This window comes from Aphelocoma coerulescens, chromosome 3 (genome assembly GCF_041296385.1).
Source record: "Aphelocoma coerulescens isolate FSJ_1873_10779 chromosome 3, UR_Acoe_1.0, whole genome shotgun sequence".
Classification (NCBI taxonomy): domain Eukaryota; kingdom Metazoa; phylum Chordata; class Aves; order Passeriformes; family Corvidae; genus Aphelocoma; species Aphelocoma coerulescens.
Window position 1 is genome coordinate 17,670,722 of NC_091016.1, and position 72,089 is coordinate 17,742,810.

Below are 72,089 nucleotides of genomic sequence, written 5' to 3' on the forward strand. Positions count from 1 at the left end.
ATCTCAGTACTACTTGTACAAACATAGCACCATCATCTATCCTCTCGTGATGACTCGGTGTGAACCTGGGATCAGACTGTACTGCAATCATATTTTTCAACAAATATGCAAAGTAAAGAGAAATTCTGCTTACAAGGACCAAATGCAGAGAGGGGTAGCTAGCATTCCAAAATTTAGTCTGCTCAAGGAAAGCAAGAGCCCTCACAATCTTTTGTAAAACCCTTTTCTCCACAGGGTTTATAAATGCACCCTCACAATCTGTTTGTGGGTACTGTGGGACACAGCCTACAAAGCCAGCTCATGTAAAAACTTGTGCTAGGAACTGTTGTCAAGCTTGAAGAGCCTTGTGTACCCATCATCAAATATATTTAAAAGAAAGAGCCTCTGATAAGAGGAGAGAATACAAACCCTTTTTAAATCCATCTGAACAGAATTTACTTTCCATTTCTTACCAACTTTCTACTTGGTCTGCAATTCATCTCATGGTTTAGCTTTCTGACTACTTTTTCTGCTGCATTCCTGGGTTACAGGTGTGTGCCACAGAGAGACAGCAGCAATCCCTTCTGGAAATGGCTTGGGAATACCATGGAGGAAGCAGGAGCATTGGTGAGATTTTGAAGACGGAAGAGTGAAAGATGAGGTGCTAAATCTGAGACTGTGGCTGCTAAAATGAGCTGCTGAACATCAGAGAGCAGGAATTACTGCATTTCCTAAGAGTGCAGAACTTCTGAGCCTTTTATTTCTAGTAATAGAAAAGAAATCCATGTGTGTCTCAATATGTGGATGGAATTTTGTTTATTTGGGGAAAAGAAGTGTTAACATAACAGTTTTTGAAAGCAACAGCTTTTCGTAGAGGCAAAAATATATTTTATGTATATATAAAATATGCATCCTATGCTCTGTGTTTATCTGGTTTGCCCATCCCAGATCCCTTGAGTGGATAATGCTGCACCCTCAGCTCCCACAGCCTCCACCCTCAGCTCCCACACCCTCCATCCTGGCCTCTGTGCTGTACATTATTTCAAAGGAGCACAGCTGGGTGCTGGACTGTGATTTCTCATGCAGCCCAGATCAGATCCATTAGTTTATTTGAAGGTTAGGACCAAGACCATAGAAGTGGATGGGGAGCTAATAGACAGACTGGTGTTCCTGCTGTGTTCTCAGAGGCTTAAACCAGGGAGAAAATAGTCAGGCACATCCATATTGTTTTTGCACTTTGCTTCATGATTTGCAGTAGTCTCATTCATAAATGACAAAGAAACAGCTCCCCGCTGTGAGGTCCTCATACCACAGAGAGCTGTAATGAGTTTGCAATGAGATGGAGATAAGGAAGATTTTTAGTGATTACTCAGACAAATCTCTGAGTGCAAATCAGAGATGTGCTGAGTGAAGGGTATATCTTTCCATCACTCTCCATGGCCTAAACATCTGAGGATACTTAAGGTATTCTCATGGTACTATGTAATAAGAACTCTCTAAGACAAAAATGTCCTAAATGCATCTTTATGGATTTTTTTCCCTTCACTGTATGTCAGAAAATTTTGTAATTTGACAGCCAGTAGCAGTGATTAATGGCTAGCAATACAGCTAGGGGCAATGTATGTTTCAAAGTCAGTATCAGGAAAGACGGTGTGATCTGGGAAGTCTTTGGCTGAGGAACTCTCTCCTTGCAAAATCAAAACCAAGTATTTTGCCTATGTGCTCATTGAAGATCTCCAAATAAATAGTTGGAATATAAATGAAGATGAGAGTGAAAAACAGGAGAATATTTACCTTGGAGTGTGGTGCTAAACTGAGATTTTGTTTCTGTTTTGGTCTTTTATTATAGCTACAGTATATTTCTATTTTTCATAGGTATGTATATATATTTGTGGACGTGTATACGTATAAGCGCTCCAAAAAGAAATGTTTTCATTTTCTTAGAAGCATCAGGTGTTTTCTGTGTTGAATCTTAACAGAGGTAATATATATCCAGATATTAAAGTAACCATGGCAAAATAAAGAAATAAATATTTCCAAAGATGACTCCTGTACCTCATTTACTGCTCTTTTCAAAATGTGTGGTTATGAGTAAACCATTTACTTCCACAAGTATATGCTCTGCAGATTTCAGATACAAAAAAATTAAAAGGTCAGAGAATTACAATAAATAGTTTTACTGCATCTCTGTATGACATAAGGCTCATTTCTATTTGCCATGTTCTGTCCTTCTTAATTGAAGCATCAGACCACACGTACAGTCTGGAGCAGCTCAATTATGAAAGGTTAGAGTCATCAATTTATTCCTGATTGGTTTATTAATTACTGGCCTTGACTCTTGATTCAAATCAACACTCTTTCCTCAGGATAAAAGTGCATATTATGTTACAAGTTGTGTTACTGTACTTATAAACAAAAATTTATTGGAAACATTTACAAAGAAAGCTTCCACTGGACTTGGCTTTGATGGAATTATGATCTCCTGTGCTGTGAAGTCTGACTTTCACAGATGAGCACTGGTGAATTCTAAACAGTGTTGTTACTGAATCCCTTCAATCCGTAAAAGGAATGAAAAAAATGTTGTGAGCTGAAATTCTGTTTCAGTTTTGTAAGGATGTTTCAAATACATAACTTTCATCCATGTTTTCAAGATATTTTTAAATGGGACTTTTGATGGGTCTGTGGTATTTCCTCATGAAAACTTTTTGCTTGCAAACCTGCTGTATTGTGCCAGCTGATGCACTCCAAAGAAGTGGAAGAACTTTTGATGGTAAATATAAACCAGATCTGCAGAAATGGCTAAGTTGTGTCTGGAGTTACTATGGATGCCATTAAAGACAAGGTATGAAGGTATCCATCCGTTAAAGGTAAGAGAAAGCAGGAGCTTGCTCTTCCTTCGTTATTTTACATAATGTACTTCAGCAATTTGGATATAGCATATTCCTGAAAGCCAGCAAGAGCACTCTCCCCGTTGGTGGCAGTTAAGAAAGGCTTTATTTATTTACTCCAACAGTAAATACCTTTTTCACCTGGTGGGAAAGGGCAGACTGAGCCCGCTTTGCTGAGCTACTCTGCTTTGGTTCATGAGATTTTGGGCTGGGTTCCTGTTCCCTCTCCATCAGAGGATAGACACTCCTCCGCTGGTCCACCCACTGAGCCTGGAGCATGTCTCACCCGATTTAACTGACCCTGAAAGAAAAAAAACCCAAAAAACTAAAAAAAAACCCCATCAAAGCACTTCCAAGTTTAGGCACATAATTACCTTCTCAAGATTTGGCCTGAACTGATCCCAGCCTACGCTCCTTCCTCTCACGCTGTCGTGACAGGATTTCAGTCAGAAACACGCGGCTCTCTCTGACTGCAGACGCTCGAGTGCCGGCAAGAGCCCCGCACCAGCCCCGCACCGCCGAGCCCCGAGCTCCCCCAGCCCCCGGCGAGCGGACCCGCCCCTGGTGGCCGCCCACCGCGGCACCTCGGCGGGGAGGGGATCGCGGCGGAGGGGCCGGGCCGGGCCGGGGGCGTTGCGGGGGTCGGGGCGGGCCCGGGCAGGGCTGTGGGGGGCGGCGGCGCCCGGCCCCGGGTGCGTGTGGCGCTGCCCGCTGCCCTCGCCGCGCTGCCGGTCCGGGGGTCGCCGCTCGCCCGCTCGCCCGGCGGAGGGGGGCGCGGAGGGCTCTCCCCGCCATGGCCTTCACCTTCGCCGCCTTCTGCTACATGCTGTCGCTGGTCCTCTGCGCCGCCCTCATCTTCTTCGCCATCTGGCATGTGAGTACCCCAGCCCCGCAGCCCCCGCGTTAGAGGCGGCTCCAGCCCCGGTGTGGAGGGTCGTGCCGTGAGGGAGCGGGGCGGCGGGACGGGCTGGGGCGGGGGCGAGCAGCCCCTCTCCCGGGGAGCCGGCCAGCAGCGTCCCGCGGCGGGGTCGGGGCCGAGGGACCTCGCCGTGAGACCTCTGCGTGGGGGACGGGGTTGGTGAAACATCGCTGTAAAGCGCAAGGAGCGGTGGCCACGGGTCCCTGACGGCTCGGTCCCCGCTGCCGGGCAGCGCTCGCAGGCTGAGCGCTGCCCCAGCCCCGCGCTGCTCGTGGCTGAGCGCCGGCGGTGCCCAGGCGGGAGCTCCCCAGGTAACAACATCTGCTTCTCTTGCCTGCGGGCACAGCGCTGTGGCGGGGAAACCGCCCCGTATCCGATGTTGCAGATACGGTGTGTTTCCTTCAGTGATTACTACATTAATAACTTCTCCAAAAGTCGGGGTTGAATGTGAAACTCTCGCATCCTTCCGATGCGTGATCCGGCTATTGTGGTTCACCTTCATTAATTTCACTCCACAGTGTTGGCGCTCTTTCCTTACTGTTCACTGGGTGTCTGTGGTAGGCGTAAGCGTGTAACTTAGAAAACGTGAAATCATTCTAATGCATAACTTGGAATTCTTTTGAACTGTTACATATTTTAGAATTAATTACACTTTGTGTGCTACACGATAACTCCGTGCCGTAAGCATTCAGTATGGAACAGGATAAGTTGGAGAATAGAGCGAGTCTCGTGGATGCTTCTACAGCTACTTGATGGAGTAGGATTAAAAGAACAGCCCTCCTTTGACTAACAAGTAAGGGAGATGCAGAATTTATTTTTATTGAAATGGAAGTAAAGCTGCTAGCTTAGTTGTATTAGCACCATGAAAGAAATCCTTCTGTCGTGAGAATGCTTTGAAATTTAATTATTTTGTACTCTTCATGGGGCAGTTACAAGTTTTTTCTTACTAAGGAAACCACAAAGGTGTGATGGTAATGCCGAGTGCTGTCGTGATGTCGAGTACTGCAAGGCTGGCAAGGATCTCTAGCAGTCAGCTACTGCACTACTCTGAAAAAAGGAGTAGTAAAATTTAGATTATTACTCATGCTTTCTCTCCTCCTCTTCTGCAAACCTTTAGGTCTCCAAAAGTGAGAATTCCACAGCTTCCTCAAGGGACTTAGAGTTAGAAGTGTGTTCTCCTTTGAATCTCTAGCGCTACAAATTAAACTGCAGCAATTTTAATGATTGTTTTATATATTTGATGTCTGTCACTGTGTCCTCTTTTTTCTGGGTCTGGAGTTGTTGTCATGTGAATTCATAAAGTACTTGTAGCAAATTTGGCAAATTATTCTCCCATAAATGAGTGTAATTACTGCAAATTTACTCTTAGTGAAACATTTTTTTAACTTTCAGTCTATAAACTCATGAAGAGCAATGCCTCAGTATAAGAGCTCTGTAAGGCAACTAGGAAAGAAAATCTTTTCTCAATAAACATATGTTTATGCTGCATGTTTCTTACATCTGTTGAAAAACTGTTGGGGGATTGAAACTGAAAATGGCTGGAAATGCTCTTCTGTTGTAAGAGATGAAGAATTGGCACTGTCTTTCCTAGAAAATAGATAAAAATTCTATTGAAATACATGGTTTGTGAAGGAAGGTCATAGAATTTAAATTTGGATTTAACACCCTGCCAAAATAAACTTTTAGGCGTACATATTATCCACATATACAGAACGCAAGGGCTTTTATTGCCCTTTCTTCAAGAACTGGTACAGTCTGGTTTCTTTTGTAAGGTATGTATTGAGTCATAGGAGTTTCTTTTACCTTAAACATCTCAGTTGTGAAAATCTTCCCAAGAAACAAAACTCCTACTCCTTCCCTGTGACCTGATTTTTTCCCACTGTAATATAATGGTAAGGGACAGTAAGTATATTGTACATAGGCTCTAATAATGGCAGAGGAGTGTTTCAACCAGTATATTTTCCTGTTTGTTTATTTTTATAAAGACATTCTGTTGCTACCAATAAGTTGATGAATAATCTGAGTGTTCCATCACTTTGAAAGATTTGTGAGAATGAGAATTTATATTTTGTGAAGTATTTTAAAGGATAAGAAAAAAAACTGTAGCATTTGGACTTGATATTGTTCTAACCTGAAGCTGAATGAGGTTTGGGCAGATATCTGGAATGATTTAACAGCAGATCAAATAAAATTTAATATTCTTCCTGCTGGAAAGTCAGATGAATTATAATTTTCATTCATATTGATCTCATAGGTTCAATAAAAACTGTACAACCAAAACAAGAAAGTAGGATGAGGATTCTTATTTTTGGACACTGTGCTTTTCTGGTGCCTTTCCTCTAGGAAGTTAAAGACTGTCTATACGTTCCTGTGCTCCTTACTCTTTGGAAGCAGACAGAATGAAGCTGGTCAGAGCATTTTAAAGGAATTGCAAACAAAATGCACAAAGTCCTCCAGATATCTGGAATAGATTATAATTTTTTTCCTGCTTCTGAGTGATCTTCATGTATAGGTAGCCAGAGGCGTCTGTCATAAAAAAATCAGTGTAAAACCAAATTAGATACTATCAGGAACATTTGTTTAAACTCTGCACAATAATTATCTTAATGTATTATTGCTGTAATTTCACTTACATATATTAAATGGAAGAAAAGAACTTGAAAATCTCCATGTACTGCATGAAAACAATATAACACTCTCTGGTACAGGAATTTTTAAAGCATTCAGGTTGTTCAGTGACCACATTACCTCTAGCTGTCATGTCACAGTATTAGAAACACCGTGTAGAAGTGTGTGATACAACTAAGCAGAATCTGGTCTGCTAACTACATAATTTGATATCTCCATCTGATCTTGTTGTAAACTCAAGAACAGAATGTATGTTCTTCCTACTGACTATCACAGACACTTTGTCTTGCTGTCCTCAGCTCTTGTTCTTATTTATATACAGCTTTTTACTAATCAGTTTTATTCCAATCCTAAACAATCTTGAACTAAGATTTAGCTTCCTGTTAACATTGAACTGAGCTGTGTCAAGGCTGTTTGAACTCGTAACAAGGCTTGACACTCCAAATTCATTTCTAGTGTAGCTCCACTAAGTTGTGTCTCAAGTGAAGTTAACTGAAGCTGACCAAGTGGTGCCTTATTTGTCCTCAGTTAAAAAGGGATATGCTTGTGTTGAGTCCTGCAGCACTGTGTTCTCTTTAAGAGATATGCTTTAAGCATATCAGTTTTGAGTAATCTGAGTCCTTCCCTTTTGGTGATATTTTAAGATGAAAAGACTTGCTTTGAGATTTGTTATTTAAAGGAAAGCTTTAAGAAAAGAGCTTTTCAAAGTGGTCCTTTTTTTTAATACCACAGCAAAGTAGTTCATAAAAACCAAGAACCTTACTGTAAAAAGATACTAATTTCTGTGGTGGGCCATCTCTTTTTCAAGTCTTACAAGCATATCTTTGCATGTGACTGCTTCAAAACCTAAGGACTGCCAAAAAGTATTGGGGATATCATGCCAGTGAAAAAATTGGTGGTGCTGGCCTGAGAAGTTGTACCACACTGGATGCTTTTTGGAGTATTTTGATATAGTTGCGAATGCAGATGAATCCAGGAGCAGCTCTTTGGCACAAGAGCTGTGTGTGCTGTGATGGCAGCTACTTGAGCCAAGCATAAGGAGAATAAAGCAGCAGAACATGGAGCTTTTTTGGTTTATGCCCTCCACACCACCTTATTTTTTCTTCTGAAGCATGAGGATAGTGTTAATCTTGATAAACTACCTTAGTATAACTTTGGCTTCACTTAACAGTTGCAAGTTCACGGGTATAATTAAAAACAGCAGTAGGCAGTGACTGAACAGAGTAATATAGGCTATGATTGACTTGTATTTTAAATCAAAGCATCCTTTTTTTTTGCAAACACCAGGGAAAGAAGCCCTTGGAATCTGTATTTACTGTTGTTTCTGCTAATGGCTTTGTGCGTTATGTTCATCAGACAACTTGAGTTATCTATGCCTTGTTTTCTCATTTGCTAAGTGTGAGTAATGGAACTAAACTGCAAGTACTGCCTATCACTTTATTTAAGAGCTATTCCTAAAATGTCTTTGCTTTCTGACAGAAGGTGCTATGTACATATAAGGTGTTGCCACTTCTGTTATTTGTCACTGTACTGTCCGGATGATGTGGACTGTATTTTATTAGCACTCAAATTTCAATAGCTCAGGTAAAAAATTTCAAAGCTCTCAAAGAGTAAGGCATGTGGAATTTGGTGAGTATTCAGTTTCTGATTTACTTAGGTTTCCTCATAAAATTCCTAGCCTAATTTTTGATACATTTTACAGCCTTAATTTTGAAGATACATAAAAAGCGCACAAGCTTGGGTTGATAGCAAACTCAGTTGAACAAAACACTTTGGTCACAAACTATGTGCTGATCTATCAATGTTCTCTGTGTATCTGTATTTTACTGTTTCTGTAACTTAGGTTTAGAGGGCGGCTCTGCCTTACCTGAAACCTGTAAAGACATCTATGATCTAACTTGAACCTGTGCTTCTCTCCAGTGAAGGCTGCCAGTCATTTCAATTTAACCTCTTTGCAATGCTTTAGAGCCTGTCATGAAAAGAAAGTAATTTCCTTACAGACTTGTGGTCAAGCCTGAATTTCTTTCAGATACTGAAGTTCAGTACTGTTCATTAATGAATCATTAATGCATTTCTCTGAGAATGTTGGATAATCCTGTGCTTAAAAAGAAAATCAGATTAAGGCTTGATGAAGGGGGGTGCAAATGCTGTTGCTGTACGCTATACGTATTTCTTGATGATGTCTTTTCTTCCCTAAGCAGCTAAGCACATTGTCCCTGAAGGTTTTATAGTCAGGACAGTTTAAGGAATGAGTCTGATATTTCCACTCTTTTTAAAGACAGAGCACAGCCAGATTGCCCTGGCTTTAACATAACTTGACAGTTCCCTTACAACTTTTCTTTCAGAAGTTTGTCACATTAATGCTGACAGACAGATATTAGGCCAGGCAGCACAGGCTGTGGAGCAAACTGTGTCTTATATATTGGGAAAGAGGTATATCTCAGTTTAGTAACCGTGTCATGCTTAAATAATAATTAAAAAGATCATAGAAGTCTATGGGCTCCAACACAGACTTAAATACTGTGGAAAGATTAAGCAGGATCTCTGTGTATGCTTGAACTGTCATGATGAGATTTATTTGGAGAAAGATTTTAAACTGTGTGTGTTTGCCACTGGCTGTAATTCCAGATGCCTCACAAGTCACAGTGACTCTATTATCTGTGTAAAATAAATTATTCTGTGGAGTCTCGTGCCTCCCACAATATGTGCAGAGAGCTATTTAAATGTTACTTGGTTGTCACATATCCGAGGGGTTTTTGGTCTTAGGCTTAGTTGTAAAATCTACTTACTAAAGGGATTTATATCCAAATTGGTAAATAATGTATTTCTAGTGCTTTTCAGTAACTGCTATGATTGTTAATAAGCAAGGCAATATAGCTGCCATACTTTATTAGACCGTGAGTACAACTCTTAGATTGAGTCGGAGGCATGAGTTTATAGCTCATTATGTGTATTTGTTTACTCAGCCACCACACACTACATTAAATCACATTTAAAACATTGAATTCAGCCCTCAGACCTCTGGCTCAGCGGATTACCCTCACCCCAACATAAATATCCTTTTAGCAAAGTGTTTTTCAGAAGGAGAAAGAAGCTCAGCAGAGAATGTTTTCCATACAGATAAGAGGCATCTCTTTGACCCATTCCTCTTCGTCAGTGTCTGCGACATGCCCCTCGTTTATAACCAGTGTGGCTGCTGACAGCTGGAGATGACTCTTCCAGGCAATGGAACTAGGTCTCACTTAAGTTGTAAACTGGGGATACTGGGAGGCTTACTCTTCTGGTGATGGTAGTTGGGAAAACACTTCCAATTTCTGTGGAAATGAAGTATCTCTCCCACATGAAACAGGTAAGAATTATTATTATTTCTACTCTGAAAAGAGTCACTTAAAGTCACGGGCAGAGTCAGCTGATGGAGTAAAGACAGAAGAATGTCAAATACTGTTTGATTTACTAGGTCACCTTCCAGTGTTTCACAGTTGGAAGTTCCCAGTTAAAAATTCAGTTTGTGACCGTGATGATGTGCAGAGAGTAAGAAGCAATTTTATTAACAAAATGGTTCCTGTGTTCCTTGATGGTAATTACAACTTCAGAAATGTCCTGTTCCTGTTAAAAGAAATAATAAAAGGTTCATAGAATAATTTTGATTGGAAGGAATCTAAGAAATCATCTAGTCAAATCTCTCTTCAAGGCAGGCCTAGTTTCAAAGTTAGGCCAGGCTGCTCAAGGTCCTGTCCAGATCACTTGGGTGGAGAGATGAAACACTGCCTGGATGGATGAGGGGAGAGCAATGGGTATTGTCTACCTTGACTTAAGCGAGGCTTTCCACACTGTCTCTCACAACATCCTCATAAGCAAACTCAGGGAGTGTGGGCTGGATGAGTGGACCGTGAGGTGGATTTGGAGGTGGCTGAATGGCAGATCTCAGAGGGTTGTAATCCATGGCACAGGAGAGGCCTGTCACTAGTTGTGTCCCTGAAGGGCTGATACGGAGCCCAGTGTTGTTTAACTTACCCATCCATGACTTGGATGAAGGGGCAGAGGCGTCCTCAGCACATTCACTGATGACACCAAGCTGAGAGGAGTGGCCGATACCTCAGAGGGCTGTGCAGCCCTTCAGCAGGACCGCGACAGGTTGGAGAGATGGGCAGAGAAGAACTGCCTGAAGTTCAGCAAAGGAAAATGCAGGGTCCTGCACCTGTGGAGGAGTAACCCCAGGCACCAGTACAGACTGGGGGCCAACCTGCTGGAAAACAGCTCTGTGGAGAAGGACCTGGAGGTCCTGGTGGACAACAAGCTGTCCGTGAGCCAGCAGTGTGTCCTTGTGGCCAAGAAGACCAATGGTATCCAGGGATGCATTAGGAAAACTGTTGCCAGCAGGTCAAGGGAGGGGATCCTGCCCCTCTACCCAGCCCTGGTGAGGCCCATCTGGAGTGCTGTGTCCAGTTCTGGGCTTCTTAGTACAAGAGAGACATGGAGCTCCTGGAGCAGACCCAGTGGAGGGCTATGACAGTGATTAGGGGACTGGAGCATCTCCCTTCTGAGGAAAGGCTGAGGGAGCTGAGCCTGTTCATCCCGGAAGAGACAATTGAGAGGGAACCTCATCAATGTCAGTATCTGAAGGGAGGGTGTGAAGAGGATGGACCAGGCTCTTCTAGAGTGGTACCAAGCAGTAGGACAAGAGGCAATGGGCAGAAGCTGATGCACAGGAAGTTCCACCTAGAAGATGAAGGAGAACTTCTTTACTTGTGGGTAACTGAGCACTGGGACAGATTGCCCAGAGAGGCTGTGGAGTCTCCCTCACTGAAGATATCCCAGAACCATCTGGACACAATCCTGTGCCATGTGCTCTGGCATGACTCTCCTTGAGCAAGGGGTTGAACCAGACAACCCACTGTGGTCCCTTCCAACCCGACCCACTCTGTGATTCTGCAAATCTGAGAACTTGTTCCAGTACTTTACTCATTTCACTGTGAACATTGTATTCTTACACATGGCTGGAATTTCTATGGTGCAGCTTCTGACTTTTATGTCTTGTCCTCTTGGCTCATTTCCCTGAGAAGAGCTTTGTGCTGACTTCTGTGGAACCCACCTCAGGAAACTGAATGCAAGATCGTGGAGCAAATCCTCCTAGAAGCCATGCTAAAGTACATGGAAAAGAAAGAAGTGATTGGTGACAGCCAGCATGGCCTCACTAAGGCCAAATCATGCCCAAGAAATTTGGTGGCCTTCTGCAACAGAGTTACAGTGTTGGTGGATGAGGGAAGAGCAACAGGTGTCATCTACCTGGAATTGTGCAAAGCATTTGACACTGTCCTGAATGAAAGTGTCAATCCTTGCTTCCAAACTGGAGAGACATGGATTAGACAGATGGACAACTCAGTGGATAAGGAATTGGCTGGATGGTTGCGCTCTCAAGAGTTGTGGTCAACAGCTCGATTGCTGAGACCAGTGGCAAGTGGTGGTCCTCAGGGGTCAGATTTGGAACTGGTGGGGTTTTACCTCTCTGGTGACATGGAGAGCAGGATCGAAGGGACCCTCAGTGGGTTCAATGACACCAGGCTGTGGGGTGTGGTCAACACACAGGAGGGAAGGGATGCCATCCAGAGGGACCTTGACAGCTGGAGCGGTGGGCCTGTACAAACCCCATGACATTCAACAAGGTCAAGGACCAGATTCTGCACCTGGGTTGGGGTAATCCCAAGCACAGATACAGGCAGGGTGGAGAATGGATGGAGAGCAGCCCAGAGGAGAAGGACTCAGGGGTGTTGGTTGGTGAGAAGCTCAGCATGACCTGGCAGCATGTGCCTGCAGCCCAGAAAGCCAAACATATCCTGGGCTGCATCAAAGCAGGTGTGACCAGCAGGTCAAGGGAGGGGATTCTCCCTCTCTGCTCTCATGAGACCCCACCTGGAGTTCTGTGTCCGGCTCTGGAATCCATAACATAAGAATGTGGCTGTGTGAGTGGGTCCAGAGGAGTTCCATGAAGATGCTCAGAGGGTTGGAGCACCCTGAGAAGGCTGAGAGAATTGGGATTGTTCAGCCTGGAGAAGAGAAGGCTCCAGGGAGACCTTACAGCACCTTCCAGTACTGGAACAGGGCCTACAAGAGAGCTGGAGAGGGACTTTTTATAAGGACATGTAGTGAAAGAACAAGAGGGAATGGCTTTAAGCAGAGGGTAGATTTAAATTCAGAGAGACATCAATGTGCCTTGTGAAGGCAGGACAAAAGTCTTTGCGTTTTTCTCCCCATTGAAAAGGTATTGCTATAAAGCAAGGATTTATTTTAGGAATGTCATTGTGGAAAGTTACATTAAAATCACAAAACATTTACAATGGAACTAGGTTTTCTCAGCAAGATACTGCAGGAGTGCTGAACTTGTGGTTCCGGTTTTGATCATGTGAACACATGAAGCAGAACATAAGGGAGATGAAGAAGCAGTACCATCGCTGAGTTCCCCCATTGTGCACTGCTTGCAACTCCCTCACCAATGTAACAGGGCATGAGAAATCTCAGTTGGTTTTGGGTCCTTTTGTATGTCTATGCTTTTGCAGGTCATGTCATATTCTAGCTGTCAAAGATGGGTTGGGTTTTTTTAAATACATCTGGAAGTCTAAGCACATTGCCAGAGGAACCAGATTTAAAGAATTAAGGAGACTTACAGTAAAATGGTGAGAATTTGTAACTTATAGCCCTTGCAATTTTAACAGATAGTGTGCAAGTGCCAGGCATTGTTGATACAAGCATCATTTTTTAATAGAATGACATTTGATTTTTTAATGCATTTAAATGCCAACCATCTTCATGCTGTGTGTGAGTCACAGTTTCAAGTGTGTAATTGTTTAGTCAATCTTCTGTTGCATTATTATTTTATCACGCTATGAGTTTGGGCTAAATAGTTCACATTGTATCACCATCTAACTAGAAATTTCTTTATACATTCACAGAATGGGCATTTATAAGCAAACATAATGAAGACTCCACAGAAATCAATTTGATTGCATGTGCTTCAGAGTTGTTCTTCCCTCAGTATTATATAAACACTATTAGCAGATCCTTTAGAAAATTGATTTGCTGATCATCTAAGTGACAGGCCTGTTTGGCTATGCTGAAATCCTTATCCTTAGTCATGCTCCTGAAATTAAACTAAGGAGTTTCATGAGAACATGGCTGAATAGATGAGGATGCTTTTTGAGTTGCTGTTCTTTTAATCTCAATTTTTGGTCACTTTTACATGCTGCTGTGTCCCTTCCCCTTGCTTTTTTTCTGCAACCACAGATGTAATGCTGCTGTACTGCTTCCCCTTGCCTTAGCCCTGCAAACACTGCTGTGTGGCTGAAGGCCATTTCACGTGTGTGTGTGTGTGTGTGTCTTGGCCTTGCAGTTTTTTCCTCCAAGTTCTGCCTGGCCTCTTTTTGGGAAAGAAAGAAAACTTGGGAAGGTCTTTAATCTTGTCACCCCTGCCTGATGCTGCCTGCATTAGAAGAGCCCCTGTTCCATTGTTCTGCCTGGTGCTGGTCCATCTGGGCTCCTACTGTGCCACTGAGAGGCAGGAAGCACAGATCCAGCAGAATTTCTGCTTGCCACGGGCTTCTTTCTGAGACAGCATTAGTAGAACCCCACTGCTGAGTGGGTAATGGGGAATAAAAATGATGTGGGAAGGGGGAAAATGGGGCTGTGGGAGGGAGGACTTCAGGGAGAAAGATGTGAAGGAAAGAGGAAATGAGAGGCAGAAAATCCATGTATGAGCAAGGGACTAACAAGAGGGAAGATTGCTGTGTTCTCATTATCATTTGGGAGGCAATTATTTGAGCAGAAGAGGCTGCCTGAATCCAGAAGGTATGGCTAATTCAGGTGGTGGATGGTTTTGGACAGCCTGTGTAATGAGCCTTCTGTGTGGGTATGGTGTAATGTGTGACATGCTTGAACAGATTTTTTTAGTGACAGAACCCGGATTCCTTTATGTGTCTCCTGGATTTTGGTGAATGTGCATAAATCGCTGCTGGTAGGAATGGAGAACACAGGAGAGGGGGGAAAAAGTAGCAGCAGCAATGAGAAACCTGGGAGGAAAACCAAGGAGTGTGCAGGGGGAAAGGAAGGTAATGCTTCTCCCAAGCATGTATCAGCAAAACAGTAATTAAAAAGACCAAAATAATAACTTTGTAGCAATATGTAGGAGTCTTTGAAAGCTCAAGAAAAGAACAAATTGTGTTGTGATTATAAGATTGGATACTTGCATTGGGACAGTTCCAGCCAGCTGGCCAGTCTCTCACCCATGACTTTCATCTACTGATACTGAAAAAAAATTCTTCTCTTTTGATCTCATTCTCTTACCATCTTCTTTGGGGTGAATATTTTTTTCTAGCTGTGCCTATTTTGGTACGTTTTCCTGTTTGTTTACTGCCCTTTCCCTGAATTTATTCTGCAGAAACAGCCTGTTTATTCCTAGCTTTGGATTATCAGCTTTGTGCTGTTAAGTAATAGAAAAAGTCCTTCAGTTCATTTTGAGAATAATTTATGAAGATGGAGCTTTGTGGCTGTAATATGTCTGTGTGTTTCTCCTTGCATATCCCAAAACTGTAATTCTGATGAGAATAAAAAGACAAGTAGAAACATTGCATGGCAGCACACTGAATTTATAGTGAGATAAATAAGAAATTACTAGTAATTTTGAGGAAAAACAAGGGCAGAAGAATAAACTCTCTTGAAAATATAGGTGGGCAGTTATATTGCTTCCAGACAGAATAAACCAGCTATTGGTCCACTGTAAACAGACCACCACCTTTTCTCCTACCTTCTGCACCTGGCCAGCCTCTTGTACAGGTCTTTCACCAAATTCTGTCTAGTCTGTCCCCAATTTGGTGTGGAAAAACCTGGCTAGTGAAAAATTTGGCCTATGCAAGTAGCAGCTGTAGAAATCTGTAGTGATGCATCTGTGATAGAGAGGCAGTGAGAAAGATGTTGGAGTTGTTTAGTTTCTTACTGTGTTTTCTTAGTTGATGTGGAATTTAGTATAAAGAGGTGCAAGGGCAAAGCAGTGCTATCTCTTGTGCTGAAAGCAGAGTACCCCAGCCTCTCCTGGGCATGGATAGAAAATAATACTGCTTTCATCTCCCCCTGCTTGGTGAAGAGATCTGCAAACCAGTCTATCTGCACTAGATATTCCCTGGATCAGAGCCACAGATCTGAGTGTGACACCTCATCTGTAAAGCTTGGATCCAAACTCCTGTCATTTCCTCTTGGCCTATTGAAGAGGTCAAGACTAGGGGTGAAGTCTTGGCCTAACTTTATACATATGCTTGTTCAGCTTATCTGCAGATGTGGTCTTTGTTTGCATCCTTTCCAGGACAGAAGAAAATGCTGGTGCAAGAATCTGTATGACCTTTGTCATGATGACCTTTGCTTTGATCAAGGAACTGGAGCATCTCTCTTACGAGGAAAGGCTGAGGGAGCTGGGCCTGTTCAGCCTCAAGAAGAGACACTGAGAGGGGACCTCATCCATGTCTGTCAGTGTCTGCAGGGAGGGCATCAAGGGGAAGGATCCAGGCTCTTCTCAGTGGTGTCAAGCAGTAGGACAAGGGGGAAGGGGCAGAAGCTGAGGCACCTGAATATGAGGAAGAATTTCTTCACTGTGCAGTGACTGAGCACTGGAACAAGTTGCCCAGAGAGGTTGTGGAGTGTCCCTCACTGGGGACATTACAGAACCATGTGGACACAATCCTGTGCCATGTGCTCTGAGATGACCCTGCTTGAGCAGGGAGCTTGGACCAGACAACCCACTGTGGTCCCTTCCAACGTGACCCACTCTGTGGTGCCCTTTCTTAGTTTGCCAAATGCGTGGCTGTGAGTGGGAATCCTTGCTGTAGCAGATTGTTTGCTTTTCCAGTCCTGACCATCAAACCAACTTACTACCTACCTAACAAGTGACAGCATTCCCAGAAATGACATGTCAGTTTGATGTCACTGGTGCTCTGTGAATAACTGATCTTGGGGTTTTGGTGCTGAACTGAAGAGATCAGAAGCAGTTAGATACTGAAATGTTTAAAACATTTTGATGTTGTTATCTAAATCAAAAAGCCTGTTTGTTTTATAAAGAATCCACATGAAATACCCCATTGCATGTAGGAGGAGGAGACCATATGCAGGAAGAGAATACTGGTGGCGTGCTTGTGTCAGAAGTACAAGGAGTGTGGGAGATTTATACTCTGTTCCCTGTTGCTGCAGAGATCCCGCCTGTATTTCCCCCCGCCTACAATGATGCATAGATTTTGTGCCTTTGGGGCTGGTGGGAAACACTGTCAAATCCTCTGTAATATTTTCTTGGAAAAAGGAGAAGAGCACACATACAAGCACTTGGGAATGCCGACCGTACCTGCTGCCTTAGGTTCAGACTGTGACATTAACTTCACCACTGACCCATGGAGTCTTCAGTCAACTGAGGCAGAAGAATTGTTTCTACCACACTGAATGTAATTAAACTGAAGTATTGCATCTCTGTGTACAAAAACACTTTCATTCTGTTCAGAACAATGTGGTGTATTCACCAGTTTAGGTGCTAATTGAAAATGTGGGGGTTTTTTTTCTTTGCATTGGTAGCAAGTGTTTGTGTCCCACTGAGGGGTGAGTTGTGGGGCGTGTTTGATTCACAGAACACTGCTGGTTTCTGAACTGTTTCCCTGTACTGAATGCAATAAAGTAAGGTTTAAAAAAACAAAAGGAAAAAAAGAAGAATCATGACAACAAAATGATGAAATCCTTTCAGGGGGGAAAGAAGGATGGCAGTCTGGACTTACCTGAAAAATGCCTCCTCCGCTTGCAGTCTGTTTGGAAATGTGTCCTAGCTGCAGGGAGCAAAACTATTAACCTATTTAGAAACAGGCTCTGTACAGCTATATTAGCATCATCCCTCCTGCACAGCTTGCTGCTTGTCTTCCTTCTCTTAACAAAATGCACTTTATATGTGCACAGCTGATTTTTGTCTGGCTGGATTTCAGCTGGTGTAGACTGGAAGACAGTGAGTGGGTATAAAGTTGTGATAAAAGCACAGGTCATCTCTGTCTGTGGTGAATCAGTGGGACATTTGTCTCTCTGCTGCAGGAGGGGGTTGACATCTCAGTTTCAGGATGACTGGGGAAGATATTTCAGTATCTGTGGTGAGCAAGTGAAATCTGTGACCAGAACCCTGTTGTTGCTAGCCAGCCAGTAGAAACTGTTTCACCTTGCAGTTGGATGAAATTATCTTTAAAAGCCCATTTCATAGCAGTTGTAGAAATCTGTCAATAGATGCTTGTCAAATCATCCTTCTGGAAACATTGTGTGTACAACAGAATTTTGCAGCTGCTGAGGGTTTTTTAGTGGTTTTGTCAAAATTAATAACACGAATTCTTTACATTCAGAAATCAGTTTGCTTTTCCAAATTGTGGCCTGCAATAATAACCGGTACCATGGACGTAGTAACTTTTTAGTCAAGGCACTCAAAGCTCTGTACAGTGTGGTTGTATCCCTGAAGATACATTTCTGTATTTTTCACAGCATGGATGGAGTTTTTCATGCTTGTACTAATAGGTGTGGACTGTTTCAAGTGACTGCCAAATAGTTACTCTTAATTCTTAGTAGTTTCTCCTGCACCTCTCTGCAGGCTTGGAAATCTAATTTCATGTAGCTGATGCAGTAAATACTGCTTTTCTGTAGGGTTGGGGGTTTGGGGATTTTGTTTGGGGTTTTTTGGGGGGGAGGGGGTAGGGGTTTTTTTTGTTTGTTTTTGGTTTTGTTGTTTGGTTTGGTTTTAGTTTTTGGGGTTTTGTTAGGTTTTTTTTCCTTTTGTTTGTTTTGTTTAATTTTCACTTGTATAGTTTCTATCTGTGCAGCAGAATACAGTGGTGTAAATATAGCAGTGCAGGCTGGCATGTTTGTGCACACATGCTTTCAACAAAAGAGCCTTCCTCTATGGATTTTTATTTAGAGTAGTACAATTATGCCTCCGTATTTCCATTGGTAGGTAAGAAATCCTTTTGAGTCATGTTTACAGTATGGAGATTATGCCTTTTTAAATTTGCCAATTGGAGTTTCTATTGGAAAAGTCTTAGGATCTGGCTTAAATACCTGAGAAATCACAGTAAGATTTTCATGACTTAAGTTAGCTTAAGCTTCCAGTTAGAGCCTAAAAGGTTTAAATCATGTTGTCCTAAATGTAATATCCTTTTACAGACAAAAGAACTTCAGTAAAGGGATGTAGACTGGGTGCTCAGGTGTATGCTTGTGCAGCCCTGGATGGAGCCATGTTTTGGATTTCTTTGTGGAGGGTTGTTTGATGGTGGCAGCATGTGAAATTCGAGTTAAGTAGAGCAAGGAAATGCTATACAATTGTTAGTGTGAAATCTGACAAATAGAACAATTTTCTACCCTTGAGTGTCTTAAAACCATTTGCAACCTTAATCCAAAAAGGCTTTGCTTAAACCAGTGTTCTGCTCTAGAGATGAACAACAGCACAATAATCAGACAGAAATGCATGGTTTCACTTCTCATGTTATTAGTGTACTGACAGTATTCTTTGTTTCCCCTAAATTTTGTATGGTGCAACAATCCAGGGCCTTTGGTTCTTCTGCCACTGCTTCTGTAAATAATTTCATTTCTTTGAGCTTCATTTTTTCCCTTGTTTAAAAAATGGAAATAAAGTTTTCCTTTGTTAAGACCTTCATTGCCTTGAAGGCAGATTTATAACTGCAAAGCATTGTTCATTATTACTGTTTACTTTTATTAATATGTGGTGAATTAATAACTGTAATATTCAGAAAGTTAAATACTTTGGGGTGAGAAAAGAGAAGAAAGGAATACTTTCAATCTGACGGGTTTTTTTGCCCTTTACTTGGCTCTATTGTTAAGGTTCTCATCAACACCAGCATTTCAGATACACGGGTCTGGGAAGCTACTTGTGTTACATGGGAAGGAATGATGAAAACCAAGACTTGAGACTTTTTTCCCTTTTTTAATAGGAGCTGCTTAATACACGGATATAGGCAGGAAATCATGACAACAAGGATAAAATGCACTGGAATTTGAGGCAGGTTGCCCCTCCATTCATACAATCTTGAGTTATTTTTCATGCTTGGTAGCATTAACCAGATCAATTCAACCAGAAAACAAAGAGGTAAGAAGAACACCTCATAGCTAAATTTCTTGTTCAGGTTCATTTCATATCATGATAAGAATTGGGTAGCAAAAAAAAAAAAAAAACAAACATTCAATCTGTCACTTTGTTGATGTCCCTGTTCTCCGTAGCTCTTTATGGGCTCCCTCACTCCATCATGTCAAGGCAGTGACTTACCTTCCTTTCCAGGTCCTTTTTCATTCTTACCTGACTGACTCTCTCACATTTTTTCAGTTGCTGCTTCTTCCCAACAAAATCCAGCAAAGTTCCTCGGCCAAGCACATTTTCCCAACACAGTTGATATGTCGGTGCATCAGTTGCTGGGCAGGCATGAAGTTCAGGAGCACAGCCTGCTCCTAATCCTGCCTAACTTCTGTGCATGTGCTGACTTGCAGTCAGCCTGTGAACTGCAGGTCTGGGTGCTGTGAAAGCCTCCTGGGAGAGTGGAGGGGGAGACAAATTGTCTAAATGAACCATTAAAGACAGTTCCTTCAGTATGGGATGGTGGTGCATTGACAGGGTGGTGGCAAGGAAGCATATGTTAGGTGTTACTGTTCTGTTCTGTGGTTAGTGTGGTTGTCATCAAGTTCTGTTTTATCTTAACTTTCCTGAGATGCCAGTAAGCAATAATATCCAACTTCTTTGCTGTCACTGGATTCACACCCACACCAACTTCACTGCCACCCTAAACCACCACATTCTCAATTAAAATATGTTTCTGTAAGAGCTCAGTGATTAAGAAAAAAAGTATGTTCCCTAAAAATGAGATATCATAGCTAATTTCTAGCATCAAGTGAAATTTTCATTTTGATGGGTACAAAAGCATAGAAAGAAAGCAAAATTCATGCTCAGTCATAGGTGAATACTGCATTATTCAAAGCTGTTATGGTCTCTCTGTAAGCAGAGAGAATGCAGATAATGAAAACAAATTTTCTAAATATAATTGTAATTGAAACCTGTATTGTCATCATGATCTCATTGATGCATTATGTGTATAAATTGGGGCAAACTCCTTGCTGACTTAAGACTGGGAGTTTTGAGATTTGCAGATGGTGTGAATCACCAGAGACTGCAAGCAGTATTTTTATAGAACTTTAGTTTTATTAGGTGGAAAACACACACAAGTACACCTCTCTCACCAGGAAAAAGCATGCCTAGGGCAGTGGCAGAACAAACTTTCTGCAATGCTTTGCAGTGTGGACTCACAGGGAAAATTCCCCAAGACAGAAGGTAGTGCTGTATGCATTGTCTGTTCAATCCCTGGCCTGTTTCTGCAGTAATTATAAAAATTATTGCTAAACATGATGCACTTTTTCTTTTCCTCATAAGGCTTTGCAAGTCAACAGATAACTTGGTGTCATGGGTTAGCAAGCATAGTCCCGGCAGTGATGTTCTTGGAAAGGGGTGCTTACAGCTTCCTCTGTGACCTAACAGAACCTATCAGCTGGCCAGTTTGAATATGGACAATTCTTTAAGCCACTTAAAGTTGTGACCACCTCTGTGGTCCACACTTAAGAATAGGAAACCCCGAGGCAGACTCTCTCTCTCTTGTTTCCAGTGCTGGGACAGGTGGCTGCGGGCCCCGTGCAGGGGACAGCGGGCCCGGCCCAGGCCCTGCTCGGGCCAGGCCGGGCCAGGCCACGGCCATCCTGGAGCCGGTGGGCCCTGTTCCACCCGCGGAACCCCCCCCTCCCCCTTCACAGCAGGGCTGTGGGCAGCCGGAGCGGCTGGGCTCCCCCTCTCCAGTGCTGCCAAGATTCAGCTAAAGCTGCACCGCTTTCTGGCAGAGGTCGTGTGACCAACAGTGATAAGCCACATTCCAGCTGCAAGGCCTAGGTGAGATTAAGCCTTTTAGTGCTATGAAGAGCTGAAAACTGGAGGGAAGAGAAAGAGGAGATGCTTAAAGCTGAAATTCTGTTGTGAAGCTATGGTAGATCAGAGTACCCCTTGTAATTTCATGCAGGCATGGGGGGTGGAGCGTTCAACTTGTACTTGTGAGCAAAAGCACCTGCGCTGAGATAAGCAGATGCTGACACAGCTGTAATTTCATGAGAAGTTTGAACAGGGAGAGATGGAAGTGATGAGGACTTTTGCTCCAAATGGAAAAGGAGAAAACCGCAGTTCCTAGAGATAGTCCCAGAGATAATCCTAAAGAGGAAGATGAGGAAGACCCTTTGCTCCCAGGGAAGGAGAAGGGCCTCTATTCTTAGAGATGAAATGCTCCCAGAGATGGGTGAAGAGAACTTTTGTTTCTGAACGGCTCAACCTTAAAATTTTACCCCGGTAATTCAGGAGTGGACCCTCAAAAGCAGTTGTGGGAAAAGATGCAAGTCGGGGGGAAGGGACTGGCATGCGAGCAGAGAACCAACGCGGGCGGCTGGCTCGTTGTGATAATGTTTTCATAGCATGGGCAAGAGAGACTCCTCTTCCTAAATGGACTGAACAAGGTTATTATGGAAGTGGTAAACAGACTGAACATCTCAAGGGCTGTCTTTTTACATTGTCACTGGGAGAAGGGAGGAAGGTGGGGGGAGGAGAAGAGTTCTGAAGGTGTGGTATGATTTTTTTTTCTTCTTTTAGGTCTGTTAATAAACTTCTTTATATTCTTTCAAGTTTGGTGCCTGCTTTGTGTTTCTCCTAACTCTTATCTCACAGAAGGTAAACAGTAATGAGTATTTTGGACCAAACCACTACACTAAATTGGTGTTTCTGCCTGGTTACAAACCAAACCCGCTACACTTGGTGGTTTGGGGTTTTTTTTCTTCAAGTTCCTAAATAAATACCAGATGATCCTTATTCTCTCTCTACGAAGTTGTGTACAACATGAATATTTACAAATAGAAATAAACTTCTCCTTTTTGTAAGACCTGGCACGTGTTTCCAAATTCTGTTCAGCTTTGTGACTAGGGGCTGGTCATTTTTCTTTGGAATGGTCTATTTATTGTGTGGCCTTTGGAGAGACTGGGTTGCTGATGTCCATGTGTGTGCATGATTTGTAGTCCGGATTGCCACCCTGGATCAAATTAGATTGGAAAACTAAAAGATAATGAATGCTTTATAAAATACATTCATTTACAAAGGTGAAACAATGTCATTTCTTATGAAGTGCCCTGACTGGGATCTATTACATTGTTTGTCTCGAGATGAGATGAGATGAGATGAGATGAGATGAGATGAGATGAGATGAGATGAGATGAGATGAGATGAGATGAGATGAACTGCTCTGCTCGAGATGCTGGTAAGTGGGGCAGTTTCTGAGGTGAAACAGACCTTGAGTGTGTCCAGATGCTGTCCCAGAGCACTCAGCAGCTCTGCTCGGTGCATGTGTGGGAATCAGGCAGCTGAACTGCATCCAGCTGAAATGGGAACAGGTAGGAGGTTGTTCCTCTGGCTGTGGTCAGAGCACTGCAGCTCTTGTGAAAGCATTGTGTGTGAAATACTTAATGGAGACAAGTACTTGGTTATTAGGGGTCTGGATGGAAAAATGGCAGCTCCAGCCACTCAACACCTCAGGGCATTAAACTGCTCCAGAAGGCAAGTTATAATTGAAAGAGGAAGATGTTTCCTAATTAGTTATGCACACCCCGCTGCAGCACAGCCCAGCTGTATTTTCAGTAATATAATATAATTAGTTGCACAGTTACTTGGTGTGTTGTGAGCAACTGCTAATCTTAAGAAGCTAGTTTTACTCAGTTATGGCTTTAGATTTAGGAAAAACAACATGTAAGATTTAAAAGCAACAAAAAAAGCCCCCAACCCCCCCCACTCCCAACAACAAAACAGAAAAAACCCATGCCCCCAAAATGTTTTGGGAGTTTCTTTATATTCCTCTGATTCTGAGCCTGCCTAACGTTACACTTCAAATTTTTTCACTGTAACTAAGAAATAGGAAATAGGAATGTGCTTTTTCATAAATAAAAATAGATATTTTCGTGTCATCACCAGACTTCTATTTCTGGAGATGTAACAAAATATAAACTATTAGGGAACTTTTTTTGAAATAAAATGGTAAGAATTGAGGAGGGTTTATTTTTGTCAGCCTCCTTCCAGAGAGACACTGAAACTTTTATTGAAGAAACTTTCCTCCAGTCATGTGTGCTTGATACCAGACCTCAGTCTCTTTCAGGTGTAGCAGAAATGTCTCTTAAGATTGTCATAACTTTCAGGTGTCTCAAAAGGTTTGTCTGTGAGACTGCTGCATTTCACGTACTGGTTCTGTGAAAACCACGTGCTTAATACCTGTCAGATGTGTTTCAATGCACTTATATATAATGCAAACATAACATAAATTAGGTACCAGCAAATAGAGTAGGGTTTTGGCTACAGAACTGGGAATGTTGATGAAATTAAAAAAAAAAAAGGGAGGAAAAGAAAGTGAAAAATATAAGTAAATATAAATGTGCAGTATCTTTGAGTCTAAATGACGCTGACTTGGGCGAGGGAAGACATGCAGACAATCAGTATGATTAATAATGCAAGCTTCATTTATTGGTAATCCAGAGGTACTTTATATAGTGTTAGTATATATGCTTGTCAGTTCTCGATTGGTTTACAATTATGAGAACACATTCTTGTTTCTGCTTGATTGGTGCTAGATAAATGACTACATTGGCAAGCTTCTGCTTATATTAGATACATTAATGTTACAGCTTGAGAAATCAGAGTTCTACCTCCTACCTCATGGTCAGTACATCTTGTCAGCACAGCACTACATCCTTAAAACTCCTTTTTGGTTCTCAGGCCTGTTTCTCATGCAGGCATTTTCTCATACAGGCATTTGCTTGTACAGCTCTTTCAAAGTTCTGTTTCCCACAGCTTTTCCAATGATCCATGCCCCTGATCCTTTAACCATTGCTCAACATCTAACCTCTTTTCTATCCTTCCCCCTTTCTGTCAGTGCTGATGCTGATATCCAGCTGCAAAGAGATACCCAGTTGCACTGACTCGTGGGGTTGTAACCCTCTTAGCAGTTGGTCCAGCTGGAGAATATAACGACCTGTCCAAGAAGAATTAAATGCAGAGGTGTCATGAGCCTTATTCTTCATAAATGTTCTGCAAACTCCTCACAGCTTCTGTTGGTTGCTCTTTTACCATTGCAGATCTAATTCCTAACTTGAAGAGGTACTGCATCCATAGGGAGAAATGCTTCACTTGTAATCACATTTTATAGTTCCCTTTGTGGTTTATTCTGCCACTTCGACTTGTCATAGTTGAATAAATTGAATTCTGTGGAGGGCTCTTGTAAAATGCCACACTTTTGATTTTTAAATGTGCTTTGGTGTGATGAATGCAGCATTAGAGTGGGATGCGGAGCGCTGCTGAAATTTGTGGATTGTAGCTCTGGGTTTTATTCTTGAGCCTCTCACCAGATTATTATGATTCAAGAACAGGCCCTTTTCAGGCTTTCTGCTCCTGCCTTCCATCTCTGCTAAATGAATGCATTTTGGCTATGCAGCAGGTCTGTGCTGACACCCAGTTGGTTCATTTTTGAACAGCCAGGCAAGCAGGCACGTTGTAACGCAACATGGAAAGGCTGTTGCACTCTACTAATTGCCATATTGCTGCCTTGTACTTCCATCATCTCTTACTAAGAGCAGAGACTTTGAGTTGTAAAGTGACTAAAAAGGAATCATTGTTTTAACATCTGTTTATGTGGTGCCTGTCAGTGAGCTTTCCTTCCTTGGGTGAAGCAAGACAGAAGCAGAATAAAAGGTATTACTAGAATGCAAACACAAAGTTAAGAATGTGCTTTGAGATCTTTGAATGAAGTATGCTGAGGATCATTACAGCAATGTTTTCTTTCCAAGAAAACAATCTTCCAGGAAAACACTAGCTCTTCACTAGAGCTAACACAAGATCTTCCAAGAAAATGCTATCAAACGGTATTATTTTTATAGGCAATTTATCTGCTGTACTTTAAAAGCATCAGTAATTACCAGGGTGTCTCAATCCATCCGTTAATGGAGGAGACCAAAGGACCTGAGCAAAAGATATCTCTCCATTAGTGAGGTCTGAAGTAAAGTTCTAAAACCTGCCAGAATTTAGGAAGGGCATGTTTGCTCTAGAGGGCTTTACCTTTTGAGGAGTCTGCTTGTTAATGAATAGCAGCTTGATGGTAAAGCTGATACTAATTTGTAATTAATATCTGAGGTTTAACAGAGATCTGTAATTAATATCTGAGGTTTAACAACTAATAAAATGGACTGTTTATGTACTAAACCTGGAACATCATATCAGATCCATCTCTGTGTTTTAGGCAGCTAATGACTTTTTCCATCAAATCTGGAGATGTATCTGTTTGTGAAGTAGTTTTATGTCATGTGGAAATTTGAGAAAAGAATTCTTGTTAATATGAGGGAAGAAATATGGAAAGGAGCAACACTGAAAAGGCTATAGATATGATTTTGCAGAGTGACAGATTAATGAGTTCTAGGTGTCATATGTAGGAGTATGCCATGCTTTGTTTTAACTACTTAGTTCTAAAGGGAATGTGTTGGGGAAGCTATTTTTCCATGTTTTCTCTGGAAAGACAGGAAGGCAGTCAGTGCATGTAATTAATCCCTTAAGGAAAATAAGTGTTTGAATGAGAATTCATTACAGGAGTTGAAAAAATTGTTTTTCAGATAATTGCCTTCGATGAACTTCGGACAGACTTCAAGAGCCCCATCGACCAGTGCAACCCGGCCCACGCAGTGAGTACAGCCAGGGCCTGCGGAGCTGGGGCTGCTCCAGAAACAGGGAGCACTGAGCTGTCAGTGAAGGATGAGTGTGGCAATTAATAGGGAGTCTCTTGTAAAGTCAGCTGTGGTTTGGAAAATTGATTTATTGGGCCAGTCTTAGGAGCCAGATGGTGATGTTTATGTTAATGGATTTCCTCTTTGCTGAAGGAGGCAGGAAGGTAGTTTGGAAATTCAAAAGCTGAAGGATGTCACGGGATGCTGTTGCTTTCTTTTTTACCTTTTCATTCTGTGGCACAAGTTTTCGTTTTCAAAATAATTTGCTTTCTCTCTGTTCGACCATGCCATGCTTCTCCCATATTGTCTGTAACAATGGACCAAAAGAGGTGCATGCCTGGACTTCTCTGTCCCATGGCAGGGCTCTAGATTCTCCTGTGGTTTAGGAGTAAATATCATATTCTGCTGTATCTGCTATGGAAAAGCAATAAACACCTGGGACTGTAAACTCAGTTTTAACTAGTGAACCAAAAGTGCAGCCTAGATTTATGCATATTAAAATTCCTCTGATAGTAAAAGCTGTAATCTAAGGTGATTTGGCTGACTACTGCTACACGTGTCAGTTTGTACCACGAGAACTGAGAGCAGAACTCGTCTCCCCGTCTCCCCATCACCTCACTGGGAATTACAATGGTCATGACATGTGCTGAATTTAATCTCTACAGAGGATCAAGTTCTTGAATTGCCTACAATTGGTAACCAGATTCAGTACTAGTACTTAGCCATTTAACTTTGTTTCATAACTCAGCTGAGGGCTTGTACTGCTTAGACCGCTGGTGATTTTAAGCATAAACTTTATAATCCTAGAATGCAATTTTTTTTTACTGTTCACTAACACATAAGCAAAGAATAAGAAGAAAGAAATTACGTGAAGAAATCCTGTAGAGGACATCAGTGGATGTAATCTGGTTTTGAATTTACTGGAAGTAATCTGATTTTCAATTCACTTTATCTGTTTTTACTTCCCATCTTGAGAACTGCAGACTGAATTTATATGTACCAAATTCCAGTAAACTGTTCCCTTCCTAAAACTTGAGATGCTCTGTGGAGATAATTTAATCTTATTTGAAAATGGTAATGGAATTGGCCTCCATGATTAAAAAAAAGTTAACAAGTCCCTTTTTTTGTCACATTAGTGGTGCAATCAAAAAGTGAATCATAACGTTTCTAGTAAAGCACAGCAGAGCATTCTGTGGTTCACATACCTGACTTCCATGAAACTTTCTGTGATAACTCAAGCAATAATCTGAGATTGCTTTTTTCTGCACACTATATATGTTGATGCCTTTTAGATTGCCATAAAAGGAAGATTTTTAGTGGGCATTTCTTGTATCTTTTGTCGAGTGAATTTTGCTTTTTCCCTATGCACAGTGGTATGTGCCCATATTCAATTTTTTTGGTGGGGTAGTTTTCTGTATTGCACTGTAAGAGTGTCTGAAGTTTACCCACGTGTCCTCCACAGTGTTTTCATGACAGAGGGTAGAGCCTTTTTGGCAAGAGGAGGCTGAATTAAAGACAAACCAGAGGCAAAACCAATGGCAGTACTGAGAATTTAATTCATATTTCCTGATTTGCTCTCTATTACCTCCACTTCAGAGATAGACTTTCTACAAGGTCAGCTGCAGTTGGCATCTGTCTTTCCACTTCTAAAGGCAAGGGAGCTTTTCTGCAGCTTCACAGGCACATCCACACACATCCATTCTCACGTTTGCAACTGTGAGTCTAAAATTTCTGACTCTCTTTTAGCTCAGAGACTCCAAAAAGAGGCACTGTATTTTTCTGGCGCCTATCAAGCTGCCACTGCCTCGTTGTCTTTCCAAATGATACTTTTTTTTAAAAAATGGCTTAAACTTGGGGACAGGAAAGGAAAACAGACATTCATTTGGAGACTGGAATAAAATTGCCACAAGTTGGAGTTTTAAAACATTTGAAAAGCAAAAAGCTTAGGTAGACTTGGCTTCTCACATTGGTATAGTACATTACCTGTTTTAAAAAGTTCATTGTTTGGAATATTTTTTGCCATGTCTAAATGAAAATATCAGATAGTCTTCTGAGGACAGCAAACCCACTCTGCCTTCTGCAGTGTAACTAACAGTAGAATCTTTCACAGTAACTCCAGTCATGGGGTTATGCAGTGAAATTTGGTTTTGCTGGTGAGCTCCTCATTATGAGCCATTGAAAAGAAAGCCTGACTTTGATTTGTCTTCTTTCTGTGAGTTGAGCTTAGAACATCTTTTGAGTCACAATGCCTAATTACAGTGATTTTCAGTATTTATGAAAGCATCTGCTGTTTAAAGTGGCATTTTTAGGACATTTCAGATATTTTTCACTAATGTGTTAAATTCTAGTTTTACGTGTTCAGGCACCATTTTAGTGATAGAGGAAGAGCTGCCATGCAAACTTCATTGTTGTTTTTCCCACTCAGATTTATCTTGAAGCCAGAGGTTGGGTACCTGAAAATGCAAGACCAAGTCTCTGTGGTATAAATTGGCACAGTTGGATAGAGCCAAAAATGCTGACTTAAAATAGAGTTGCAGCCTCTGGCTGAAGGCTAACATAGACTTGAATCCCCAGCTGATATTGTTATGCCTAGTAACAAATGAAAAATAACTTACTGGGACTTAGAAATGGGAAAATCATTTGGCTTGCAAGCAGTAGGTAAGAAGTGAATGCTGTCATTTCAGATTAATAATGTGTTGCTTCACTGCAGCCATTAATTAAAACATTGACCCCTTGTAATTGTAATATATTGTCTTAATTTATAACACCAGCTAATCTCCTGCCTTTCCCTCACTTTCTCCTGACAGAGGGAGCGGCTGAGGAATATTGAGCGGATTTGCTTCCTCCTGCGAAAGGTGAGCATGAACCAGCCAAGGATTTGTGAAGTTTATGAGAATTAAAGCCATCCAGTGGCAATGTGCATTTATTTTCTCTTTGATCCTCACACTCTATTGATGGAAAGCTGGATTCTACTGTGAAGTGAAAGTCGTGATGACCTTGTAAGGACAGAGTAAGACAAATTATAAAAGGTTGATGTAATAGAGGGTGTCTGGATAAAAACTGAACCTCGGAACATCAGCCCATTTATTTTGGAACAAGCTTTTCCAAGGTGGCGAGTCGTTTTGCAGTTGCAGCTGGAGGTTCTTTTATAGTCCCATAAAACTGCTGTTATTGTTGTAGTACAGGCTTTAAAAATACCCTTTTTTTGAACAGTGGCTTACTATCTGACATGCTGAACATTTTTATTAGTTACATATCTAGTGTTCAAGGTTTCTGGTTGATGGAATAGAATAGTTGATATAGTGTGTGTTTTAGCTTGATGAAAGTGAGATGCTGAGTGCCTCAGTTTCTGAGGGATTTAAAGGAGCTGATACATTGTGGGTTACTTATCTGTGGCTTCAAAGAGCGTTTTCATAAACAATCTTTGTTTTCCTGACTGTGTCCTGTTGAAGTTAAAATGTCATAGTTCCAAACTACTTTATTCTGTGTTCAAGTTTCGATGTATTGTGTTCGGCAGGGTGGTAACAAAGCCTCCTAAACCCTGCATTTTTCCTTAAAAAGGTCATCACTGAAATGTGGACTGCTGAACACACCCTAATCAAGCTAAGACCTAAACTGAGATAGGGCTTTAAGAAACTGGTGGCCTCATCCTTAGAGGTTTTGGGAAAGACAGTGATGGGGATTATCATTTTGGGCTGATCCAAAGGCGTGACTGTGACTCCATGCAGAACCTGTGGGCTGTCATCCTCTGATCAGTCAGAACCTGAATAATGTCTCTTTGGCACCACTAGGAGCGTGGGACTGTTAGGAGCCACATTTAAGTACTTCCTGAGCCTGTTTATGACACTTGGGATATGAAAATAAGGGAAAATACTTATCACCAATAGCTTTCCACTTTATCAAATAGGCAGCCAGCCAGTCTCAAGCTGTGTCCCAGTTTCTTGGACATAAAGCAACTGTTGAGTGATGGTTTATTATATGTGAGCCCCATGGGAATGCCTTGCCTGCATCAATGTTTAATTTTTATTGAGCCTCAGCCTCGTTGTGAACAGCAAGATGGAGCATTTTGGCTAATTGCTGACTCTGTATTCATAAGGGATTGCCTTGCTTCTGGTTCACTTAAATGGTTTGTTAATTCAGCCTCTCCTTCTAAGTTCTTTGGGGACACATTTGTTTTAATTGAGAGATTATAAGCAAGAAGAGAAGGGTGCAATAACTACAGAGATTTGTAGCCTTCAAATCTGACAATCACTAAAAATAGTTGGGTTTTATGTAGTATAGAGGAAAATTGAGGAAAAACAGTTAAGAATTGAGTGTCAGCTATATTGATACAGGAAAATAGCAGTTAGGATGCTTCCAGCAAGTACTAAATATATCCTTCAATATTGTGTGGCTTTAGGATCTGTTTCTATTTCTATGAAACAACAACATACCTGTTTTGAAGTCAGGAAATTCTTTTAAAGGGCTTTAAAAGCGGTGCTGTCTTGCTATTTATGACACTAGAACTTAATGTCTAAGAGATGATGTAAATTTGGTTTTTTAAAGAGGTTATAGGTGGGCTATAAAAGTATGTTCAATTTCATTATACGCTGGTTTTAGAAGGGATTCTTGGGAATTGTTAAGTGGGCATACGTCATATAAACCTGATCCCAGTGAGCAAAGACTTTTTTAAGGATGTATTTTTGGGTTTATCTCCAAAATACTTGGAGAAGTTTATTGTCAAACAGTGACCAGGTATGTGATATTTCACCAGATATTATATAACTTATCGAAGTTATTTACATTTTCCAGAATAGAACAGAGAACTGTTCTGCAGCCAGGTATTTTCTGATGTTTGGTTTGGGGGAAATGTTTCTAGGTCATTAAAACAAGCAGGGTTTGTGTGAAGCAGATATACATGATGCTGGCATGTACACAGGCAGGAACACATGGGTCCTTGTTTCTATGGTGCTGTAGGATTAGATAAGCCCAAATTTTCTGGTTACTGGAGAACAATTGATTATGCATAAGGAAGCTCTGAACGTTGTATAGCCACAGTCAGATCCCTCCTACCCTGAAGTAAATGAGAAGAAGGCTTATTTTCTGAACCCAGCAGCACCTGAGGTTCTCTCAGACTACAGATGTTTCATTTTATTCAGTGGTGTGGGGCTTTCTAGGATAGACTTGTGCTGCAAACTGTTGAATATCCCATTACATGGACACTGGTTGCCATACAAGTGTAGGATGATTGACACAGGACACACACCAGTGTGAGCAAATGCTGTGGAGGCTTTTTTGCTATAAATTGCCTTTGTTTCCCTAAGGATGTGATTCCATGGTTCACTGCAGTGCTGTCCAGAGGACACAAACTAGTGCTGGGGGGGAGCAGAGCAGTACGGAGCATCTCAGGCTTCTTGGGCTCATCAGCCCTGCTGAGGGGTACAAAAAGCAAGGTGTGCCTGTGAGGTCTACCATGATTTTTACAGTCAAATATTTTGTTGGGGTTGTTAAAATATATTCAGTTACTGATGACAGCAATATTATTTAATTGTAATTGCAGTTGTATTTCAAGAAATCTATGTAACCAATTGATTCCTTGTTTTTTAATTCCTAATTGGTATTTACATTAGCACTAAGGACAATTAGGAATTTCCTAGATTAAAATAGTCAAATTCATTAATCAACCATTGTAATATTATTACTGTACCTTGGAGGAAATTTAAATTAAATTTTGATCAGGTTTGCATTATAATTTTTTAATTAATTCAATAAATCCTACTAAGGAGGAGAGTTGATTGAACTTCTTGCTCAGTGAACACGTTTCAGATTTCAGTTTGCTCATGCCAGACAATACTCAACAATATAAGTAACCTTTCTCCAATTATCAGCAAATATTTGTTTTTAAAGCCCATTAAGCTGAAGTAAGAGTGATTTATGAACATCAGAACTGGAACTTAACTGGGAGGGTGTTGAGGTAGATAAAAGACAGACTTTTACTCATTTTTCTAATGTAGTGCAGCATTTTAGTTAAGTTATGCCTAAAATTCCTAAAACTTCAAGTGTAAGAAAATACTGTACCAGAGCTCAATCCTTTTTCTTGATTTTATTTGGTTTTGGGTTTTGGGGGTTTTTTTTGTTTTTGTTTTGGTTGGTTTTTTTTTTTCAATTCCTGAAGGGATGATTGGAAGAGAGTAAATTCAGCAAGAAATCTAACCACAGGCAAGGTGACATTAATCTCAAAGATGTTCCAGATGAACTTGAACTGTCTTGAAAAATACAAGCAAATGCACAGACAAAAACCGCTGCAGGGACTGTATTTGAATACCCAAACTTGGCCAGTTCAGCACTCCAGTACTAGCAGTAGTATAGTAGATAGTGAATCAGGAGCTGGGGTTTTAAAACAAAACAAAACAAACCTAAAAACCTCTTCACCTAATATTTTTTGAAGCAAGTTTTAATGTTTTAGTTAGGTGGTTGGGCAGTGCCAGTGCTTGGTCTGGTCTTGTACCTCTGTCTCTGTGGTTTCCAGTAGAGCTGGATCTGCTGTAGAAATGGTGGAAACTTATTATGTATTCAGTAGTTCTGGTGTTTACCAGATTCAGTTCTGGTTTTTACTACTTGCAAAAATAAAATAAATATCTATTTTAAGTTTATATTTCATTATTTGGTAAATAACCAAACCTGATGTTACCTCAAGGAGCAGTTGTAGAAGCCATTCCATTCAGATCGAGATAATGTAAATAAAATGTAAGACCTAGAGAGGGTAATGTGGAATTCTAGACATCTGAGTGTCTGCACTGTTTTGTTTTGTATGTTTCAATATTTACCTATTCTGTAAAAAAATTAAAATTACTCACATGTGTGCAAGTAACAGTAATCCAGAGACATGAGCAAACAGAAGTTTGAAGGGTTATGGGTTAACACCACAGGTTCAGCTGTGGACAGAGCAATCAATCTGAGGATGAGGATAAGGCTCGATCCCATGTCTGTTATGCCTGTTGGTCAACATGGAATGCAGACTCTCAAAGTTTGGACAAAACCCCACAATATGTTCAGTGAAACATTACTGAGCTCATTGGATCAGCTAACGGGGAAGAAGTTAGCTTTTAGGCTTTTCCTTAATAGCAGAAGAGGCTTATTTGAGTATGGATGTTCTTTTTCTTTATATGTGTCTAACTATTATGTGAAATCACCACTGTTAAAAAGTAGCCCCATCCTTCCTTGTTTACCCTTACTCAGCTGATGTTTCTTCCTGCATATTTTGGACCGATGTGCACAGTAATTGCCATATGAAATAATTTTTTTCTTGGACCTTGATAGGCTCCAGACCTTTGCCTTCCGGTGGCTCCTACCATTCCCTGCATGCAGCAGCTACAGTGGCCACTCTCCTTTGGGGAGTGTCAGGTGTCCCAGTAGCTCATTTCAACTGACTGATCACATTCTTTCCATCTTGATAAATTTTCTGGCTATTGCAAGGATCACTCTCTCTGTGGTTTTGCCTCATAGTCACTGGCAAACCTGAGATAATGCGATGCATTTTAAGAGTGTGGGTTTGGGTATGTCTGTTGGTTGCTTTGTAATGCATTTAGGGATTTGTGGACATGTGACATTCTTTTACCCAGTCTGCAGGCTGATAGTCATTAGCAGACCACTTCTGTAAGCCTATAGCATGGCTCATTAAAATGCCTAATGTGAGGTTATATAAGCAAATTTAGCAAATGTGATGCATAATCACAAGGAATTTTGGAAGTGGTGTGTAATCATCCATATTGTAAGAAGGAATCATACTTTCTCCCTGGGGCTGAGAAATCTCCTAGGTGGAAACTGCAGCAGCAAGAAAATTAGTTTGTTGTGAAACTGGGAATAGCAGCAATGGTTTTACCTTGGTAGTGCTATACATTTTTTACAACCTCAATAAACATGTTTTAATTCCTCATTAAGTTGGACTTAGCAGAAAAAGAAAATGCTGCAGCATAGCCACACTTAGAGGGATCAGTCTGCAGGGTTAATGCATCCCTGCTTTCCTCCTAGCAGACAGTGGACACTTATTCTTTGAAGCTTAGGTGTTTGTGTTATCCAGGAGGAAAACAGAATTTTCAGTCTGGTAATAAGGCATTTTTGGGCTGCGGAAATGGCAGCGATACTCTGCCTTGCAGGAGAAAGAAGCTGATGTTTCCAGAGTTCTGATGAACTGCTGCTGTAACAAGGATCACAAAGGGAACAAAAAATGGCTGTGTGTGGCATTTTTCCTGTTAACAGTGGTTGTTACAATGATGGAGCACATGAACTTTGTCTGCTCTCATTAGAGACCGAGGAGTTCATCATTGTTACTGGCTCCTCAGCACATGTTGTATTTCTTAATGTATCTAATGCTCTCTCACACCTCATCAGTGTGATGAAACTGCTGAGTTTTGAGTAACCTTCTGGGCAGTAGGAAGACTGTCAGGAGACCCTTCCCACAGAGTGACGAGGAGCATAAACCCCAATCAAGAGGCAATGTGGATATCTTTTGAAGAGTGAATATAAAGTTCTGTGAATAGAAGATATACTGCAGATACCCAGGTGGTTATTCAATGTCTCCCTGTGACTCAGGGCAATACAGAAGGTTGTACCCAGGCAGGCATTGCTGTGTATAAAACTATTTAGGTAAATACTATGTAGTTTTAAGATTATTTTTATCATCTGAAATGCCTTTTTTTTTTCCTCCCCAATCTTTGCACTGCAGTTCAGTGGTTCAGAACAGAGTTCTGAATCCTTTTGGTTGGATTACATTAGGTAGTTTTGTCAAGATCGGAACTTGTTATTAACTGGCCTGATAAGCAATGTGAATCTGAAACAGGTGTTCATTAATCATGTTTTTTAGAGGTTTAAACATATGATCTGTTATTGGGACTACACTGATATTCTGAATTAACATTACCAGATGAAAACTTCACATTTTAATAGCGTCTTAAGTCAAAAGGGTAGTTTTGGGCTGTTTTGTTTGTCTTCTTTCTGGAAGAAAATAATAATACCTGCTTTTGTTGTCTTTAGGTGGATGTTCTGTTGTCTTATGTTTTGCCACTTCTTGAATTTTGCATTTGGTTCTCTTAGTTGGATACTTTTAAATGTTGTGTTGTGCTTCAGCCAGAGATGACTTTCAGCAAGACTTGGCTCTCCATTTCCATTATGTTTGCATTGGTGTTTGTGTTACAGCAGTGCTTTTGGTCTCATGTAAAGAATAAAGCCTTGTTGTGTCAGATGCTACAAAACGCACATGGTAAATATGAAGAGCATTTGCTTGCACTCACAAGATATGTACACAACAGGAAAGGAGAGGTTGCACAGTTATTCTGAGGATAGAAATCTTGTTTTTGGAAACCTACTTCGTTTTGTTGTTAGCAGGCATAGCTTGAATCGCTTGTTTTTTAACTGAAGCTAAAAATTTGTTAGCTGTTTTTGAGGGGTGTCAGTAATTGCATGGGGCCTCGAATCTCTTCAGCAGCTGTTCAAATCCAGCCCAGTTTGGAGTCAGACTCAAACTACTGTGGTCACACTGATGATTGTTGGGAGCAAAATGATCTGGTGTTGTATGCTTAGAGACTTGGGATGTTTGCTCTACAGAAGTGTTAATAAAACAGGCAGTAAGATGAGATAGATCTCTGTCAACATCACAGTGAGTATGAGCTACACCCCTCTGCTGTACACACACACACAAAATTAGCTTCCAGACTGCCTCAGAAGAAATTCCAGAGTTTGCATGCAGCCACTGGAATAAAGGATATTGCTGTTTCCCAGGCATTGATTAGATCTGCAGATTTTGTAGGCTGTAAGCTTGCCATGCTGTTCATATCCTGTCAGTTAGGATTTGGACTGTGATTGCATCATCCTTCGTAAAACTAAATTCATTGAAGTTCTCCTTTTTTTGAGGTGCCCCAGAACTTTTTCAAATACGTTAGGCTCTGAGTGTGTGTGAGAAACCCAAAGCTGGTGTGTATCTCACTACTCCATCCTTATATGAAAGTTACTGCTAAACTTCTATTGCATGATAAAGCCAACTTCATTCTGGCCTTCTGAGTGGCTCTGACAAGATATTTTTACATTTGGAGAGAGTAACTTTACACTTCAGGGATAAAATTTGAAGTTAGCTAAAAATGTATTAGTACACAAGTTTTAGTTTATGAAAATCATGACTTACGGTGGAGTTCTTTTTAGATCATTTTCACACAGCATCTCTCATTAGTCAAAAGAGGCAGGAGATAAATGCTAAATCTTCTGTTCATGTGAACAGTGGGGCTGTCCTTAGGTTGTACAAGGAAAAGAAAAAAGAATGTAACTTGACAGGAGAAGTGGAGATACAGGAAAGGGAAGTAAAATATTTGTAACTGAAATATGACACACTTCTACTAGCTCTGTATTGGTTTAATTGTTTTCTGCAGCTTGCCTAAAGGAGGACAGAGTTAATATATTCACAGTGATTCACACTTGGTAGAGATTTTGTTTGCACCCAGAAGAATGAAGGACATAATGATTTTCCCTGAATCTTGCAATATATTTCCAGTACAGACAAAATTTAGGCGTTCAGTACCTTTGTTACCAAGCTGCCTTTTTCAGTTTTGCACTCTGACAGGAAATTCAGTACATATCATTTAAAGCTTCTCTCTTTCCCTCCCTTAAGTCTTTTCTGCCCACTTTTTTGTTACATTTGTTATCTGTGAAGTGTGGAATGGGATAAAATGGGGTATGCCCTATTCAGTTAGTCTTTTGGGCACCCACAGAGTTTTGAATTTCATCAGAAAGAGTGGAACTTGGCACAGTAGCTATTTTGCAGAACTGATAATAGAATTGGGATCAAAGAGCTGGCAGTATTTATACTTCATACACAAATAATCCCATGAATGTTGCTTGACTAGAGATAGTGCATCTTTGTCACACTTTCTGTTTTGTTTTAAATAGATTACATTCATATTTACTATAAAAGTATTACTATTGCAGTAAAAATACCGAATATAATCCCTTTTGTCCTTTCTTTGGATACACTATCATATCTGGAAAGAAAGTCCTTAAAATAGGACTAAAGAACTGAGAGGAAGTGTAGTATTTCTGGCAGGCAATTCATTCACTACTGACACTCATTTATTAAGTGCATTGTGCCAACACTATTTCTAGTCAATTTTACAAGTTCCTGAATTCAGCACTTTTGAAAAGTTAGAACATAACAATTGTTATTTTTAGCAGTAATTGCCTAAGGATGTCTGTGTGCTTACCTAGGGATAATGAGAAGATAGATCCTGCTGTGTCTGCCAGGTGCTCATAGCAGGGGGAGCTTGTAAGGGGAGAAGTTATGAAAACTATTGCAAGAGTGAAGAGTTCAAACTTGTGACTCAGCCACAGTTTGGTCCTTATCCCTCTTTTACTCCAGGGGGGAAGTAAGATTTGCCAAAGTGATGCCTGATGAAAACTGGAATATCCTTTGAAGGGAGATACTAGTAGTGTTATTACTCATGAAAATATGTATATATAAAACTATTTCAGTTTAACTGACTATATTTTGCTGCTAATCTCATCTCTAAGTGTTTAGTCAATAATCAAAGTGCCAAACAAAGTACCACCCTGATGACCTCTCGCTCTACAATTCAGCTTCTCCCAGTTCTGCTCTGGAGGATATGTAAACATAAGTCCTTACAGTGGGAGAACATCACAAGTAACAGCGGAATAAGCTGAGGATGCAGCAAAAATGTAGATGAGTAATGTCATCTGTACTGTGCTCCTGAGAGCAGTGTACTTCTCAGCCACTTGGGGTGATGCAATTTATGCATCTGTTCCTCAGAGCTGTGTTGAAATATTGGTAGAATTTGACTTGCTAATGGCCTATATTTGCTCTAATTCAGTGTGCAATAAAGTAAGTATTTGCATTTTCATAAAATGAAGGAAGTTAAACCAAAGGTCACTGTTACATTTAGCAGAATGTTCAGTGTTAGGTTTAAGTTGGGATCACACCCTATAAAGCTACAATGCAATTACAAAAAGCAATATAATTCCTAAATGTAGAGCACAATGATTTTACACCATACCTGTTTATGGATGCAGTTGTTTTCTGCTGTGAGTTAAATGTCCTACCTTGCATCTCCTTGCTGGTGTTTTCTATAAAGCTCTTGTAGTGCCAGGGAAGGAAATGTCTTTGCCATGTCTGCACTGCACCAAATCTGCTTCCTCAGACTGACAGTCTTTACACACCCAGTACAGAAACAGCCCTTTAGTGAATGCTTAGTTTTCAGCATTTATGGAAGTGTCAGTCTTAGGCAGACCCCCAGGAGAAGGCCTGAGGGCCCTTCCTGAGCCGTGCAGATGGCTGAACTTCATTTTGATCATTCCTGAGGTGTCTGTATTCATAGCCCTGCCTGTGAGCTGGGGGGCTGGTTTTGTGGCTCCTAATGAACAGCTGCAGTGCTAATTGCCATTCTCCCCAGCTTTGGGTGAGCAGACAGAGGCAGCAGGAGCTCTTGGAATAGCCCAGCTGCGGGGTGTCCTGGCTGGTTGTGCCTGAAGTACAAAAGTGAGGTAGGGCAAGACGGGGTTTATTACCCTGTTTTCTGCCAGTGCTGTGGACATTAGAGAAGTTCTCACTCCGGGGTTGCTAACCCAGCTTCTGTTACTGGTTCTGAATTAGTGTTAGGAAAAGGAAGGTCATAAAGATCATAAAGGTCACTGTTCTTTTCCACTCATCCCTGCTGAGTGGAAAAGAACAGTCTGCAGAGGAGATACACTTGTAAGATCACAGCACTTCTGCCCTAATGACGTGCCTTCCAAGGATGGGGCACTTCTTGAATTGTGCCGCTGCCCTGCAGACCTTGCAGTCTTTTTTTAAATCCGTTTCATAACCTCTTTACCTGTTGGCTGCTGTGACCTCCCATGGGCTCTGCAATACCAAAATATTTATAGATACTCCTGATGAATGTCCTGTAAAGACCTGATTCTCACCTGTCACTCCTGTTGAACTTATTACTGGTCTTAAGAAAAGGCTTAAATATTCTAGTCATAAACTAGCTCCAGTGGAATCTATAGATACTGAATATAATTATCCCCATGTTGCTGAAGAGAGAAACGAGACAATGAGAAGTGAAACGATAGGCCTAAATATAGATGTGTTTAGTAGCTGAGATGGAAAGAGCATCCAGAAATCCTGTCTTTTAATATTAGATTTGGTACTGCGTTACAGATGGATATGGAGTGAGAATAGTAATTAGGCTCTTTGTGTTACTTATTTCATTGTCTGGTATTTGTGCTGTGGAGTGACTTATGTTCACATCCCCTTAAAATAAATGTTTAAAGGAATTCCAATAGCTCTTTAGAATAATTAAATTACCTTCATAAAGCACTGGCTTTTGCTGCTTTGTTTCATTGTGATCCCGAACGGTGGGTGGAGGGGTGAAAACACAGATGTTATATCCCTTTTCTTTTTTATTTGTGCTCTGCATTTGATCTGTAACATTAAGTATTGCATGTGTGCACTGCTGCTCTCCCCCAGATAAAATGTAAAGCTGTATATATGAACTTAGTAGATTCAACTGCACGTTGTCCTTTTGATGATCTGGAATCTATTTCCCAGGCATTTCCTTTTCAGCTACTTGCACACATCTGCCTAGCAAACTGCTAAATACTTCTAGAGGTTTGCATAACATGGTTTTTAATTACTTGAAATGGTTTTGTTACATGTCTGTGTTATAACAATTTGATGCCACTGAATTTCTAAGTGATTGCTATAAACAACTAGAGAACAGTCTGTAGAGACACAAGCAAGTGTGGATTTTAACAGGAGAATTGAAATAAATTGAACCTGAATATTTGGACTGAAAACCTTAGTATATTTGCTGTGACAGCATTGTATTGGGCTCTAGGGCAGCCTTTCAGAAGAGGTTTTGGAAGTCAAGTAACCCAAATAATTTAAAAATACACTAGAAAAGCGGAAAGATTTCCGTATTTCAAGAGTAAATTTAGTGTTTCATGTGTTTGATCAGTGCAAACAGTATGTTTAAACTGTTGGAATTATTAAGATGTGTGTGTGTATTTAAATTACACACAGTTGACCCTTCTTCTTTGGTTTGTGCAACAGCAGGAGGAAACAGATGATTTGTTTCAGAGTATGTACATTCCACATACACACACAGTCTGGGCTAAGGCGCATGCTACTGCTAGCTTTTTGTGTGGTCTTGCTTCCTTTTTTTTCACTTGCTTGCAGTACACTTGTGATTTTTCTGGCCTGTGCTGTTCAGTTAGGGGAATTTTGGAGTCATTAAATAATCTCCCTTTGACCTCACAGTCTTTAACTCAGCTGACACTCCCCAGTAACCCAGGTTAGCTCTGGCAGGCTCTGTAGGGATGGGCTTTGAAGTGTTATTGAAATAACTCCTGTGTCCTGAAAACCTTGGGTACACCTCCACCCCCTCTTTCCCTGCTGCTGCTGAGGACCGATTCCGTCAGCTTTTTTGAGGGATGTGGTGGAAAAAGCAGCAAATGAGCACTGTAGTGACAAGCTGCAGCCATCCTCTAGCACAGTAGCAATAACCACTGCAATAAGGCAGCGTGCACTTAGATCAGTCCTAATCTGGGGCCTGGGATTGATTCCACAAATCCATGGTGCTTTCAGTTTCTTGTTGCTTTCAGGTGGATGGAAAGGGGCTTGTGTGTTTTTAAGGTGAACAACTTGTTTCCACTGGGGTAATCACCAGAGCTCTTAACATTGCAAGAAGGAGATTCAACCCCCACTTCTCTCCAGGATCTTCCTGCCACCTGTGGGAGGAGAAGGCAGGCATTAAGAAGGGACGTTGTTTCAGCCTCTAACAGTGTAATGAAGACTCTCAGAAACCCTGGTAGGGTAGAGTGTGTAGTGACTGGCAATTTCTGGGTACAGTGTAAAATCTGTGGTTGCAGTGCAGAGGTTGACATGCACAGATGGAGACTGATGTAGACTGAGTCTTTTGGGGGAAGGAACAGCAATTGTGTGAGAATTATTATTATTGTGTGGCACTCAGGAGTGTTGGTCTAAGCAAAGTGCTGGAAAAAAGCATCTTGACATTTCAGTGGCTTAAGAGTGACTGGGAAAACTGCTTGATTCACTTGTTGCAATTGATTTTCTAACTGTGAGAATTTAATAGCACTGATGAAGGGATATTATTATTATTCCTGCTATAATATCTTCCCCGTTCTGGTTCCTGTGAGGTATTTTATGGGCCCTGTTCACTGGTGAGACAATCTGTAAGAATCATTCCATGTAAAAATGATAGTGTCCTGTAAAATCAAAATTACATTTGAGAAGGAGGTATCTGTTGCTGCCTAAAGAGGTATCCACATGTAATAAGCAGAATAAGGAAGAAAGGTGCTGACAGAAAAAGACGGGAGTTTTTGTATAAGAACAACAGAATAGATTTAGGAAATAGGAAACAGAGTAAAATTATTTAGGACTGAGCTTCTCTAAAGAGGTCTTTGTATTCCTATAAACAGAAAGAAGCTGCTGATAGGTGCTTAAATTCGGTGCTTGTTTTCCTTCTCTTTTAGTTCAGCCAAGCTTAGATGTCTATCCATAGCAAAGCCTGCCTTATTTTCTGTGGAATTAGAGGAGAAGGATCTATCTACATGTACACGTGTGTGCGTACTACTTTGTATGAGAATGAATTCTTGTGGTGAGATGACAATGACTGTGATACCCACCTAAGATTTTGCATTTTAAATGTGGATGATGAATTGTGAATAAGGGTTTTGAATATTTACTGATGTAGCTATGTACTTAATTATCCATATCAGAGCAGCACTTAGAAAGTTGTGATAGTTTCTTTTTCCCTTATGCTTATGTTATAGCAAAAGGCATTTCTGATTAGCGGCAATTTTTTTATCTAGAAGCTGACTTCCTTCTCAGGTCTTCCACAGGGAAATATCAGCCAGCTGAATTTTTGGTGGTAAATTTGTAGTGCCATTTGAGCTTGGGACTCAAAGTGACCAAGTTGCATCCCTTAAGAATTGTGCTGCTATGCCAGTTTCTCCTTCTTCTCCATGTTTCATAACCATCTCGAGCTTCATCTTGAGCTGTGTCGGAAAGCAGAGGTCGTTATCTGAATCAGGATGTTCCTGGTTCAAAATAGCAGTGTACTATTTATATCCTAACATGTTTACCATCTGACAGCTTCCTATGCTCTCACAGGAATGAATTAAAGACGTTGGTTTAATTCCTGTTGCAGTTATCTGTACCACAGAAGTTGCTTTTCAGTTGAGTGCCTCAGCAGGGACAACAAGGACTGACTGCTGCTTGTTTCTCAGCCAGCTTTCTTCTCTCCAGGAGCTGAATCCAATGTTTGCTAAAGTTGATTTCAAGTTTCCATTGTTTTTAGAGGATATCATGTCAAATTGCAGGATGATTCTTACAGCTAAGAACTGAGGCGGTGTTTTATTTTAGTTATTTACTTCACCTCATAAGCCTTGCTGTTAGTGCCTTTCTATACTTCATGCTTCCAATTCTCTCTTCTTTTAGATTTGGTCTCTTAAGTCCATCAGCTGAATGTAATTGCCTTTGCATGAATTCTCTCCAGGAACAGTGATCAGCAATGATCCTTTCTTAATTATGTCTACAGGAAAATACCACTCCAAGAAAAGGGTGGAAAGACATAAATGACCCATTTACTGTTCCATCAAAAGCATAGATGGATTTAATTTACACCAGAAATTGTGACTGGAAAGTGAGCCTGCTGCTGAGAGTCCTCTGCTTCCTTTGTTTCCTTTCTAGCTTGACTGCAGATTTTTGGTTTGTTTTTCAAGCTCTGAATAAATTTTCACCGTGGGTTTCCTTCTCTGTTATTACCAGCCAGCCCACTGATCAGGCACCAGTTACAGTCTTGCTAAGTCTGTGTATTGTGTTGGAATCAGAGATCAAATATGTGAAAATGAATGTAATATGCTTTTAAGTGTTGTGATGTTTAGTGGGCAGACATACATCATGAAGACCTTTCTTGCTACAATTTGTGACGAAGATGAATCATTCTTTGGGGAAAGGTTATAGTCATGTTGTAAATCACATTCTAAAATTGAAAAAAAAAAAGATCCAGCAGTGATAAATAAGTACCATCTGGAACCTGAACTATATAATTGTATTGTGATTTGTCATCCACATAAGATAAGCCCTTGAGAATGTTTAAGTTGAAGGCATAGTCACAGAGATACCAAAATGTGTTAACTTTTTCAAGTACGGATGTGAAATGAATTAAAACAATACATTCCATGTGAGGTGGAAAGACTCCTAGAACCAAGATGATGTAATTCCTTGCAACACTGCTGTATGGGAGTAGGCATTTGGAGAAGTTGTATAGTAAATTTTACACTGTTTTAAGAAAAATTGGTCTCATTTTAATTATTTGAGAGATGATAATGAATTTACATCAAAAAAAAGGCCTCTAATATCTTTTCTGATGCAACTTGGGTTGATGTATCTCCAAGATGAAGCAATGGATGCAGATTAGTTGTATATGAGTTTGTCTAGCTTTGAGAAATATCCACTGCTGGCAACTGTTTTCTTCTATTACTTGAAGAAAAGAAATAGGGGTTGCTGAGAACAGACATGGGAAGAAAACAAGAGCAGAAAGACAGCTAAGAAATGGGAAAGCAGTGAAAAAAGCAAAGTGCCTTTTGAAATAACTACTCTGAATCAACATCACATACATTTCTGCTTCTGCCAGCTACCCACTCATTTTCTCTTTTAATAGAAAGAATCATCATGGTTCTGAAACAAATAGTGTAGGGAGCCGTGGATTTTCTTAGGAAGTGAGTTTCCTGTCTTAGTGGGTTTGAGATTGCAAGGCTTACTTTGTAATGGATTTGGTCTCTTTAGAGTGTATATAACATATCAAAATGGTAGAAGCAGCGTTTTATTTTTCCAAAGACACCCCTCCAATACAGACACAAAGCTTCAGGAATAGCTTTGTTTCCTTTCTGAATGCATGAGTAATAAAACTTTGTTCTTTGAAAACTCTTTTACTGACATTCATTTAGTCTTAAAATGCTTCTGTGAGGGAGGTATTAATATAATGTGTGTTCTGTAGACATAAATCTGGAATACCAGATAAGACAGTAAGTGATTTGTCCTATGCCTCTCATCAAGCCTTTGGAGTACAGACTTGGGTAGAACCTTAACCTGGCCCTGAGTCTTGTGCTCCTTGCTCAAAGCCACGCTGTCTGCCAGCTGAGGTATGTCTAGGGGCAGACACACAGGAGACTTGCAAGACTTGCAGAGTTGATTTGTTTTCTGAAAGACTACCTGGGTGACTAAAATCAAAGAGGTGTTTTGTTTTACTGACTTCTGTTGTTTCTGTTCCTTTCCTTTTAGCTGGTGCTGCCAGAGTACTCCATCCACAGTCTTTTCTGCATAATGTTTTTATGTGCTCAGGAGTGGCTCACACTGGGGTTAAATGTTCCTTTGCTTTTTTACCACTTCTGGAGGTAAGCCCTTCTTTTATATGCTGACTGCTTGTTAGCCTTGCTTGCCAGCTCAGCACACATGCAGATTGTATGAACAATGAAGGACAGTGATAGAGTATAGATGAGTATCTTCTGCCTAGAGGCTCTTGCCTATAAGCAGCTGAAACTTACCTTTCCAGAGAAAAAGGATTTCTTTTTATGATTTAGGATGGCTAAAGAAAACATATGATAATACAACTGTGGCTTTCAGTTATTTAGATGAATGTTCTGAAGGGTGTCAGGATACACTCGCCGCAAGCGAGTGAAAACATGGAAGTGAAATAGGCTGGAATCTGAATGTGGGACTTGGTGAGGCTCTGAATATTTCACAGCTGGGGAGTTGTAAGACAGTTCATATTTGAAAGAGCTTGGACCTCTTCATTCAGCCCCAACAAGGAAACCTTTCCATTGTAGTTGTGAAATAGAGACTGGGCAGGTTGACAGATTTTTGTGTCTCATCTTTGGCAGCTTTTTGATTTTTTTTTTTTTTTTCAGTATGAAGTAAGTTGTTTCTCTCTCTCTGTACAGTAGGGAATTTCTTTTCTGCAGGAGAATTCTCTTTTAGAGACTCTTGGAGTAGGGATTGGAGTAGGTGAAGAGCTGTTTCTTCACACTGCCCATAGGAAGAAGTGGGGCGCGTTCCCACTCTGGATCTCTGATTTGTCTTTATATTCACCGAGGGGCTTTCAGAGTTGATCACATAAGACCTGCTGTTGTTTTCCAGACAGGCAGTGCAGCTGCTGCTGCTGCATCTTCCTCTGCATTCTAGTGGAGGACCAGCCTTCTGTTGCTTCTGAAAATAACCAAGAGACATCAGTTTTTGTGGTTGTCAGTCTGGAGACTTCCCTAGTTTTGCATTTTCACAGTGTTTGTAAAAGCACAGATGATTTTTGTCTGTCGGGGTCTCTTTGTGTTACAAAGGTACATATGGTAGCCAGAAGAATAATTCTGTAAAGAAATAAAAATCATCATGTCAACCAGGAACTAAAAAGTAGTAGCTTTTTTACACTTTTTTTCTGCAAAAGCTTGATAGTAATGCAGAGCCGTATGATAAAGTGTATTATCGAGAAATTGGAGTGCCAGTTCTCAGAAAGCTAAGTGAAACAAATCTACAAGTGCTTTTCTCCTCACTGTTTTGCTCCAATAAAAATAGTAATGTTTTATGCTGCTCTTTTGCTAAGGGTTAACAACCAAAGTGTGACAATGATACCCATTTTAAAAGTTTCTAAAAACAAATATTACCAAGAGGAAAATGGTCAGACTCTAAGTAATGATATTGATCTTTGGAGAGAACTTTTGATTCTCTCTTTTTCTGTGATTCTTCACATGCTTTGCTGTAAGTACTCCATAATTACTCCTGCTTTAACCACAGAGAGGTTTGGGTTCATTGCGTAAAGTTCTGCACAGAACCATGGGAAGACACTGTGTAATATCTTCATTCCAATGAAGAGAATTAAGCAAGATTTTACCTATGATTCTCTGTAAAACAATTTGCAGTCTTATTAGAGATTGTAAATGGATGTGACTAACAATGGAAGGAAGAAAGGCAAAGTTATTTTGAGAACATCTCCTTTCAAAGTTTGTTGCTGGTCACTTGTTTGGTGTTTTTATATCTTCCTATCTGTCTGTCTATCCATCTGTAAGCAATCAGCAATCTTCTGTTTACTTTGTCAAAGCAGCAGAAATAACAATATTTCCTCTGATTTGTGCTGATTTTAGAGCAGTTCATTAACTTTGTTGAAGACTTCTTTTTTTTTGGATTTGCTTTTGCTTTTTACTGCAAAGTAGCTGAGACAAAAGCCCCTTTGCCAAAGGAGTTCTTTTGTCACGATTTTCTCAAACATTCAGTCATTGCTGAGACTAATTAGAAATTTCTTCTATGCAAGAAGGAAAATATTTTCCAAAGAAAATTATTTGGATGATACATTTTTGAGCAGTGCCACATGTAGAAAACATTAGTCAGCCACTTCTTATGTTACTCCATATTGGCTTTTTTCCTTTCCAGAGTTGAAGGAACTTAGCTATCAGTTGGGACTGTCACCTTTCATCATGTCTGAAATCAGTTGTGTAGGGGCAGTTAAAGCCCAGTAATCCTTCCTCCACTCTGTGATCACAAACCACCATATATTGTCACTCACAATGTGTATGTTATTAGTGGATAAGGCAGAAATAACTCTGTAGGAAGGGGAAAGGTTTCATTGTGAAAAATTAACAGAACACAGTAAATCCGCATTCATTAATTGCTTGGTTCCATAAGAAAGGAGTGCTTAGACTAGCTTCCTGATTTTTACAATGTCTGGAAATAGGGACTTGAAAAAGAAAGGGGGATTCCTCCTATATCATGGAAGATGGTAGTCTCCTGAGCTGGTGTTCAGGAGGGTGTGTATCTGCACATATTTAATACAGATTACTACAGAGCCATTCTGGCTGTCTTCTCCTGCTCTTCCAGGTATTTTCGTTGCCCAGCAGATAGCTCAGAGCTGGCATATGATCCACCTGCAGTCATGAACGCAGATACCTTGAGTTACTGCCAAAAAGAGGCCTGGTGTAAGCTGGCCTTCTACCTCCTTTCCTTCTTCTACTATCTCTACTGGTAAGTCTGGCCATTTCACTAAGAGAATAGTAGCTGCTTTTCATTTCACTTGTGAAATTGCATTTAGGAATGACTGGAACCAGTTGGACAATTTCCTTAGTCTCATAAAACTTGCTTCTGATGTTGGTTCAGGGAAGCAGTCCCACTGACTGCTGACACTTCAGTACAGAATATTTAGTGTTTACCTAAGGCCTGAACCAGGCCCCAGGGCCAACCAAAGGAAATAACTTTAACTTCTCTGTATAGTCTTTTAGGATGGGTGAAATAACAAATGTTATGCTAATAGCATTGCATCAAATAAAAAACTACAATTCCTTATGATTCAAGAGAATCAGAAGAAAAATACACCTCTGGTGTAGTAATACTCAAGATGGTAAATAAATGGGTAGGTGGATGTTGGGTGGGAACATGGGATGCACCATGCCTGTAGTCATTCCTACAGGCTCCCTTTCATGGCAGGGTAAAGCCTGTGCATGGTCCAAACCCCTAATTAAAGTACATTAATGAAGATATGATACGCACCCCAGTTGTGTGTTGTCCCCCTTCCCCTTTCATGTCACATGTCCTCAGTGCACAGGCACAAATGCCCAGTGCAAAAATATGTCAGGATCATTTCAGGTAAGGCCTTACCAGGATCCCAGTGCTTTTAGTCACCTCTGTAATCACACCATAAAAACTACTGGACAACAAACTTTAACACACTTTAAATGGAGGTGATGCTTTAGGATGCCTTTTTTCTACTCCTTCTTCCATGATGTAGTTGTATAGAGTTGCCTCTTCAAGCCAGTCTTGCATGTAGTCATCCCTCTGCAAGGCAGGTTTGTGTGCTGGTGGAAGAAAAGTGTGATTTCTCCTCTGATTACTGGTGTCTTATCTGTTCTGCTGTTCCCCACATCTTGAGGAGTCATTGCTGCACGTTGCTGTTTCTCAGCATTCCTTTTAAATGCTGTTGAGAACAAACATTTCTATCCACCTGTGCATGTGTAGGTGCCTGTGTCTGCACGTGAGAGCGAGAGGCTGGGAGGTGCCTAACCCCCATGAAGATGGATATGGAATGGGAATTTGAGTAGGAGTAACTTGGTGGGTTTAGGCTGAGCAACTTTCCATGCCAGTCCTGCTCAGGGGGCTGAGAGTGGAAAGCATGGCAGTTAAGCTAGACAAACTCTGTCAGTAGTGCAAGGAGAGAAAGCAAGAAATGGCTGGAGAAAAGCGTTTTTTAACTCCACGTTTTTGTGTTGGGATCAAAGTTGGCTCTGTGGTGTGGTGTAGCATTTCTCCTGTGACCTTACTGCTGTGCAGCTTCCTCTGAGCCCTTCATTCTAAAATGTGGCCATCATCCAAAATCCACTGCCTGGTGCTAGATAAAATAGTATAAATTACAGACAGTTTTTCAATGCTTTCCTGGGTGTTGGCAGAATTAGAATTGCAGTAAAATGGAGCTGTGGCAATATACTCTGTTTTGTTCGCTTTTCAGAGTTGAGTTTAGTATGTATGGACTCAGTCCAGCTGGTGGCTGCATTTTATGTTTCTTCTAGTGCACAGAGTTTTTTTCCAAAGGAATCAAAACAATGCAGTTTCATGGAAAACCTTGCCTGCCCTGCCGAGAGTTGCCGGTTGAAGTTTTAAAGATCAAACACGTGAAAGCGAAATGGTTTTGTTTCTTCGCTGTTCAAATCCTCAAAAGCTCAGACTGAGCTTTAAAAGGCTCAAACACAGCTTGTGGTGCAGTAGGATGTCGATAATGAATTTGTTATTTCTTAAGTGCCTTTTGATACCCATCTTGAATACACCATAATTAAGATGCTTTAGAGAGATAGAAAGAATGCAAAGGAAGGCACAGGCCATTACAGTCAGACCTGAGGAACAGACAGCAAAGGGTTATAAAAATCAAAGTGCTCTGCATGCTTCAAAGGGATACTTTCATATTGTGTCTTTCTTTTACATTCAGCATGATCTACACTCTGGTGAGCTCTTAACTGAAAGATCATCGCTAAAGACTGAAAACAACAAAGGCTGGAGGTGCAAGAATGAGTGAACCAAGGGATGCATGATTAAAAAAAGCAAAGAGGAAAACTTTGAACCCAAGCAGTAAATATGGTACATGAAAGATCCAGGAAAGAGAAGCAGAATACCATGGGAGAATGGCTGAGTTAATTGTGTTTGTCTCCTGTTTCTCAATGCATTGCAGCAAATGATTTTTCAAAACCCAAGCAAACAAACAAAAAAAAAAAAATAGCAACAACATGGGCCAAATTATACAACTATTCACCTCTCCAGGGATAATGCTGCTTGGTTTGGTGGATTCGTTAAAACTATAATCCCTATAGCCCCTACTGTCTTCCAGAAAGCAATGCTGCCTAAGGACTATTCTGGACCGAGGAAGCACAGGACAAGATGATCTTACACAGAAAGAAGAGCTGTACCACATGTTCTGAAAATGAGTGCTGAGTGGACTTCATATATGATGTGTGACTGTCCTACAGGGCTGTTTGCATGACTCTGGTCAAACAGGGGTGTCAAATCTCATGGAACCGCTTCAGTGGTTTTGGTTTCTTGGTTTTTGTCCCCAACCAAAACAACAATAATGAAGGAATTTGCAGTTTCAGTGTTCTGTATTCTAACTATATGCTATTCCTGCAGGTGAACATCCAGTATATTTCTGTACTTCATTTGTGATGTGCCAACACCATACAGTGAGATGTAGAAATACATTGGGTTTAACCTAATCAGGCCAGGCACTTACCAGAATAGTGTTCCTCTGACTGAAAAATACCCCAAACCAGGTAAAAGCTGCATATATTTAAAGAGGATTGTAACGTAGCTATTATATTCATCACAATGCTGGATAGCAAATACTGGACCAGCTAATTGTGGTCTGTAATTCTGTTTTGCAGTTGTACTTCTGCTGTAAAATTTAAGCTGGAACAAATACACAAAATGTCTTTGTCTTGTATCAGGTTCCTTTTGAAAGATGATGATCAGTTTTTTATAGTTTAAAGGTTTTAAAATTTTGTCATAGAATTCTCATTCGAATTCATTCGTATGGGCTGCTTATCTTTATACATATGTATGTATATACAAATACATATCTATATAAATACTCACAATCTATTTACATTTTAGGTTAATATCTTTGACTGACAGGTCAAAGGCATCAAGTGTCCAGAACTGCTGCTAAATATATTTCAGTGCTGACCCAGGTGAACCCAGGCTCACTCCCTCAGAGTCACTGGTGCTGTGGGTAGTAGCAAGGCTATAAACTCGAGAGTAGCCCCAGAGCATGCACAGACACAGCTTGGCTCTTGCACTGGGAATGAGCTAATAAGGTAGGTTTCTACCAGAGATTGGCAGGGAACAGCATGGAGAGGCCCATCTGTCCCCTGCCTTGTGCACAGCTGGTCCTGTTAGCACAAGCTCGCTGCTCACCACATTTGGTCTGGCTCTTGAGAGCCAATAGAGTGATCCTGTACCAAGCTCTGAGGTGTTTTCAGTCTGGGCACAGGACTTCAGCAGGAGAGATTCAGTCTCACCATGGCTGCTGGGTCATCCCATGTCTGGCATGTTCCATATGGGGCTGGAGTTACTGTGTGCCTGCAGTGCCAGGACTCACTCTGGTTTGATCTGGCTACATTAGCAAAATTAAATCCTGTTAACCAGCAAAGCACAGTGGCTGCATGCAAACTGCTCCTGGACCACATCAGCTCCCAAATCCTGCCTGGGCATTGCTTGGAATGGAGCTAGCTGGCCTGTGCAAACAGTATACTGGGGTCATTCTGACAACATTTATATGATGAAGTTATCCCAAGGGCTGACATTCTCTAATTTACTGTAGTTTCATTCTTTAATTTTCAGCAGTTTTTACTGGATGTATTTTATCTTCATACAATGTAATATTCCCAGTTCTGGAAGCATAGGGCTGTCAAATCAGATGTTGGGGAGCTAATTTGGACTCTGATGGCTCATAGTTTTGGATTGCACACACCACAGAGGTGGCTGAACTGCTCTTGAAATCACACTGACCCTGCAGGCAGTACAGATCTGTTTTCTTGGAGTGAGCCTGAGCTAAGAAACTTCACTGGATCATTGCAGAGCTAACTGATAAAGCTCTGCTGCTGTGGAGTAATTAGTGCACAGCCCATGAAAAGCTGATGATTGTAACTGAATTTCTTCTCTGCATCCTAACTAAAGCATCTAGTTCTACAGAAGTACAGGAACTAGATTCATAGGGACAAATCACAGTGAATAACTTCTAGATGTCTTGCTACCTCATAAAACTTTCATCTCTGAGCAGGTGACTGAATCTTTCCATGAATCTTCTAGGATTGCATAGGAGATGAAAAGAAATTAATTCAGGTTTCCTATATTCCAAATACATGCTTTAAAGTCAGTTTCATTGAAAGGCTTTTAACAGGAATTTTGTGAGGTTGGATAGGTGAAAGTATGACCACTTCTTGCCTGAAAACACACAATTTTCAGACCCTGAGGTTTAGGGATGAGCAGAACTGCTAGCAGGTCAATTGTTTGCCTGTGGGGCTGAGTAGAAGCTCTGTAACTGGCACTGGCATGTAATTCTTGGCTTTGCACAAGAACCAGTTGTGTGTGGGCATCTTCTGAATGTAACCTCAGGTGACTTCAAGGACTTGAGTGGACATGCTAGGTCATTTGAAACAGGTACTCTATTTCAGGCAACGTCATCAATATACTTACCAAACTCCACTGGAAAGCAGAGCACTTCATTTGATACTACTACTGCTTTGAGTGAGTCTTTCCAGGATTTCACTTGTCTCGTACTAGAAATTTTTTTTTGTATTTCCAGAGTATGTTTATTCCTGGATAATTTATTCCACTTGCTTTTGAGCCAACATTAGCCTAACTACACTCTCTCTCATGCTGCTTAAGATTTCAGTTTATAGAGAAATAAGTCCTTTTCAGCCTCCATTCTGTTAAAAGTGAGCTGTCTCATGCCCTCCCGTAGAAAAGTCTCCATTCTCCATGTCTTCTTTAAAGGACTTCTCCATTGTCTTTCCAGTCTAATTAATCTCTCTTGAGAGTGGGTAATCACAGCTGTTCTGAGTATTCCAGAGAGTATCTTACTCTAACTAGGCCTTGCTGTGAATGGACAGTGAAAACTAATATTCTCAGTTCTTTCCAGTAACACTTGTTAAAATAGTAATCACACAGCTCTGAACAGCATTTTGTTTATCTTCGAGATAAATCTTAAAGCTGATGGAAAAACTGACTAATACTAGGATACTTCCCCTTTCATTGAATTTCGGGTGCAGGGCCAGGAGTTGGACTCCATAATCCTTGTGGGTCCCTTCCAACTCAGGAGATTCTGTGATTCTGCTTTAACCAAAGCAAGGGAAGTAAACTGCGTAGTTGTTGCTGAAGAACAGAAAAGAATGCTGTGATCTTTGGTCACAAGAAGTGTCTTGCCCATGTCACACTTTTAAGGGAGAAATAGTCTATGCTATCCCTTTTGTCTCCAGTTCCTCCTTGTTGGTTAGTGGAGGCTGGAGATTTCCTCCCCAAGCCTGCTTTCTTCCTGTCTCTTTCCCTGGAAGGGTGAATGTCATTACTCAGGAGCAGAGTGCTCTTCTCTCACATGCTCTGGTGTAGCAGGTTCAGTTCGTAAACCGGGCAGAAACACCAATTTAGTGTAGTGGTTTGGTTCAAAATATCCATTACTTACTTATTTTCCTTCTGTGAGATAAGAATTAGGAGAAAGCAAAGCAGGCACAAAACTTAATATAATGAAGTTTATTAACAGACGTAAAAGAAAAAGTCCGACTAAGCCTTCAGAACACTTCTCCTCCCCCCACCCTTCTCCCTTCTCCCACTGACAACGTAAAAAAGACAACCCTTGAGATGTTCAGTCTGTTTACCACCTCTATAATAACCTTGTTCAGTTCACTTAGGGAGAGGAGTCTCTCTTGCTCATGCTATGGAGACATCTCCACATGAAACAGTTCTCTCATGGCTTCAATGTCACAGCGAGCCAGCCGCCTGCACTGGTTCTCTGCTCACATGTGAGAGTCCCCCCGACTTGCAGCTTTCCCCACAACTGTTTTCAAGGGTCCAATCTCTGTTAATGGGGTACCATTTTAAGGTTGAGCTGTTCAGAAGCAAAGGTTCTCTTCACCTATCTCTGGGAGCATCTTCATCTCTAGGAACAGAGGTCTTCTCCTTCCCTGGGCACAAGGGTCCTCCTCTCTTTCATCTCTCTCTGTTCATGCTTCTCATCAAATCACAGCTACTTCAACATTTGCTTATTTCAGCACAGATACTTTTGCTCACAATCGCAGTTTGAACGCTCCACCCCCCCATGCTCTCATGAAATTACAGTGGGTACTCTGATGTATCATAGTCCATCACCACCATAGCTTTACAACAGAATTTCAGTTTCTAAGCTTGAAGCACCTCCTCTTTCTCCTCCCTCAGGGGTTCAGCTCTTCCTTCTTTACTGACTTTGGTGTCTCTATGGTGTTTCCTTCACTTGCTTCCACCTTTCCTCTGACTCGGGAGAGGACTGATGTCTGCAGGCTCCACCTGTTCTGGAGGAAACTCACAGCACTGAAAGGATCACTGTCACCCGGCCCCGCAGCTGGAAGTCGCCTCTCGCTGTTGGTCACATCTCTGCCGGGCAGCGGCCTCAGATGACTCTCCGGCCGCCCCGGAGGGGCTGGCGGGGCCCGGGCCGCGCTGCCCGCACGGAGCGGGGCTGCGGGGCTGCCCGCGCTGAGGGCTGCGGGGGGAGCGGGGCCGCGCGGCTCCGGCATGGCCGCCCCCGGCCCGGGCCCTCTGCGCCGCGCGGGCCCAGGGACCTGCCCGAAGGCCGGAAGCAACAGAGGTTTCCCGGCGTTTGTTCGTTCTTAAATGTGGATCACAGAGGCGTGTCGAGCTTCTTAAGGGGCTTAAAAAGTGGCCGATATTCAAACTAGCCAGTTCATAGGTTCTGTCAGGTCATAGAGGAAGCTGTAAGCACCTCTTTGCAAGAGAATCACTTCCGTGGCTGAAGCCCTCTTTACTAAAAACCCAAACTATACTAAACCATGACATCTGGTGATAGAGATAAATCCCATAAAAGACATAAGAAAACACATCATCACCCTTTGCTCCTTCAGGAGCAGGTGTGCAATGAGCACGTGCTTAAATGAGTATTCATTTTCCTCGTCTGCACCATCTGTGAAGTGAAAAAGGTGATACCTACCTTGTGAATTCTTTCCATACACATTGTACTTTTTTTCTTTCTTTTTTTTTCTTTTTTTTTTTTTTTTTTCCTGGTAGCTGGTGAATCTGCCTAAGGGAAAAAGGTAAGAGGTGGAAGAAGATGGGAGAGGATGAGACCTGCATGAGCTGCCTACCAAAGGGGTATCTACACAGTGTGCTGGCCTTTACCTGCCTATTCCTGGAAGGGATGAAAGGCAAGGTGTCCTATTTATAGTCAGGTAATTGCAGTGATGCTGAACAAAATTGTTGCTGCTCTGACTGTTTCAGCTTCAAATACAGCAAATCAGTGCTGGTAGCAGAATGCTTCGCCTACAAATAATTAACTGTACTTAAGCTGTCAGAAATGTTTTTCCATCTGCTTCCTTGAGCCATACTCTTCCTTTTGCACTGAGCCACTGAAAGAGGAAGAAAAAATTCTTCAACCTACACTCTACAGAAACTGCTCTGAGGTTGTTATGATCTGGCACTGCTGTTGGGGTCATGAGTAATCCTACATTATTAGCAAGGGTATTAGCAAGGGTATTAGCAATCTATTGCTTTTCCTTTCTCCATTCCATCACCACACAGATATTTTTGCCAAAAAAAAAAATTAAAAATGGCAGCACATGACCCAAAATCCTTGAATTTACTGGAGGTTTTTTGCTGTTTCCAATAGGAAACAAAAGGAAATCAAAATATTTCCTATTAATGCCCATTCCTCTAGAGCTACATGGGAAATAGGTTCACACTGGAAAGTCTCTACGATTTTGCTAGTAGGGATCCCATCTTTTAGATCTTGGTACCACATCCATTTAACTCAATTATGAAAGGAAGAGGGACCTGCATTTTCTAGGGATAAGGGTAATATTTCAATGCTCAGGCCAAACTATCACAGAAAGTTATACCAATTTGGTAAAAATCTGGCTACATGGAAGTTGATAGAAATCATACCTTTTGTTTCATGTGAGCCCCACCTACCACTGCACAATTTCTACCAAAAGGTTGGTAGAAAACAAGAATACAAAAAGCCCCAAACAAACACAGTAAGTTTAGTTAATCAAAATGTTAAAGCTTGGGTTGCTACAAATAGGACAGGAGATGAAAAAGTCAAAATAAAGCAAGAGTTGGGTTTTTTTATTCTTTGGGAAGCAACAAATATTAGGCTGCTATCCATTCTGCACTGAAATTTACATCAGTGATCTCAGTCCAGATTCCTGCTCTGGTGAGTTTTTTGATCATTCATTGCTCATGAACACATTGTTCTGATTTATTTTTGTGCTGCTCAGTAATGCAGTTGTAGGTGGGAAGGAGGGAAAATTCTCCCGTGAAACACAATATTCCCTTTTTTTTCTCCCAGATAACCTATGAACATGCTGTAACAAAATTCTGATGATGTGTTTCAGTGGTACACCTCAACCAAAGCATGAAGTTCTTTGCTGCAGACAATATTCTGATGCAACTTAATAAACTACAGTTCTAGAAATATTTTTTAGTGTTTGCACACTTAAAGTATTTGTTTTATTACTGTTAATTGCTGGCCAAACTCCCATGTAAGAGAAAATATACTTCTGTGGCCCAACTCCATGACTTCCTGTGTAGTCAAACTCACAGTAGAACTCTGAGGAATTCAAAGTGCTTTTTAATTTTTTTTCCTAATCATGAGACCCCATATTTGAGTAATATGTTATGGCAATGGAATAAAGCATTAAAAGCCAAATCATCTTGTTTAGTCTAAATCTTGAAGAGATGTTGCTCCTTTTGTCCTATAAATTATCCCTAGTATCACCAGTCTCCTGACAGATCTGAAGAAATCTGCCTGTCCCACTGTTCTGACAGTTCCAGTCTTTTTAAACAGATGTTCAGCCACTGATCATTAGCATGAAACAGAAAGAACAATTCCTACAGATGACCCTATGATTTATGGAAACATCTTAAATAACACAGAAGTCATCCAGTCTTATGGAATAGCTCTCACCTGTGCATAGTATTATAAAGCACCAAGCACTTAATAGTACAAGTAATACATAGTGCAAGTCTTGTAGTACAAGCAAAACAGGATTTCTCTCTGTATTTCTATCTCTGTTCTATCCATAATTAATTTTTGATCCTACAGTATTTTGCTTGTTGTAGAAAGCAATTCAAATTATAAACCCAAAGATAATCAGGCTGCAGCAGTTAACAGGAATGCAAAGTTTGTCCATAGTTACTTCTAAACATTTCAAATAATTTCTGTTTCTGACAGTTACTGACAGCTTGCAGTTACTGGAGGTGAAAATTGTGATGTTAATAGTAGCTTTAGCAATACATACATTAGCTTCTTTTGGAATAAGAATCCACGGAATAAGAATCCATGTTCCTTTCTAAAACATATTTAACACATTTTCAGACCTTGCCTGACTCTCAGTATACAGCAGGCTTAAATGTATTAACAAAAAAAATCCAAATGAAATGTAACTACAAAATGCAGCAAACATGGCAGATAATTTACCAAATTTCTAGAGAGCCTTCTTATTCAAAGGAAATTTCTAGGTTTGATGTCATTTATTGTGGGTCTCTGGACCGTCAAAGCCCACCTGATTGCTGCCATTGTCAAGAACAACAGTTCAGGAAGAATATGAGCAAATACAGGCTCAGTTGTACCTTCCCAGCTACCCAGAAATTTCACATCCTGCAGCCATATTTCCTGTGGAACAGATGACCCCCACTTTGTCACTTTGGATCCCTTGCCCTTTTGGAAGGTAAGAACATCAGGGTGCATTACTGTTCCTAGCCATTTGCAGGCACACACTGCTCTCCAAGTTGAAAGATACCATCAAGAAAGAGCAGTTTTCACTGACCTGTTCCTGAGCTTCATTTTTTACTATTTTGGAGTGGTTTTTTGGTATTTTTTTCATTTTGTGTCTGACAGAAAGATTTGTTTCCTATGCACGTGTTCACTCAAGTGCTCAGATTCTGTTCTCAAATGACCACTAATTTCAAATATCTACTTAATTGGAAACTGTGGTTCAAATTGTTAACTTCTCTACATCAACAAAAGTTTTGAAAATTCCTAAATTAGTTTGGAGTGCAAGTCTAATTTTCACAAATACTTGGCTATTTACTTAAGATCCTAAAAACCTCTTGAGAGTGAGATGAAAGACTTGTCCACATACCAGGACTTCAATACAGGTTGTTTCCACTGGAAATGCCCACAGAGGAAGTTGATGCAGAATAGTTGGTGTGTTCTTTGCTACCCTCTATATTCACTTTCCCAGCAGAGGAACCCTTAGACTCCTAAATACTTTGAGCACTTGAAGGTGTTACTTGAGTATGATCTCCTTATTTCTGTTAACTGCGGGGTACATGCTCTAACCACCTAACCAGAAATCCTTTTCTAAGAAATGAAGTTCTCATCACTGAGTAACCAGAACTGCAAAAATGAGAGTTCAGTTCTTGCCCCTTCCTTTGTCACTTTGGGCAGACACTCAGTCTCTGAGCTCACCATCTCCTAACTGGAGGTGGTTGCACGGCCCTTCTTCATTTTGTCTGTCTTGTCCATTTAGATTATGAGCTCTTGTGAGATGGAGGCATTTCTCTCTCTGAGTAATGCCTGGTACTGCACAGCTCAAATTGCATGTCTAGGTGGTATTATAATCCTAAATTATGTGCTTTTTCTCATGGGAGGAAACAATGGAATTCAATGGAATTAGTCAAAACCCATTTGTTCCACTGCCAGCAAAGCGGGTACCTGATCTGGGCTGTTGCTGTGCCTCAGGGCCTGCTGACAAACTGAAGTGTGCTTCAGCCTCTGAATGCCTGTGTTCTGTAATTTGATGCTGCCAGAAAGCACTAAAATGTAAAGAATAGAGATCAGAACAGCTCCCCATTTCAGTATTTTGCACCCTTCTAATTCGTTTTGGCTTTACCCTTTTATCCTCTTCCTGTTTCATTTATCTTTCAGTGCTGCATTTAAAGCAAAACCAGTGCAAGCCCAGACTAAAACAGTGGCACTGGTTCTAATCCAAATCCTTCATCTGCTTGTGGACATTTATTTAGAATAAAATTATCCTAGTTTGGTTTTAGCTGGGTACAAATGGAAATCAGCTGTTTTGATAGACATCCTTTTCATCCTGGAATATGAATACAGCCACATTCGTACAGGAGTTTGGTGTTTAAATGTGCATTACCACAAATTGGTTAGTAGGATAAATCAACAGGATAGAACTTGCCTCGATCTGGGAAAGGATGATATATTTTTGTAGGTATAACCCAGCTGCAGAACAGCAGAGCTGTGTTCACAGAGGGGAACATGTCTCATTTACAGGCGCTGGTGCAACCTTTCATGGTGTGGAGTCATGCAGGTTGCTGGGGGGCATTTGGCCTGTTTTAACCCTTGTTTCTTCCACTACAGATTATATCACCCTTGAATTTTGCCACCTGACATTTTGGTTCTAGATCCTCGAGTTCAGCCCTGAAGCAGACTTTTTAAAATACATATTTATACATATTTATATTGTCTCAGGCATTGCATGAGATGAACTCTAATGGAATCTAAAGTGGGCTTTATATCCCCTTTATTGTCTATTTATAGGCTCTTAAATACTTTGGTATTTAATTATGTGCTCCTTGATTTGCACATACACACAGAAGCCATCTAGAAGCTAAATAAATTCTTGTCTGTTAATATAATGAACAAAGGGAAGTGCTCTTCTGTTATCTTTTTGCTTTATCTGCCACATAAAGCAGGTCCAAACAGTAACATTACTTATGGGGTTATACTGAACAAGAAAAGGAAGCTGTATCTCTAACATGTTAATTTAGAATACATTTTTGACAAGTGCTGCTGGCAGGTTCAGAGTGTCTGCTGTGGGGTCATTGTAAGCCATACCACCTCAGGTCATTTGAGAGCCTTTTTTCGAGGGATGTCAAAGATGTTCCCCAAATGTGCTTGTTCTCTGACTCTTTGGCCTTGAAAACCTAAATGCAGTTAGCAAGGTCTGCAGGAGAAAACAAAAGCTGATCAGCCCTGCCTGTCATCCCAGAGCACTGTCATAATCCCAGCAGCAGCCAGAGCTTTGGTTTTGAGTATCTGTGGAGGAATTTGTTGTATTTTCTATCATGGGTTTGCCTTATGAGAGCAGGCAGTGTCCCTTTATGTTAATTATTAAATAAGACTGTTAAGTTGTATTGGAAAATGTGACTCATTCTTTCAAAACCTGTTGCCTTTAAGTAGAAACAGTATTTATCTTCCAAAAGCTTCCTGAAGTGGTAGTGGCAGCAGCAGAATTTTAATGTACCCTCTCTCATTCATCATTTGAAGTCTACAACAACAGGCAATGAATCTTTGATGAACCTTGTCAAGCTTCCTTTGGATCATAATAGCAGTTTTATAAGCTTCAAAGAAGTTCAGAAGTAATTTGCTATGACTGTATCTACTTTTTTTAATCTATGAGCACTCAGCCCAGCACTGATACATCACCGGATTAGAAAGTCTTGTCTCTGTGTTTCTGCTGTAAATGAAAACCTATGTTCCAGATATTACAAGTATATTTTCCAGAGAAGTCTGTAAAATAAAATAAAAGCTGCTGGACTACAGAGATCCTTTAAAATATATATATATGTATATATTTATTTGCTGTAAGTGTAATAAATCTATTGACAGTATCTAGAGACAATCTCTTAGCCTGGAGCACTGGGAGCAATTATGAATCGATGATGCTTCTTTTCATTCGATTGTAGGGCTCTGTTTTCACTCTGCAGCATGTTCTGACACCCATGAAGCACACCTCTATCTCCAGCAGGTATCTTGTACTGAGAGCACAGTGCAGATTTTATCAGAGATAAAGAGTGTGTTCTCAAATGAGGGCATTACTTTTGTCATTTCTTGTTTTGTCATCTTGTTTTTGTGCCTCGCTGTGCTAGAGGCTAGAGCTGGAACTACTGAGCACTCAAAGACCTGGAAATTTGTTTGCTGTTAATACAACCTTTGCAGTCACCAGTATTGTTGGCTACTAAAATAACTTGTCCTTTTAGAAGAAGTTTGCCGTGGAATTTTATGACTTGCAGAAGCTCTGGGTATAGTTTCTCTCCTGGATTAAGGCACATCTACACAGCTGCCATGTTTCAAGCCTCTCAAAAAGACAGAGCAACCAATCTACAGAAGATTCTTGGCACTCTGCAAAGCCCAAACAGCAGAGCTGCATTGCCATGTCCTTGCCAATAGCTGGGGGCGATGTGCTCTTGGTAGGACTCCATCCTGCTTTACAGATTCTGACTGCTGGAGTGCTTCCCAAGGGGGAACTGCTATTAGCTGGCCCAGGCTGAGGTCAGCTCTGTGTTAAATGATGGGCTGCTCTGCCAGTTCTAGCTGTGTTTCTCCAGTGTTTCAGTTCAGCAGTATATCAAAGGGGTAGAGTGACACTGGAGAGGTGCAGCAAAAATATACAAGTTGTTTAGTGGGTTTGTGCTGGTTGGTGGTGAGGCTACAGACTCCTTAAATCTGCTCAGGGCAGACAGGTGTCTATAAATCCTAGAATATTTCAGTTTCAGTCACTGATGACTTAACAAGCTGTATGTGCAGAGGTGGATGTATCAGGGAAACTTCTTCAATAGTGGGTGAAAGAGGTGACCAAATGATATTGGAAGTGTTATATTCTCTATTAAGCCTGACTTTCAGTCTGTGGTTTCTCCAGAATGTTCAGAAAACTCTCATAGTGTCGGTCTCTGTAATATGGCTATGAGATTGGAAAGACACAAGATCCTGATGTATCACCTTTACAATTATCAAATTCTGTGATGAATAACAACATCATCTTTTTTAGTGAGTAATACCAGAATTCTGTGTGCTTCTACACCTATTTTTCTATGCCTCATCTCCCTTTCTGTGATACCATAGCTGCATATATTTTTAGTAGGGGTGATTTGAACAACATTTTCGTATTCTCTTTGTTATTCATTGTTCTACTTCACATGCAACTGTGCGTGGTTTTCTTTTTTTTTATGTTTAAATTGCAGCTGTCATGCAGGAGTCTTCCCTGAGCTCTCCAACTCTGATAGCCAGCTGGGCAGATACCCAGCTGGGCAGATTGAACTGAGATGTCCAGTTGGACCAATTCCTTACTTGGATTTGGAATGCAAAGCAGCTACTTTTAAAACTGAAATAAAGCTGTGTGTTGGCCCTTGCAACCTCTGCTCTGGCCTGTGAGTCTGCAGAAGGAGACAAGCCCCCTGAAAGACAAGTACACCCCCAGATGCAAATATTGCTCATCCCAATTTCTCAAGCCAAGAGGTGCAGATTTGTAGGAGGGAGAGGAGAGAGGGAACAAAGAAGTGGATGAAGAAAATTAGCTTTGGAGGGAAGCAGGACAGTATGAAAAAAGCAAAACATCTGTTCTTCCCAAACAGCCTGTTCTGTTCCTCCAGTCTGAAGAGGCTGGTTTGTTTTAATGATCAAAGTTATGGGTAGGTGGTCATCTGAGCAGGCCCACCAGACCTTTTTTGGGGTAGATTTTCTGTATCATTGCTGCAAACTTGAGAAGCAGATGAGCTATTGTACTCTGACACAGGTTCAGTGTGTGATCATGGCCAACTGGCCCAAAATTTCTACACTGCTGTTATTTCATTCCTGCCATGGAGATGAAAACACTGTGTCTCGACACTGCATTGTAAGGTTTATCTATAGCTTGTAAAAAAATTTGAATACATCAAGTGTGACACATTTCCCTAATAAAAGAAATCCTTTTGTAATGAAGAGAGGCAGCCTATTTTAACATTTCAAATACTTGACAGGGGAGCTTCGGTTTATTTCTGATTACCCTAATGACTTATTGTCAGTGAGGCATCACTTCATTTTTAAGAACACTGATTTTCCCCTCTCTCCAAATTTGGTTGAAACATCCTACTTTGTAATGCATAAGGAAATTTCCAGATGGAAAATACCAGAGAGGAAAGCACATTATCACAGCTCACAAGTGCTGTGTACCCTTCAAAGGATTTTGAATGGTTAACAAATTGCATGTCTTCTTATGAAAACTGCCTTGGCAGCAGAAGTCTTAAAAATGGCACTGTGAAAATTATGGCATTGTTTTTAAGAAATTTTAAGTCCTTATTTGCATAATAGCCCAGCAAGTTCATCTGTTCAGATCCTGCTTGCAAGAAAACCAAGGCATTTTCTTGGTGCTCTGAGCAGTCCACAGACCACGTGGGTTATGACACATGGCACAGAAGTTTTCCTGACTGCAGGATAGCTCCTGAGGCTGTAGGACTTTGTTGACTGTTATCAGAGTTACCTAGGTTTGTTCACGTTCTTCAAGGGAAGGGGGAGACAAAGGCACTCTGTACAATAGCGCTCCTGTAATCCCATAATTTGGGTTGGTGAAATCAATTCCCTGGAGAATCTGTTTGAGAATGAAAACTCACGTAACCAACATCGGTGCCTGACAAGTGATCACTCATCTCAATTACCAAAGTGCACTTTTTGCTCTCAGCAGCACAGCAGGTTGAGTTCTGACTTACAGAAACAATTTCTTATAGTGGATCAAAAATCCATTAATCTTCATTTGGAGTATTTAATTTATTAGACAAGTTGGGCTTGCACAGTGGTACAGTAATTCCATTCTATTTCTAGCTAAAAAAAATGCAGTTAAAACCAAAAAAACCATGACATACTGGCTATTTATTACGCTATCAGAAAGTTTGGCTGCAATCTTGACAAGTCCGTAAGGAGAGGTTCGAGTTCTGCTTTCCTAATTTTGAACCGCAGCTCCCAGGGTGGGACTGAGTGATTCTCATCAGTGATGTGCTAAAGCCAGAATTTCCACAGCTCTCTCAAATCCTGGGGTAAAGAACATAATCGAGTTAAAGTTTATTTGGTTTGGATTTCATTTATTGTAGGGAACTGCAAGTCCCTTCCTGTCTCCATAGCAGCAAATATTTCAAAGGCAATATTTATAAACTTTTACTACAACTTATCTTGTTCTCTGACACTGTTGTAAGAATAGAATTACTCTTAATTTTCTACATTAGATTTACTGTCTGAGCCCAAGCTGTGGGGGACCCCAAACAACTCAATTTTTTATCTCTGTTCTCAGACAGAACAATTTTGGTTCTGCAATGAGATCAAACTCTTCACTGGGTTATTTGTAATTTGAGAATGTTCTGCCTAGGTTCTAACTTGGCTTTCTTGTTTCCAAGTTCCTTCCAGTCATGTGAAGAGGGAAGGGTTTATAAAGTGAAAGATAAGAAATGAATGTTAATTTCTGTTTATAAATTTAAAAGATATGCTGTTCTTGAAAATGTTTCCTCCACTTTTCCCTGTTGCTTTAGTAGTACCTTGGGGAAAATACGTTGGCTCATCTTCACATAGGAGTTATGATGATTAGCCTGGTGTAGCCAGAGGACAGTTTCACTTCCCTGCTGTTTTTATTGCAACTAAGAAGCTTGGAAAAAAGCAAAAGGAAGAAGCTGCTAAAACCACTGAAAAATGGGGGAAAAAGCTAAAAAACACACATGCACAAAAGAACCCCCCAAACACAAAAAAGCTATAGATGCTCTGATAAATCTGATAAAACATGTTAAAGCATGCTAAAACATAAAAAATTGCTTAAGGCACCAGAACACACCATGCACTGTTCATGACTTCATAGCAGCTCAGAGCCTTCCAGCTTGTGTTAGTGTTGTACCAGAGATGTGGCACACAGGAGCAGTGCTGGTCTCTGCCACATCTGCCCACCAGCTCTTATCCCTGGTTTGAGCTGGACATTCAAGAAGGCAGAGGGGTGAAGGACAAACTCTGAACTTCAAAATATGTCCCTACAACTTCTTCAAAAATTCCACCTTACTAATTAGATACTTGCTGCCTCCTTGAGATCTGTGGTGATCCAGGTCCCTCATCCCATGAAGTGCTGACATTTGGCACAGTGTGGATTAAACAGCAGGTAGTGGAGGAACTAAACAAAGCTGTCAGCTATCCCCTGAGCTATCACTATCACTCTACCACTATCAGCTATCCACTAAGCACATCCAACATTCTCCGAGAGATTTAAAGAATAATGACAATATTTGCCTAATTACTTGTTGCATAGTTAACTGTTTTGACAGTAAAATTACTTTAATTTAGATGTCTGATCACATAGGACGTGATTTTTTTTTTTTTACCTCTTTTAATTCATTGCTTATTGCCCTGCCACTATTCCATTCCATGTTCCCATGGAGTTTAATCCTCATGTCTCTGAAATATTAAAACCACTTGAGGCGCAAGGTCAATGTTGCCATGCATGATGTGAATACTAATGCAGATGCTGTGCTTCATATTCCAGACTGAGGCTTCCAGGAGGAGGAGGGATCAGGAAACCTTTCAAGTGCTGCACTAACACTGACAGCTTTATTATCATGTCAATCAAAAAAGAGGAAACCAGTTTAACAAAACATCCGAGTGTGCCAGGGTTTCTTTATTATTTAGGAAATACCGCATACGAAATGGAATTTTAGTTTGTGGTCTGTGTTAACTGGATGCCCAAGTGCAGCTGTACAGTGATGTGTACAGGGAGTTAACTGCTAGATAGAGCACTTGTGTGAATGGCAGAATCTGTACACAGACCAACGTGTGCAACAGACTGTGACTTATTTCTTGGCATGTAAAATTGCGTAAGTGGAATTCGGAGTTGCCTGGCAAGGGTCAGCAGTCGCTGCTTCCAAGAGCTGCTGTTGCACTTGTGTGTTACCACAACAGCTGAGTAGAACTCATAAATGTTTGGTGGGTCCTCATGTTGTCTCACTGAACTAGAAAGACCTGGTGATAAAGGTGTTTATTTAGCATCTGTGCTCTGGAATCTGGAGGAAAGAATGAAGGTGGTGGTGAGAGAAGCAGACAGGTAATCAGGCAAAATTAATTGATGGAAGCGAGGCCAAAATCCATTTAACAATGGAGAAGGACAGACGGGTAGCAAGGGGAATTTGAAATTATAAATAAATCTGTTCTGTCTGTCCATTGTATGTTTCTCACTGCTCATCTGAGTTCCAAGAAAACACAATTCCACGTGTGGAGACTGGCAAGATTGCAATTATTCAGAGCGCAGGAGTGAAATAATCGTGACGAGTATAATCCTGAACTGGAGCTTGCTCATTTCAATTTCTAATCAGACCTGTGCATGGCACAGAATAAATGATAATTATAAGCACTGCAGGAGCTTGTTGCTGTCATGACTGAAGTCTGATCATTGTGTATCTGTTATTTAATTAGATTTGCTTATAAATTCCACATTATATGACATTAAAGACCCAAAGTTGTTCTTTTAATCCATCAAAACTTCTTAGCCCAAACTGCTCCATCATACTTTCTTCCCTGAAAAAACCAGCTAGTAGTTAAATCTGTTATTTTTATTGTAACAGCCTGCTCCTTTCAAACTCATTCACGCATTGAAGCCAAAGGCTGAGTATTCCATGGTGACTTAAACTTTGACTTGTTTTCATTAAGTGTAACGGGTCTGATTAGTTATTTATGGAGGCAATCTGCCACTGGTGCAGAGCATCTGAATACCTGCAACAGTACAAAAATTATCAGGATTTCCAGCCTTAGGGGATGGTATTTCTGATTTCAGATTTAACAGCTCAGAGGCTGTACAGAAAACATGCATGCACAAGCGCCTCACAAGTTCTTTCCCTGCTTGTGAAAGATCTGTAGGTGGAAACTTGGGGCAAAAGAACAGTTCAGAGAACTGAATGAGGCTGAGCTCTGCTGCTGCACAGACTTGGGCCTCTGAGGTTTTTTTTGGTCTGTTCTTTTTTCTCCTTTGGTTTTTGTTTGTTTGTTTGTTTGTTTGTTTTTGTGTGTGTTCATTAACTTCAACATAGCCTGAATTTTACATAGGGAATTGAAGGGACTCAGCAGTGAAAGTGGCCACTTCTTTGAGGGGGTTGTGCTTCTATGCATCGGTGACTACTAGATGCTACCATTTCTTACCTTCTTGAGGAGAAGCCTCAACATCCTAGATTCCCTTTTGTTAAAAATCTGGAATTATGTCCTTAGGGGCAGTGTTGAGCCAACATTTTTCTGCAAAAGAATTAATCTACCTTTTGCATATTATTGTTCTCTTTCCCCAGACTGATTTTAAATTATTTTATTCTTCTTACACTTTTGACATCTTTTTTCTCTAACACAAAATGCAAACTATCAATTGGTGATGTTTATATGGCTTAATGGAACTCCCTTTTTTTTTCTTTTACTAGCAGAATGTATCCTGACACATTAACAAATTGAAATTAGTTTTATATAATGGTCACTTGTTGTAAAAACTATTTCCTAATATCAATCATAGAATGGTTTGTATTGGAAGGGACCTTAAAGATCGCCCAGTTCCAACCCCCTGCTATAGGCAGGAGCACTTTTTCCTAGACCAGCTTGCTCAGAGCCCCATCCAACCTGGCCTTGAACACTTCCAGGGTTGGGGCATCCACAACTTCCCTGAGAAACCTGTTCCAGTGTCTCACCACCCTCACAGCAAAGAATTTCTTCCAAATATCCAAATACCCTCTGACAGTTTAAAAATATTCCCCCATGTTCTGTTCCTAAGTCCAGGTTTGCAGTTCCTTACTCTGCATTTGGTGCTGTTTGTTATCAAAAGCTGTTTGATGGGAAAAGGGCTGATAAGAATTTGTGATGGTCTGTGAGAAATACAGTGGTTTCACAGGGGTCTGGCTATTTTATGGGTTTCATATGATACATTCTCTCTTAACTACAAAGGGTCCTTCAAGTAAAAATAACCTTTGGTCTTAGAATTCATTAACACATGGCAGCACAGAGGCTGTCACATCCCTGATAGTGCTCTACATGTTCATGTTCGTATTTTAATTGGCACTAGACTGCACTGAGATACCAATTTCAGTTGGCTAAAACCAATTTATAGATGAGATGTGAGTACAGGAGTGTGCATTGTTTTAATTAATGTGGTCTCTGTATAACTAGAGTGTTTTAAATAAGGTGGTCTCACTATAACTAGTGTTCATAAACCAAATAATTTGTTATATCTTGCACTCAGTTTTAAAGAGAAGCATCCTATTGAACCACTTTAATCATCTTTAATGAAGATTACTTGCATAGTTGCAGTAATATATTGTCCTCTTTGTGAGCAAAATTATAATAAAATAAGGATGGTATTTTGGATGAGAAACTTGTCATTTTTAGTGAATAACAACACTAAAGGACAAAATTAGATACAACTTCAGTTTCTTCTCAAACTTCACTTTCAGCTCGGCCAGACCTCTTGTACTCTTATCCAGTTAGCACTGTGGCTTTGTTAAATGTGTCCTGGTGAATTCTAGCAACCTTATTCTTCCTTTTCTGCTTAGCTTAGCTTAGAGGCAGTTTTTCAGACCCAGTCTTTTTCCCCCCAGCATTATAGTTCATGCTTTTTCCTGTACATTTTGCTTTTTCTGATGCATGTTACTGGGGGCTGATGAGACAGCCCTTAGTCACTGGAGAAATTTGTGCTTGCAGGGTGCTGTGGCATAGCCAGAGCAAAGAACTCCCATATTCCCAGGACTGCAGGGAGATGAGTGTTGTTATTCTGCTGAAGGAGGGGAAGAGGGCAGGGCCAGCACACCCAGCTGTGTTTGACATCGTGTGTGTGTGTGTGTGTGTGTGTGTGTGTGTGTGTGTCTGAAGCCATGCAGTGGGTGAGGAACAAAGCACTCCCACCAACAAAGCTGCTCTCCTGCTGGCTGTTGGGAATGTGATGCTGCAGAGCACTTGGATGCATTTTTTTATCTGGGCGAACTTGCCAGGAAAACAATGACTTTTGCACTCAGGAACTAGTGATCATTATAATGAATTGTCTAAAAAGCACAACTAGCAAGGAAAGATTTTCTAGCTGCTTTATTTTGAGCATGCACATAGACACACACTACCCAGATACTTCATAATTAATTAATGTTTTGTGAGTCTGAGGCTCCTTAATTAGACCAACGATTTGAAATTGCATTCAACAATGCAGGATGTAATTTATATTAGAAATGCCCAAAGTAATTATCAAGACTGGGAAAGAGGTGACCCAGACAGGATTTAACTAAAACTTGTCAGCAAAAGAAATTAAATAAATATTCAGAGTTCCTGGGAGATGAGAAAACTGAGTCCCTGATCACTCTCTCACTGGGTGCTTTTATGCAGAACTGGTCTGTTTTGCTAATTCAAGGTTTACTTCCTGATCTTAACATCCCCCTTTCCTTATCCTCTGTATGGTTTCAAATGGTCAAATCCTTTAACAACATACCTGGAATATATACCTGGAATATTAGTGAGAATCTGTAATTTCTACATAAAAATAACTGTATCTCAGACAGGGACCTTTATATACATCTTCTAGAGGAAGCATCTATAAATCATTAACTATTTAATAAGAATTTACTCAATAAATCGTAATTTACTCAAATAATCGTAATTAACTTTTGGGGTTTTTTAAACAGGCTGTCTTAGGTTATGTGATTCAAGGCTCATCTCTATGTCACAATGAAGGATCCAAGGGCCAGCTACTGGGCCATGATGTACATGTATGTTTATGTTTTCCACTAATGGACCTTCCTCCTGACCATCCAGAGAGGGGAACAGGATGAGGCTGTTGGTGCTACCCTGTGCACGAATGAGTGTTTCTGTCTGAGGGAACATGTGTGGGTGTTTATTTATCATCTATTTGCATGAGAAAAGTTCCTGTTGTCTCCTAGTTACTCTAAGGTGAACTCTCCTGTACATCAGCTACACTGAGTGCTGTGGGGAAGAGGAACAAGAGCTGAGGCAAATGTGTGGATAATAAAAGCAAGATACCCTTGGATCCTTCCCTTTTCCTATGGATGATCTACGCCAACAGCAGCAACCTTCGACTGGATTGCAAATACAGTTTGCTCTATAAATATAAAAATTATTCATGATACTGCTTTCAGCTTGAGTCTTCCAGCCCAGAGAAATGAGGACATTGATGGGCATGAATAATCAGTCAGTGGTATATATCTTCGTCAGCTCAATATTTTTCAGCAATCTGGAAATTAAAATGAGGAAAAAAATTCTATGAGCATGTTTGTATTTATGCATTAATGGCTGACAGTTTTAATTATTATTTAATATTTCTGTTTAAGGCACCAGGCATTTAGTCATCTGATTGCCCAGGCTCTTCCTCAGCATTGCATCAGGTTTATGAATAACCTGTAATGACAGATGGCAAAGGGCATTTTCTGACAGCTATTGATTTCCTGGAGTTGCTGAGAGATAGAGGCAAATAGCTCCATAACCATCCACAGGACAATTATAATACTGGCTTCTCAAAATAAAATCCTGGGCTAACAACTTACTAAATTTTCCTCTTCTCCTAACATATTTTTCCTGGTTTCGCTCTTTCAGAACCTCTTGAAGCTCTGTGGAATGAAAGCTGTCTGCTTTCAGGCTAGTCAGTTCAATTTGCTGTTTTAAACATGTTTCAGTAACAAAGAAAGCCATTGTCAGCTGTGGACCAACAACATTTTCCCAACATGTTGGCAAAATACTTTCCCGTGAAGAATTTCAGAGTGCTACATGGAACACATTCATTTTCTGAAAAAAAGAACCCCAAGAGCTGGACCAGGGACCTGACTGCAGATCTGTTGCCAATATGTGCTTCTTTGCTTCTTCCTTATGGCTTTTTCAAAAATTGCAACACAGAACATTTTAGTGGAGTCCAACATCAGTAGCTTGTCTAGCAAAGTACTGTGAAAGCCACATTTTAAAGAAAATAAAACTCATCTTTCTTCTTTTAGTAACACTGTTTGGAGCATATCCTGTGACTTCCCATTGTGTGTTCTAGACTAGCCCTGCAGATCACTAGAAATTCAGTTTCACGTCTGCAGAGCTGATGCACATCAGCACTTGCTGTTGCATCTTAAATGAAACTCAAAAGACAAAATTAATCCTGCAGGAGGCAAGGCCATCAACAGCCTTATCTGCTTATTTTTAAAGAATTGGGATTTTCTACCTTTTAGGGCAAAAGCTCAGCTCTCATAAAATGGAAAAATTGAATATAAATTTTCAACATCACTAAGTGATGCTAATTTGAAAATCTCAGTCTACATGGCTTTTGTTTTCCTTTCCTTATTTTTTTTTGTTTTTGTTTTTTTTTTTTTTTTGTTTTTTTTTTGTTTTTTTTTTGTTTTTTTTGGGGGGGGTGGTTTTGTTTTTTTTTTTTTGGTTTGGTTTGGTTTGGTTTTGGTTTTTTGTTTGTTTGTTTATTTGTTTTAGTAGGAGTTACCATATTATGTGCTAATTGTTGCTGACCTATGTATAATGTTTGGGCAGCCTTCCAGGTCCCAGCAGGAAATGGTCTGCCAGCTGAGCTGACCACAAGTTTGACAAGGCCAGTTCTGAGGGCATTTTCTGTGCTGCTGGTACCTGCAAACTGAGAAAGAAATTAATTTGTATGAATTTCACACTGACACTGAAATTTGATCAAGCTTTACTAAAGGAATGATAATGGCATTTAGTTTAAATGAAAAAAGAGTGCAGAACAGTTCTGCCAAACATCCATAAGGACAAATACTTTGATCAGGGAACAGCCTGATCTGCTGTCTTGTCAGTTCCGATGCAGCATGTTTAGGGTTTTGTTCCCAAGTCTCTGTATCTCTGCCACCCTCTTTTTGCTCTAGCAGCAGACATAGGCTATGAATGCACTTCCTACAGGAGCAGGAAAGGTCAATACACAATTCATGAAGTTTCTCTTCCAGGCCAGAATTCCATTGCACAAAAGGAAGGACAGGGGGAGCACTGTTCATATAAAAAATACATAGCAAAAAAGTCCCTCTATTCCATATCTTCTTTTTTCTCCTGGTACTTATTTTGTATTTATTTTACTTATTTACTTATAACTTCTCTCTCCTGGTGCATGCACATTTAGCAGCCTGTTCTTCTCAAGGCTGATTTCAGGCCTTTGAAAGAAAAAAAAAACAGTTTTCCTGACATACCAGCAGTCTGAGTCGGAGATGTCACAGCTGCCTCAGCATTCTCAGGATGGCTCTTTCAGAGACCTTCAGCTTCAAAGCTGTCCATGAACGTTCCATGTTTTTATTCAGGGACTAATGAGAAAGAATAGGAACAGCAGCCACTTTTCAGGAAGATGGGAGAAACTGGGAGAGGACCTGATAATGGAGCAGTGATTATCTACTGTCTAGGTAACAGTGTAAAATTTTTATCTATATATCAATAAATTTACTGATTATCTGACAGAGACCACAGTCACTTCCTTGCACATATCTGGGACAAATTTGTCCCACAGCAGTTCATAAATGCAAGAAACAACATGGCCCAGAACAGACAAGCAAGTCCTCATCTCCATGAGACTGTCACACTGAGAAACTCAGATCTGGAATTCTTGGAGGAAGTATAAAATGGCCAAATGTTAACATGATCCCGTAAATTACATTCTTTGCACTAGAATAAAGCTTGATGTTTGCATGTTTACCCTTCCCTGGGTCAAGACTGAACAGCTTTCTTTCCTTTTTTTTTTAACTAATCGATTCTCTACCTCAGACATAGCACTGCACAACTGGT

General features: G+C 40.7%; 1 protein-coding gene and 1 long non-coding RNA gene across 2 annotated transcripts; one reads left to right on the top strand and one right to left on the bottom strand.

Annotated features, from left to right (window-relative positions):
• Positions 1-3,660: 3,660 nt before the first annotated feature.
• Positions 3,661-50,272, top strand: CNIH3 (cornichon family AMPA receptor auxiliary protein 3). Its single transcript, XM_069008463.1, has 6 exons — positions 3,661-3,741; positions 26,185-26,253; positions 29,103-29,150; positions 44,621-44,733; positions 47,201-47,344; positions 49,293-50,272. The coding sequence occupies exons 1-6, from the start codon at positions 3,661-3,663 to the stop codon at positions 49,318-49,320; spliced, it is 483 nt and encodes a 160-aa protein (XP_068864564.1). The 3' UTR covers positions 49,321-50,272.
• An 18,251-nt stretch (positions 50,273-68,523) lies between these two features.
• LOC138107707 (uncharacterized) lies at positions 68,524-71,570 on the bottom strand. Its single transcript, XR_011149665.1, has 3 exons — positions 71,504-71,570; positions 70,821-70,941; positions 68,524-69,555 (listed from the first exon to the last, which is right to left on the bottom strand). It is a non-coding gene; the product is annotated as an uncharacterized lncRNA (long non-coding RNA).
• Between the last annotated feature and the right edge of the window lie 519 nt (positions 71,571-72,089).

Excerpts from the sequence above, each read along its gene's own strand:
- CNIH3 (XM_069008463.1), top strand. The coding sequence starts at position 3,661 with ATGGCCTTCACCTTCGCCGCCTTCTGCTACATGCTGTCGCTGGTCCTC. Across the intron at positions 26,254-29,102 it reads AGTGCAACCCGGCCCACGCA|AGGGAGCGGCTGAGGAATAT; the intron begins GTGAGTACAGCC and ends TTCTCCTGACAG. Across the intron at positions 29,151-44,620 it reads TTTGCTTCCTCCTGCGAAAG|CTGGTGCTGCCAGAGTACTC; the intron begins GTGAGCATGAAC and ends CTTTCCTTTTAG.